This window comes from Melampsora larici-populina (assembly GCF_000204055.1).
Source record: "Melampsora larici-populina 98AG31 unplaced genomic scaffold MELLAscaffold_94, whole genome shotgun sequence".
Taxonomy (NCBI): Eukaryota; Fungi; Basidiomycota; class Pucciniomycetes; order Pucciniales; family Melampsoraceae; genus Melampsora; species Melampsora laricis-populina.
This window is the reverse complement of record NW_006768858.1, coordinates 25,435-97,523: the sequence shown is the minus strand read 5'-3', so window position 1 is coordinate 97,523 and position 72,089 is coordinate 25,435. Positions and strand designations below refer to the sequence as shown.

The 72,089-nt window shown below is 39.7% G+C and overlaps 8 protein-coding genes across 8 annotated transcripts; all 8 read left to right on the top strand.

The window, feature by feature from the left end:
• Nucleotides 1-16,110: 16,110 nt before the first annotated feature.
• MELLADRAFT_113776 (uncharacterized protein) lies at nt 16,111-17,802 on the top strand (the record flags this gene model as incomplete). Its single annotated transcript, XM_007418516.1, has 3 exons — nt 16,111-16,199; nt 16,376-16,587; nt 17,528-17,802. The coding sequence occupies 3 exons, from the start codon at nt 16,111-16,113 to the stop codon at nt 17,800-17,802; spliced, it is 576 nt and encodes a 191-aa protein (XP_007418578.1).
• An 11,782-nt stretch (nt 17,803-29,584) lies between these two features.
• Nucleotides 29,585-30,042, top strand: MELLADRAFT_69515 (uncharacterized protein; the record flags this gene model as incomplete). The annotated part of the gene is made up of 2 exons (XM_007418497.1): nt 29,585-29,714; nt 29,870-30,042. The coding sequence occupies 2 exons, from the start codon at nt 29,585-29,587 to the stop codon at nt 30,040-30,042; spliced, it is 303 nt and encodes a 100-aa protein (XP_007418559.1).
• An 11,934-nt stretch (nt 30,043-41,976) lies between these two features.
• Nucleotides 41,977-42,915, top strand: MELLADRAFT_113774 (uncharacterized protein; the record flags this gene model as incomplete). Its single annotated transcript, XM_007418517.1, has 3 exons — nt 41,977-42,195; nt 42,266-42,554; nt 42,731-42,915. The coding sequence occupies 3 exons, from the start codon at nt 41,977-41,979 to the stop codon at nt 42,913-42,915; spliced, it is 693 nt and encodes a 230-aa protein (XP_007418579.1).
• Nucleotides 42,916-45,608: 2,693 nt separating this feature from the next.
• On the top strand, nt 45,609-46,879 carry MELLADRAFT_96113 (uncharacterized protein; the record flags this gene model as incomplete). The annotated part of the gene is made up of 2 exons (XM_007418501.1): nt 45,609-45,988; nt 46,069-46,879. 2 exons carry the CDS (start codon nt 45,609-45,611, stop codon nt 46,877-46,879), a joined length of 1,191 nt encoding a protein of 396 aa, XP_007418563.1.
• Nucleotides 46,880-47,771: 892 nt separating this feature from the next.
• Nucleotides 47,772-49,465, top strand: MELLADRAFT_96112 (uncharacterized protein; the record flags this gene model as incomplete). The annotated part of the gene is made up of 5 exons (XM_007418500.1): nt 47,772-47,829; nt 47,911-47,967; nt 48,054-48,472; nt 48,752-48,907; nt 48,977-49,465. 5 exons carry the CDS (start codon nt 47,772-47,774, stop codon nt 49,463-49,465), a joined length of 1,179 nt encoding a protein of 392 aa, XP_007418562.1.
• A 511-nt stretch (nt 49,466-49,976) lies between these two features.
• Nucleotides 49,977-50,815, top strand: MELLADRAFT_69511 (uncharacterized protein; the record flags this gene model as incomplete). The annotated part of the gene is made up of 2 exons (XM_007418496.1): nt 49,977-50,714; nt 50,774-50,815. 2 exons carry the CDS (start codon nt 49,977-49,979, stop codon nt 50,813-50,815), a joined length of 780 nt encoding a protein of 259 aa, XP_007418558.1.
• Nucleotides 50,816-55,111: 4,296 nt separating this feature from the next.
• On the top strand, nt 55,112-56,684 carry MELLADRAFT_113769 (uncharacterized protein; the record flags this gene model as incomplete). Its single annotated transcript, XM_007418518.1, has 7 exons — nt 55,112-55,270; nt 55,487-55,505; nt 55,587-55,609; nt 55,686-55,772; nt 55,855-55,977; nt 56,080-56,197; nt 56,584-56,684. The coding sequence occupies 7 exons, from the start codon at nt 55,112-55,114 to the stop codon at nt 56,682-56,684; spliced, it is 630 nt and encodes a 209-aa protein (XP_007418580.1).
• Nucleotides 56,685-65,573: 8,889 nt separating this feature from the next.
• Nucleotides 65,574-66,214, top strand: MELLADRAFT_113768 (uncharacterized protein; the record flags this gene model as incomplete). The annotated part of the gene is made up of 2 exons (XM_007418519.1): nt 65,574-65,802; nt 65,874-66,214. The coding sequence occupies 2 exons, from the start codon at nt 65,574-65,576 to the stop codon at nt 66,212-66,214; spliced, it is 570 nt and encodes a 189-aa protein (XP_007418581.1).
• Nucleotides 66,215-72,089: the final 5,875 nt, after the last annotated feature.

Sequence of the window (72,089 nt, the reverse complement as noted above, 5' to 3'; positions counted from 1 at the left end):
GTAAATCAACGCTGAATTTTGGTCCGCTTACAAAAGAATCCAAAGTGTTGGTTTGTTCCTTTTTCTCAGCCTCAAGTTTCTCAGTGTAGGTGGGTGGTAGATCGAGACCAGCGGCGATTGCTCGGTGTCGCTCCTTGCAGGAAGGTCGAAATTCGTTGCCATCACGATGGCCCCATAGTGCAAAGTACGTGGTTGGTTGCTTAAGGTATGTATTCAAACACCATCGGCATTTGTATGACCGACCCTAGGTAAGAAAGAAGTGTCAGGCACGAGGATCAATATAACTAAACTATAGAATCAGATCACAATCTTACCTTAGGAGGGAAAAAATAAAGAAGCATCTTCTTCACAGCAAGACTTTGAACCTCGTTATATCCGACTTCCTTGTTAGGCTCGACAATCTCGATGTCTGATCCTTGTGACAGGTCCACTTCGTCAGGGACCTCATAGGGCTAGATCAATCGAATCATTAGTATTAAACTTATGAACTAAGTTACTAAACCAAGTCTTACCTCCAGATTAGACTTCTTGACTGGTCGAGCTGTGCCGTCAGAAGTGCTTGGTGATGGTGATCTAGCACGTTTGCTAGTTGATGAGCGAGGCTACAAATAAGGTAAGTTAAGTCAGTCTTGGTTTCATGATTGTAGAATCAAGGAAATGAATGATCTGACCTTTCCTTGTGCGTTCAGTTTCACTTTTGCTTTTTCCGGTCTGTTGGCCCAAGTTTTCTCTTTGATGACGGCCGGAGGGCGTGGTGAAGCACACCGACCAGCAAGTGGTCCAGCTGCAGTTGATTCATCCCCAGTAGCGTCTTCGGTAGCTGACGAGACAGACAAGGTGAGAGAAGCACGCAAGTCTTTGGGTGGGATCACAAAGCCTGGCTGTGTACGAGAGGGGCTAGGTGGGCGAAGAGTTCGGGTGCTTTTACCTGGAACAGAGAGATGGTTTCGAGTCGAACTTTGAGATTGAGAATCAGAGACCATGATTGATCAGTGAATGGAGACAGAGGTTTGATAGAAAAGGAAAACTGAAAAAAGAGAGCTTTCGAAGTTTCGAAAGACACATACCTTTTAAATCTTGGAAAGCTTTGAACGGCGGTGAATCACAAGTCGGCCACCAACCAGCTCCCATAAGGAAGGTAGAGCCATGCATTGGCGTCCATCGATTGATACGGAATGGTAAGGTGATCGTACAGTTGGCATGGTGTTTCTTGATTGAGTGGGAATGTCGAGAGGTGGAGACTCGAGTCAAGTGGCAGAGGGGAAATCAACTACATACAGATGGGTGAAAGGGTTTTCAACCCCAGCCTACCTGTATGTTTTGCTCCGATATATATCGGAGCAACAACCCCGGGCCCGGGTTTTGCAGCGGTGGCTGCGATATGGGGAACTCTGGCCCTGGGTGTCGCTGCGGATCCTCCGCTATGTAATCCGAAGGATGTAGCAGAGGTTTTTATCGCTTCGAAACCGCTCCGAAACCGCCATATATTTCGGAGAGGTTCCGGTATTGGCCACTCTGTGAGCACATATTTGGACCGCTTCTTTTACACCGATAACAGGCATTACAACGACAGTTACGGACACAATCACGTCAAGTCTCACAAATTCATCAAGTTAATCTCTTGAATTGTTTTTTTTAAACTGGTTACAATTTTTCTTTTTCTGTTTTATGTTTTGGTTTGAAGAATTTTTGAATTTTCTCTGGGGAGAGTTATGCCAACTTTTTAAGGAAAAGTTATGCCATTGGTTTGATTAAATCACATCACATTCATGGGTACATATTGGGAGGATTTCCTTTTTTTCTTTTCTTTTCATGGGTTTCATTTTCTTTCTTTCTTAGTTATAGAGGAATTTTTTTAGAGGGGGAGGGTGTAAGGGTATGCCTTAGGGTACCTTTGGTTGTGATTACAGAATGTAAACTCCGTTTGACCCCAGGTACATTGCCCCGGGGCAAATGAGTTTATTGTTCAAATCGAGTCTTTTTCAAATAAACTCTGTTATGGGTACATTTGAGGAAATCATGTTTGGTTGAAAATCATCTCAACCAGACATATCTCATAAACTCCCTTCAAAGGTTTCTCACCTCCTCTCACCTCACCTCAATTCACATTCTACCACCTTGCATCCACCTGTATGGACAGCCTTTGGCAATATCTGATCCAAGCAATGATTATATCACCTGATCTTTGTCCCATCCGACAAATTTTTCAATCAAGGTCAATGTTGAAGAGTTGATTGAAATGGAATGGGCAAGATTGAACAATTGACCGCAATTGAACCATAGATCAAAACTCAACAACCAATCCATTTTCAACACCCTCCTCCACTTCCTATGTATCTCATCTGATAACGGTGATTTGTTTTTGTATCTTTTGAAAGCTTTTGAAGTTCAACAGTTGATCAAGATTGATTGATCAATCAAATTTGAATGATTAATTGATTTTCAATGCACAATCGACTGGGAATTGAACAATTGATAACTTGTGTTTTACAAACAAACTTGGTTTTCAAGCTTTCATCTGCACATCACAAAGGCTAATAACTTTCTAAAGGAATTAGAATTGAAATCAGTTCCAGAGTCATATTTGAGAAACAGAAGATAGATTTGAGGTGATGATTGGTGAGACAAAAGCAGAAGGAAAGGCAGTTAGGAGATAGAAATACAAGTGAAGATTAGCTGGTGAGTGTTGAGTATGATGGTGTAGTTTTGAAAGTGTTGATCTCAATCGTGTTGAAGAAATAGCATAGAATAGCATCTTGTCAAAAGGAGGGTTGAAGTCTTTCAAGACAAGATCTTGTTAAGTACAAAAAGGAGTTTATCATGTGTTTAAACTCCCTTTTGACGTTTATCCAAAGGACCCTAATAAACTCCTTTTGGTACAGGGAAAGAGTTTATTCCTGGGTACCATAAATGGTCCCAAACATATTTTTTAACAGTGATTATTTTGCAAAATAATTGCTGTTATACAAAATAATTGCCAAAAATAAACGCTACCAAACGTACCCCTACAGATAGTGCTTACACAGTGTGTTATGGGTTTAGAGAAGTCTAGTGTAGCTATTTTTGTTGCCCTGGCTCCAGAGTGTCTCTTCTCCCTTAGGAGACTCTCCACTTGGAGCCAGGTAAGCATCCTTTTAGTTCCTTTTCATTCATCTCTTTTGTGTGTTTAGTGTTGTCTTAGTGGTTACTGATTAAAGGAGACTCCACTTGGAGCCAGATTTGGCAAATTTAGGTTCTTTTATTAGGTGATATTGTGCTTTTGAGCAGGTTCACCACTCTAGTGAAGGTTCTACTCTACGGAACCTTACACTTACCTACATGTTTAACTTGATCTTTGTATGACCTTTACACACCACTCCAATTCTTTAAATACAAAATTCTGCCCTTCTGACCAAAAACCTAGCATGTCAGCATAAAATCATATGGTTTATGGTTAAGACATGATCTATGCCTACATCACAAGTATGCATCACACCTTGTTAGCATTGAGTTTCCTGCACCAAACTTTATGCTTACATCAAGAGTTGACTCTACAAGTTATCAAATGAGAATGGAAGTCAACGGACTACTTATGATTTCTTGGGTTGAATGTGGGTCTGCAACATGTTTTAGTGCTGGTGCCTTGACTGGGAAGGACACATTTTCCTCAAGGTTGAAGGTGGAATCTGTGTTATCAGAAATTGTGTTATCAGCAATGGCAAGGATGCCCTGGATGTGTAAAGTGAATGATGATTGTTTTACATTGATAAGTCAGTCATTGTGGTACAGAGTATGTAAGGTTTGTTCATCAATGAAGCACTGATGCCTTTAACAAAGGTGGTTCAATCAGGGTTCCAGGTGTTGAGTCAGTCAACATATTACTGATGGTTGGTGACATTGTTGCTGACTGTTATGATGGAAGTTATCATGTAGGATATGAAATGTACACTGAGTATATGGAATTAAAGTTTGCTTACCAGTAGAAGATTGGTCATTTTGAGTGATGCACTCCAGTTGGTTGCTGTGGGGTTGCTTGGCTGCTCAAAGTCTCTGTTGGATTTGAGATGAACATTCCTTGTTGGGTGAGAATGGCATTGATTTTGAGGAGAGAAGCCTGTTGTATGAGCAGAGTTAGGGCTTGAAGCCAAGTAGGAAGTGTTGACAAAAGGGTTGGTTCAATGGCACAATGTTCTCAGGATGCCTTTGGTAGCTCTTGCACAGGTTCTTGTTGAGTCAATTCTTGTTCATTGTCTTTCTTGAGGGTGCAATCATATGAGGTAGGATAGTTTCTTTGGCTGAAGTTTTCTTGCAAGGCCAAACATGAGGATCAGGTGGGTGTGGAAAAGGATCCAGCATCTTTTACTTGGTATAAATCAGGCACTGAGGAGGAACCTGCAGCCAATTTGTAAAGATCCAGTGCTTCCATTGTTGTTTTGTCCTTGAGCTTGAGGTGGATATCCTAATTGAAGACACTCATAGTGACATGGGTGGCTTCCTGATTGATAGTTCTTGACCTTGATACAATATCTGAGCTGTGTTGCTTTAAATGCATCAATATAAGCATCCATATTTCAACAGTCAAGATTGTCTATTTTGATGATATAATTGGGTACTGGTGAGATTTGTTCAAGATTTCCTGTGGACTTGCGTCCATAACATTGTAGAACTCCTACGCAGTGTAGCGTAGTCTGAGCCGGAGAAGATAAGAATCACCACTTGTGAGAGCAGATCAAACTACGGGTGCTGTTACGCTGCCTTCAACCTTAATTTTATTGCAGTTCAAAAAAGAACTGGAGCAATTCTTGTCAATTCTCTATGCGTATGAATGCCTCCCATAACCCAATTTTAAGATTTCCAAAGGCTCCGCAAGGTTTGCTGGACTCCAATGATACCACGCACAACTCTACACAATGTTGTGGTGTAAAACTACGTTGAATTCAATGCTAACACAACAGCGGACACAAGTGTAACAATGTACAGGTCCAAAATGTAATTTTGGATCCCTCACTTGACCCGGCCTCTTCTTGGATCAAGGGGCGGTTTTGGCAAATTTTGACTTTGACAACTTGACAACCTCTTTTTGGCACCGCTCAGCAAAAATTCAAGCCACAATGATAATAAAAAATAAAAATAAAGTCCATAACACAACAATAGGCTTTCAATACTCTAACACGCTTTGTTTGATCCTTTCAACAAGGTCAGATTTTTCTAACTCTCTAATTCTTAATCTGATGATCAATTATGGGATACAAAGTTAAATCTGGGAGTTTTTTCCCAGTTTACCAGTTTGCATTTTTGACTGTATTTGGCAAACTAGGAAACTAGCAAAAAACTCCCAGATTTAACTTTGTATCCCGTAAATAACTAACAAAACTTGATTCTTCTTTGGGCCTGTAACTTTTTATCTAGATCACTTGATACCACTTTTAAAACTCAATCTTGATAACACTTTCAAACTCAAACACAAGGACACACTCAGACACAACCACACACAAAACACACATACCAACACTGTTAACACTTTAAAAAAAACTCAAACACACTGACACACTGATGAACACCCACACAGACACTTGCTGTAGAACTTAAAGCTCAACAAGAGCTTTACAGAGCTAAAAGAGGGATAATCTACTAATATAACTAACTAGTAGAAGTTGCCTAAGACTGCCTCTGTGAAAGAATCAACACAGGGTTTTGCTGAGGTCTTTGGGATAAGGCACCAGAGAAATTGTTCTCAATACTTAATTCAAGTTTTATTCCCGTGAGTTTTTAGAAATAAAGAAACCTCAACACTGCTATAGTGTTATTCCAAGATGAGCACAACAAAACACACCTTTAATTACTAGAAAAGCAACAATCAATTAGATTGTTATTCCAAAGAAGACTTGTAGTATTATCACACGTAAAGAAATCTCTCCTTTGATATAAAGGGGCAATTTAGTGAACTTGGTACTGATAAAGTAATTTAATAATGATTAAAAACACTCTAACAAAAGTATAAGATGAGTAAAAAGGGGAACAACGGCATGTAAATTCCCTAACAATAGTATAAAACACTCCAACAATCCTCAATAATTGTCAACAGCCCCCAAAAACCTTCAAAAACCTTCAAAAATCAACAGAAATCCTCCAATGAGACCATATGATGTCATGAATATTATTGTTTGTAATGATACAAGGCGTTAATTTGATCAATTGATGTTTAAAAATGATGAACAGATTGTCTTATGATGAATACACGTGATTTTTTTCTAATATTCATAGCTGAAATCCATTTTTGGAATTACGAATTTTTTGTCAAGTTGTTCAATTTTGGATTACTATAGCTCATTTGATAGCCGGCGTGATACTGATCATTTATCACCCCCATATGACCTATTTCCAATGGGTGATGAATAAGCTATTGAGTTGTAAAGATTGAGAAAATAAGCTTTTGTCATGTAAATGTTATATGTAACCACCAAATTCAAAATTCACTTCATTTTTTTTGTTTCCTTATAACTTGTTTACTACACCTCCGTTACTAATGATTTAAAGGTTGTACATTATGAAAACAATGATTCTGCGTTGAATGAATTATTACTTATCATGTTCTGACAAGTCGTGACATATGTAATTCACTGAAAACCTCAATTTTTGATGAATTTTGACCATTTTCACATCTAATAATGATTTTTCTTCTATCAAAAGATCATCCCACATCATGCCAATCAACCGAATAACTTTAAAATCCTTCTAACAAACTCTTGCCACAATCAATCCTTCAATGTCATCACTACACAGGAATTAATACCATAGTACCCTTTTTCAAAATACCCCTTTTCTTGAATGATTTCACACCTCCCTTATCAATCCTCGTGATTAAAGTTGTTGATGACTAATGTTGTACTTCTCTTTCATAATAAAACCTTCCTGAACCAATAACTCTTATAATAATAACCTAAAAACCATTTTCCAACTCTCCATACCCATATTTTCAAAATTTCCTTCAAATTTTCCAATGTGATCCTTCTTCTTTCATTCTTTTCATAACAGTTTCCATTCTTCAAATCTAAACTAAATTTTCTTCTTCTTCCAATTCCTTCTTACTAATTCTTTTAATTCAATTTTCACTCTTATACTATTTTTATTGATCTTTTTGAATTTTTCTTTTCTCTTCAATGTTCTTATCAAATGAATATGCAAATATATGATTAAAAAGATAGTTAAACGATGATTATAAATCAACTTTGAGACCCTTGATGACTAATAACTCCAACAATAACTTTGCCTTTGACTAAAAATACAAATTTTCCAATAATTTTTCAATTTTTTGCTCAAGTAGAGATCTTGCTCACCACATTGCACACACAGATTCCTCAATTTCCCCTCGAAAGAGGCCCCTTGTATATCTTATCCTAACTACAACCCTTCCCTCCTGTTTGCTCAGACCGACTCCAACCAATCTTTGGCTCATCCCACACTACCCAATTCATTTCTTTGACTTCATATTGACTTATGAATTCACAGTGAGTCAATCATTTGTTTCTTTTACATAACTCTTCTATTATCATACTAACTAGTTTGAAAAACTGTCTCCTTTTTGATTCCTTCCTATTTAGTTTTAGTTTGACTTCTCCTAGCTTGTTATCAATTCATTGATTCAATATTAATACTCAACTTCCAACCAATATTGAACTAGTAAGTCATTCCTGATCCATTCTTTTTTTTCTTATCTCCTTCCCTCATACTAATCTTAACCTGCTCTTTCCCCAATTCCCCATCTTATCTTTCATTGTATTAGATTTTGATTTGAACTTCCTTTGGTTTGTTTGTAAGTTCATTTCCTTCTATTCTTTTGAATTACTGAAACTGTCATCACCAACTGCTCTTCTTCACCTTCTTAGGTTTGTTTTCTGATTTTGATTTTTTTCACCTCCAGCTTTAATCTTTCACTATCCAGATTGGGTGGGGGGCTCCGCCTCATAAGAAGTTCTCATCTAAGATGAATCCTAGAATGTGGTAGCATATTTCGGCTCAATCATCACTTAAGCATGAAAGCTTTGTTTGTGAAAATTCTTTGGATGAGGATGCGGCAGTATCTATTAGGGCAGTTCAAGTTTGAGTTTTTAAGGCAATTTTACGTTTTACAACATGATTGTTGTCCTTAAAAAAACTTTTATTTTGAGACCTCTGAGCCACCTTGAGAGGTGGCTTGCAGACTTATAAATTATAAGATGACTTATAATTTTATACGTCTTCTGGCTCAAACGCGAAAAAACCGGTGAGAGCCGGTGGTAAGAGAACAGAGGTGCAAAAAAAAGAGAAAACCACCGTACCTTAGGTTTCACCACATGTCACCCACTTTTACCCTCTTTTACCCGCTCAATCACCTGCTTTCACCCTCTTTCACCCTCTTTCACCCTCTCACCCATCACCCCTTTCCCTCCATCATCCATCTCATCCTCAAGTTCTCACCCGCTCAATCACCAATTTCTCATTGGTCTCACCCATCACTCAACTAGCTACTTACTTTTCATTTGAAAATATTATCCTAATCAACTTCATTTGACTCTCTCTCCTTAGTTTTCAAGTTCATCCAATTTGATTCATCATAGATCTCATCCAAAAAATCAATTCAAATCCAAGCTCTTATCTCTTTTGATTTCATTTGACTCTTATCTCAAATGTCAGCCCTGAGTACTGAACCATAGTACCATAGGCTGACAAATAACAATAAGAAAACATTAAAAAACAATAATTACAACTCAGACTCAGTTTCAAGAGTCAAATTACATATGAATTAACATATGTAACACATGTAGAACTTATGTAAAAGACTGTGTGAGTACACGACTTTACATTTCCTGAAAGATTACATACATTACACACATGTAACATGTATGTAACCAAGTAGATAGGTCAATATTAATATGTAGTATAAACCTAACCTTGGAACCACAAATTGTGCGCATAGGATTTTCAAACTTCAGACTATAAAAACCTTGAATATGCGAAATTCAGAATCATCATCACATTACATCTTTAACATTTTTATTATACAATAAAACCTCATCACCAACTAGATTATAAGCTTTCAGTAAAGTGAAACTTTACTATCTTATTTGTGATTGTTATCTTTGTCTTGTGGTTCCTATTTCCCAATTTACTGTGACTGGTCTTAGTCACAGTTTTGTAATAGTTGTTGAGTACCATTCGTAGAATCAAACTATAAAGGAGGTAGTCCTTAAGTGCTGCTTGATCTGATTCGGGATTTACTCAGATCAAGAGACTTCAAACCTGCATAGTACCTCTATTAGTCAGAGTGTAAAGTACTAAAACACTATAAAAGGAATTGGTGTTCTTAATCAATTTATTTCTAGCAGAAAGATAATTGATTAAGTGTAAGTCACTGAAGATTCAGTGCACAGTTTCTAATATTTATAATAGTAAAAACCTCACCCAAATCCCTGAAAAAGCCTTTCTTTGAAGGTCCTCTAACGGCAGTCTATACTTGTTTGTTACAATTATAGAGCCTGAACCTTATTTCTCCGCCTTTAAACCTTGTAGATCATAATCCCTACAAGTTTATACATTTTCCTTAGTGATTTGCTAGCCTAAAAGAAGCTAGTGGCTCACATCAAATCAACTCTTATCTCAATTTGACTCTTATCTCAATTTGACTCTTATCTCAAATCGACTCTTATCTCAATTTGACTCTAATCTCAAATCGACTCTTATCTCAATTTGACTCTTATCTCTTTTGATTTCATTTGACTCTTCTTTGAATTCATTGAATTGAATCAACCTCAAGCTTTTATTCTCATTGATTGATTGGAGTATCTCCCTACTTTTCAAATTCATTCTCAAGAATCCAAATCTATCCGATTTGAATCAATCAAATCAACCTCAAGATTTTATTCTCATTGATTGATTGGACTATCTCCTTACTTTTCAATTCAAATTCATTCAAGCTTCAAAAATCAAAATCAATCAATTTTGAAATTGATTGACTCAATCTCAAAATCAAAACCAAAACCAATTTCTTCATTCTGATCAAAATCAGAAGTTCCAAATCATTTGACTCAATCAACTTCAAAATCAAAACCAATTTATTCATCACTCTGAGATTGTTATTTTTGACTTTAAATTAATTTTTGGAAGCAATCACTGCCAGCATTAAAGAGGTTCCCAGTTGGGAATATGGGTTGTAGGGATCAGACCGCCATTGTGATATATGTAGTCACAAAGGCTGTCTGTTTCCTACGACCCATATTCCCATCTGGGAACCTCTTTAATGCTGGCAGTGAATGCAGGTTGAGGTGAGCTTATCTTTTGTTACAATTTTATTCTCCACCTGTCTACAACTATAGCTGACAATAAACAATCCTCCTAGCCAACCCGCAGACCTCGCAGAACCAAAGTCCAGCTTGCGCAAGATCTTATTGCTAGTGGACGTACAGGCAAGGGCAAGGCTACTGCTGCAGAAGTTTGCCAATTGCTTGTAGCCAGCAAAGCTCGTGGTCAGCCGGCTGAAGGATCAACATCTCAAAATGCTCCAAATCCTAATGAGAAAACTTGCCGCAAACCCCCATCCCAGCCGCCTCAGTCTTCAGGAGCACCTAAATCAGGTTACATCAACCCAAACTTGAATTTGCTCGCCTGGGAAGAGATCATCAATCATTGAAGTCGTCCCAACTTCCAGAATGCACTTTTTGGTGGTGGGAGTAAAACCAAAGTTGTTGGACAGGGAGCAAAGGAGTTATGCAACAACCTAGCAAGTCACATCAACGACAATTTCAATTGGCGCAATAACAGTACTAACATGCGACTCACTGGACGTGTAATCCAGCTGCGAATCATCCGATACAAAGGCAAGTATATGGACACAAAGCGGAAAAGTTTAGATGTTGGTTTTGGAACAACCAATGCGGAACATGTACATGGAATTGGACCAGGAGAAAAACTCGAGATGATGTGCCCTTTGTATTCAAAGATGGATGAGATTTTTAAGGACAAGGATAATGTCAATCCTTTTGGTATATTGGACAGTGGTTTGATTGAAGAAGAGGATGAAGAATAAGAAGACAAAAAGTTAGAAGAATTAGAAGATGAGGAAAAATTAGAAGAATCAGAAGATGAAAACTTAGATGTCAAGCCTCAAATTGGTTTCTTTGGCGCTAAAGAAATTGTCATTTCTGATTCTGACTCCAATCACGGTAAAGCCAGAGATGCCAGTGCCAGTGACTATCTGCCTCTGGTTTTAACTCCCCCTCTCAATTCACGGATTTGATCAACTCCTAAGACTCAGAACGTCAAACCGGTCAGCAAGGCATCTGAAGTCTTGACTTCAACCAGTGTTAGCCGCACTCAACGTAAACGGGCAACACCAGCTGTACGCAAGAATTGCCAAACCAAAAAACTTACATCTGCCAAACTTGCCTTAGTTGATTCTGAAGCAACGCCGGACCAGCTGCGCTTTGCTGCGCTTCAGAGGGGGCAGCGGTACGCGCAGCGGATTCCCGCTGCTCCAAATATCTTGAGTGAGCAGCAAACCGGGCATCAGCGCAGCTTTTGCACACTGCTCAAAAATCTTGCCAATGGCAGCGCTACAATAGGGATTGGGCGAAATTTCGACCAACCGGTTTCCAAAAGCAATTCAATTGCAGTTCAAAGATTTAGGAATGCTTTCGAGATCACTCAAAAGCAATACCAAAGCCACTCATAACCAACCAACCTTTTGGTCCGTCTTTTCGCTTTGCAAAAATACAGACTGGTACAAAGTGCTTCTTCAGAAGTCCAAACCTTCACCTGTTCAAAAGTCTTACAGGGAAAATTGATTTGTGCCGCTGGGCTTGTAAGTACAAGCCATGCAAACACGCCTTTTGCACCTTTCACTGATCCCCAACCCTTCTCTTCAGGCAAAAGGTTGCCTGGGTATTGCCCAAACACTCTCGGCTCTGAGCTCAGATCCGTAACAGATGTGTGAAACCCATAAAACTTGCTCTCCATCATCTTTGACTGCTTTCTCCAGGCTTCTCAGAGGCGCAAAACCGGTTGGTCGAAATATCGCCCAACCCCTATTCAAATGCGCCGCTGCGCTTTTGAAGCGCGGTCAGCGTTGAGAATCCCGGCCAATTTTTTTTTCTTCAATAGTCAGAGACTTATAATTAAACAAGTATAAAGGTTAATTATAATAAAAGAATGTAATGAAGTTTTAAAAAAATGGAATGAATGAAAGACAAGATTTTAAAGACAATAGAAAAAAGTGAAAAGGGCCAAACCGAAAAAAACAAAATAAAGAAGTGATTCAAGCACCAGAACTTTGTGACATATAGTGCACCTTCACATAGCCACTGTACTCGGACATCTTACACGCTTCCATCAACTTCATGAACTCTGGGCCCAGAGAGACCCCCTCACGAAGCCAGATAAGAGTCAAGACTTCCCTTTCGATAGTGATTGAAGCTAGGCTTCCTCGACCTGCAGCACAAACATCCGCTGCAGCCGAAAAAATCCTTTTGGGTGCAGCAGACGAACCAGAGCAAGCAAGATAGTCCATGGCCATGGTGGCAACAATTGGGTATCGATTGTTATGAAGCTACAAATTCAAATGAAAGTATCATAATCAGCCTTGATTTGATAAAATAAATGAAATTCAATGAAATACCTACCTGCCACCATCTCAGGGCCGAGTTAGGATCTCTAAGATCATACTCCAGAGCCTTCATATGGTCGCGACCACCCAGGTAGTCTCGAAGTTGATTATCATCACCAATTTCTTCTTCTTGCATATCATTATAAACTGCAAAGATTGAAGGCTGAACTTCTTCAGCTGTTTCTGATTGAATATTACTTTGAGTGTTTGTTTGTTTATTGTTCTTCGCAAATGCAGCTTGATACTTTTTAAAATGGTCATTAAAGAGAGACTCGGCTTGGATTGAGATCGCTGCAGTTGAGCCAAAGAAGGTGTGGAAGAACCGTAGGCGAAATTCTGGATGAAGTAGACAGGCCATGATCAAGGTCTCGCAGTTCAGAGCTTCTTCCAATATCTGTTGTGTCTTTTCAAGCATTGCAGCAATCATCGGGTACATTGCATCGGCTGTATCAAGTTTTTGAGATCGCGCCAGCAAGGTAGCCTTAAGCTCCACGTACTCTGCAATCACCATGCAACCGGTGGGCTTATGTCCCTCCATCCGTTTGGTCATGTCAAGAAACAGCTGAAATGGTCCAATCAAAAACATCAGATCTCTTACAAAGACATGGACCCCATGTTGAAAAACTTACTTTAAGCTCCGAGTTTAAATTTCAAATTTGAGCCCATTCTGAAGGTGCCACAGTCAACTCATGGAAATACCCGTATGGTTTACCATTCTTGCGAGGTCTTTGGTTTTTGGTGTGAATGCGAGCCAGGTCATCCTTGAGCAGTTGATCGATGACCTGTCACTCCAAAGTATGTCAATCCTGTGAAGATGAAATGAAAAGAAAAGAAACCACAAACTTACGTCACGAGCCATCCAAGCCTTATGACGGCTTATGTATTTTCTATTCCAACGGATGCCATACGCAGCAATCAGGGACTCGACATCGAGTCCTAAGCTCTGCTTGACTCGGTCGAATTCTTTTTGCCAGACTGAAGAGCTGGTAATACGGCAAAGAATTAAATCAACCTATTGAAAAGTAAGGAAGGGTCAGTCAATCACATAGATGTAGAGAGATTTCAAACAAATGATGAAATCTTATCTGACTTTGTTGAGAAGAGCATCCAGCTTGTTCGCTTCACGTCGATGAGTTGGGTGAACTTCACTTTCAATAGATTGAATGGGATCTTCTGCCTCTTTGGCATCAGCGGTGTTCCATTTGTCTTCTTCAAACGCACCTGCTTCTGGCTCAGCGTCGTCCTCTTCACGTTCAGCAAGCTCGGTGAGGTTAGGTTCCAATTCACATTCGTCGATGAGTGGGGGTTGAGGTACATCGAGAACCTCAGCAACAGGTCCATTGTCATCAGCCGGTTTGCCTTCTTCTTTGATGATATCGGTTGATCGGACATCAGGAAAATGGCCTCGCATGGTCGACTTGCTTTTCCTAGGAGTTGGGGTTTTGAGACGGAGAGCGGCGAGGCCAGCACCAACGATGAGAGCCATCTTGTGGCAAAAACAATATATATGCATGGTGTGTGGATCCCAGGTATAATCAGAGATGTCATCCGAGTCCAGGAACTGCGAATGCATTTCCCTGGCCATAGTGTTATTGTTAGATCCGGAATCTGTGGTCTGGCAAAGGAGGTGGATAAAAAAATCGCACATTAGATTATTTCGTTTAATACTTCAGGTATTTAGCAAGATTGATAAGATGAAATACTTATCTTGTTGACCAAATCACGCTTGACAAACACATTGACAAGAGGCTCAGCAAGCCATTTGCCTTTGTGTTGCCAGGCCACAAGCTTAAGAGTGAGATGGCGAGTTTTGAATTCCCAGGTGTCATTGATAAAAGTGACGGCACTGCCGATAAACCCGTGTCGATTTCCTTTGGTCGTCCACACGTCTTGTTGAAGGCAAAACTTGCTCGTCAACTTCTATGAAATCGAGATGGTGATTAGCTGAACGTTACATACACAGACCAATTGAGAAATTGAGCAGAAAGAAACCACTTACCTTCAGGTCGTCAAAAACAACCTTCTTCATTGAAAGGTTTAAGCGTTTGGCCTCTTCTGCAGCCCATCGCCGACCATACAAGCGGGCATCGGGTCGTAGAAACTGAACCGCCGCTCTGAGCCATGTATTGTTCATCTGAGACCATGGAAGGGCTTGGCGGAGAATCCATACAGACATCATTTGATTAAATGTCAAATTCTCAAATTTTACCTTTTGTCCGATGGTGACGAACGAAGAAAAAGTGCCAGGCTGGTTCTTCTTGGAAATCTCATCCTGATGGGCAACCTCGGCCAGCGATGGAGGTACTTTGAGACCTGAACGTCAAGCTTCGTTTTGACTGGGACATCCAACCTTAGACCAACCGGGAGCCGGATTTCCATCGCGGTGACATTTGAGGTTGTTGGTCATGTTACTATGGCTGACCCAAACAATGACAGGGTGGTTCTTATTGGCCGAACACCAGGGACACGGATAAGAGAGAGGGGGCAGTGTTGGATCCTGTGAACAGAAAAGTTATAATTGTCAGTGCTATGATCAAATTGGAATGGTAGAAACAGTACAACAAATCTGTTTTTTACCACTGACATCTTTGGGTTTGCAAGTAGGTTCCCCAAAGTAGTCAAGCAGGTCTTGGTTCTCAGATCTACCCAAGGCTTGTGGTTGGACTTTGTCGTTTTCGATGTCAGAGTCAGCACGTAGTGTCTCTTGAGTAACAAACGCTGATCCGGTTCCGGTATCTGCAGTTGCAGTCTTCCAAAATGAAAGGTCAGTATAACAACCAATTATTAAGAACTTTAACTTGAAATTGATGATTAAGGAAAATGACTTACTGGTTTGTGTGTAGTGGTTTTCTTCTTATTCATCTTTTTCTTGTGCTTCTTCTTTACAGGTTCAACACATTCAACCTCGTCTGATTCAGATAGGTCAGGTACCTCGATGGCTGCTGGTCGTTTAAGATTCAAAGGGGTGCTTTCTATCGTAATCGATAGTCGGCGTCTGCTGTCTGGGCTGGGTGAAACCATACCAGGGTTTGACAGAGGTTGGCAAATACGTTGAGGGCGGCTAGAATTGAGAGTATATCCAACAGGAGTTTGCAATGAGGAAAACGACAGCGTGGATTGAAGAGGCATGATGAAGATGATATCACTTTCAGATAACTTTGTAAAACAAAAAGGTAGGTTGATAGCGGGATGAACAATATGTAAATGAGATTTGATTTGAATCTGATGGAATAAATGTTGAAGATGAAGAAAACTATCCTTGCTTGGATTGGTTTCCTTCGAGAGATTGATTGATTGAGTGAATGAATGAATGCCTTTTGGCAAGGTTAGGGGTGGACATGATAAAAGCAAGGGGTGGCTTTCTGGATCAAGTCGAACTAGCGTCATTGGGTCTTCTTCTAGCTGGATTGAGATCAAGCAATTCTTCCTTTTTTTGCTTTTCATCAGTGATTATATAGTATGGATTTGGGTGGAGGTGGAATGAAGCAAGGGGGATGAAAGGTGTATGTGACCGAATGGGGAGTGGTGGCTGGACAGGGGAAGACTGGAGACTGAGTGCCCTTGACCCACCTGCTGTACATATGTATGTCCCAGTTGCTGAACCCGCAGAAAGCGCTGTATAATACCCGCAGCGCCTGGAGCGCTGCGTAAAAAAAATACCTTTAAATGCATTTTAAAAAGCGCTGCAGAAATTTCAGGCTCCCGAAGCGCGGCTGACAGCCGCTGAGCTGAACCACCCCAAAGTGCTGCGTGTACCAGCTGCGCTTCAGCAGTTCCCTGCGCAGCTGGTCCAGCGTTGTCTGAAGGTGAGAACAACGGAGCCGATGGAAGTATGGCTGTGAAGGCATCTGAAGCCTCAACTTCAACCAGTGTTAGCCGCACTAAACGTAAACAGGCAACGCCAGCTGTACGCAAGAATTGTCGAACCAAAAAACTTACATCTGCTGAACTTGCCTTAGATGATTTGGAAGGTGAGAACAACGGAGCCGATGGAAGTGTGGCTGTGGTGCCTTATTGGGGAACTTTAGCAGGCCGGCCTTTGGATCCCCTGCCCTCAATCAACCCTTTGAATGTCCGCATCAAAGAGCACAAACATCCGGTTGCGCAAGCCGTCCAAAGTGGGAATGATGCGAAGATGTCCATCTTGAGGGACAACAGAAATTGGCGCCACTCATTTGAAGAGAAGAAGGTTGCAGAGGAACACCGCTTGACCACTGAGAAGGCAACTCTTGAAACATCTAGGTTGAACTGGGAAAGAGAGCAATATTATCACAAACATAATGAAGCTAAGACTGTAGCTGTCGCTGAAAAGAAATTGGAAGAAGCACACGAGAGAAGCAAAGTTGCCAAGGAGTTGGCGCTTGGTGGTAAGTCACCAGAAGAGGTGCAAGATTACCTTAATGTTATCTTTCCAAAAGATCAATCATATATATATATATATATATATATATAACAGGTGTGTAACAGTTTTGTCTATCTTATTCAATCTGAGTTTTGAAGCCCTTGCTGACTTTGAACTGATTTGAACGTTTGATTCAGTTTCCTCTAAATCTTGCTTTTAATATTTCACTCAGTATGTAACCAAGTAGTCAGTGTGTTGTGTAGTTCTCAGTTCTCAGTATTGCAAGATTAGTGCCCCTCCTGGGTTTTGAACTCTCACCTCATGACTGTATGGATATAATTCAAAACAGCAACAGCTTTTTAAAAATGTATCATGTCTTAACTTCAATTCTCTGACTTGGTAGGTTATTCTGGGCTGCCTATGTGTTGTTAGACTCAGCTATTTCCTTCCTCAAATATAGATTGCTGGATGTGCTGTGTGGTCTGCTTTGTGAAATTGTGAGGCAGACCACTCATATCTATTTTTTTACCTTTTCAATTTTGATCTTGCTACAAGTAGCCATCTCTCAGTATCACAAGATTTTAGTTTAGTTACCTTTTCAATCAGACCGGCCTTAGATTTACAAATTCAAATCCAAGCTCTTATCTCTCAATTCGAATATCTTCAATTGAATATCTTCAATCAAATATCTCAAGCTCTGATTGCTCAATTCAAATATCTTCATTTGACTGTCTCAAGCTCTTATCTTCAAGCTCTTATCTTCAAGCTCTTATCTTCAATTCAAATGTCTTCAAGCTCTTATCGCTCAAGCACTTATCATCAATTCAAATCTATCAGTGTGTAGCACATTTCTCAGTTATTGGTTCTCAGTATCAAAGCAATATTAGTGTAGTGCTCACCTAGGTTTCATAGGTCTGTGAAAACACTTCCATCCAAAAAGTCCAACCAGCAAAATGCAACGACTGACCCTCACTTCCGAAAATCAAAACATTCATATTCTTAATCAAAGTCTCTCCACAATAGAACCAAATGGAATATATATTTTGCCTTCATAGGGTATTGTTTCTTCATTTGTCTCTCAGAAAATAAATCAAACTTCAAAAAAAAGTTTTCATTTTTCATTTTCACTTTTTGTGCACTCTGTTATAGAGTTATAGAGTTAAATAGCAAAATACATAAAAATATCCTGTTCCTTCTTATGTTGTAGAGTTTTAAAAAAATGTGTGTGATTGAAATGTAATCAATCATACTTTGTTCAAACTAAAGATACAATCCGTGAAAAGTTGAAAACAGAAAATTGCCCACAGAAAGAGAAGGTTGAATTGTGTCAAAGCAACAAACCAAAAAGGAAATTCACATGAATTTTGAAATAAAGAAAGAACAACAAAGACAAATAACATGAATAAACAAAAAATTGAACAAAGATATAATACTTACAAATCCACAATTGGGAGGCCACCACTTTCCCAATTGTAAGCAACTGTGTGATCCTGCACCATCTCTCTCATCTTTCTTCCACACTCCACTGCACCCATGTCTAAGTGGTCGTTCAAGGCCATAATGTTTGAGACTGCTGGTGCACCTACTTCAGCCAGCATTACTTCCATTTCAATCTCACTCCAGGCGTTGCCAAAGTCTGCCAACATATTATTGAGAATAACACAGCATCTAATCCATTGTAATATATGATCTATATCCTCACGCTTGTTCAAAGCTAACCGTAAACATTGCAATGAAGCCCATCAAAGCTTACACACCCCAATTGAATGGTCATTACGGATTTGTGCTTTAGCAACACACCAATTAAATTGTTGATTTCTATCCACTTCAGCAGCCTGTCCTTTGTAAGATGGGACAACTGTGTCTGTTGGAGTATATGCAGAGTCTGCAATCAGGTATTCCCCTACAGAATATCAGAGATTGAGTCAGTTAGAAACTATCTCAAAAGTACAGTAAAAAACACACACCTTTATCAAAATAATTATTGGAATTATTAGCAATGTCAGACTTGTTGAAGAAAGTGCTATCACAGCACAAACCTGGCCAGCCACCATACACATAGGTTATTCTTTGGTCACAATCACAAATGACTTGAATCTTGAGGGAGTAATTATGTTTCCGATCAAAACAAACCTCGCCATCTAACCCTGGCCTTTGAAAAAAGGGAACAGTTGTCCCATCCACGAAACCCACACACGCCGGAAACCCGTCTTGAGCAAGTACATGAGATATAGCTTGACGGCGTTCAGCATTTGGCCACTTGAGGTAAGTCTTTCCTTTGTCTAAAATTGCTTCAATCACTCGAGGTGTACAGTTAATTACTGTACCACGACCAACCTTATAGTTACGGGAAAACCTTCCAACTGAGGCGCCATTTCTGTTGCTTCCCAAGCGTTCTAAGGTGATTGCTAGTTGACGTTCAACGGGTGGCGGCGGATTCCGACTGGTGGAAAAGAAGACTGGGTGGGTTTGTATCATAGCAAGTAGTGGGGCAAAGCCTTCAGGAGAAGTTCACATCGCTTGTTGAAAATTGGTACACTGATTGCGCAACATGTCCTTCAAGTTGAAAGGACTGGCTAGAGGTGCTTGAAAACGTGGATCCAAGTATCTTGTAGTTGAAATCAAAGTAAGATAATTTGACCAGTCTTCCTCTTCATCAAAGAGTAAGTCATACAGATCTGCATCTTCTGGATCATCAGGGAAGAACAAAGTCCCATCGGTGAGAAGATCATTGGCATCATCACCATTAATGCCGGGTAAAGATAGCTCCATGTCCGCATGAGCAAAGACACACATGTCAGCAAGTTCTCGAATGGTCTTGGCGCGCTGTGAAACTTGGGGCATTGAGGTTGCTCCGATGATGATTATGAGAATTTGGTGCTTTTCCAAAGATGGAGAGGAGACAATAACACCAATTGAGACTCGACCACGGGTTGAGTTATGGATCTGATCCCTTTCACCAACTGGACAACCGGTGATCAAGCATCTTAGAAAAAAACAAAAGGTAGCAAAGAGAAAAAGAAAGGCCGTTGGATCTCTCTGTACCTTTGTTGGCAAGATGTTGAAACTTATATTTACAACAATTGAGGCAAATCAAGCAGGATTTTTAGGCATGATTGTGCCTTAAAAATCATGATCTCTTGTTGAAATTCACCTGCTTGCAATCCCGAACTTGAACTGCCCTAATGGATGACATGATGGAAATCACTTGGTATATTATGAGTAGCACAATTCTATACCAAGTACGTTGCATGTTCATGGTCACTAAAAATATCATAATATTTAATCCCAAAGACAGTTCACTTACAAAACTGGACAAAATTCACCATTATCTTGATTTCCTGGTTTTGTCCATTGGTAAGAATCCTTCGGGAACATAAAAGCGACCCAGAACAACCATCATCGTTTCCAAATCAAAGATTCCCTTGGATGCAGAAGTCATCTACCCAAATTCTTCAAGGACAATTGATTTCTGACTTGCCATTTGCCATTGTTTCACACGAAATGCCTTACAACTACCAAATATCATCCAGATACGATCTCACAATCCTATGTTAATGGATTTCAACAAGTGTTAAAGTTCTCTTCATTTTCATCATCTTAACAACTTGTGCAATGATTTGGTTGCAAGCGTCATTGATGTGAAAAACCTGTCCGGATCTCTCAGTGTGACCCGAGCCAAGCTGGCCAGCATGAGGATCACCAGCTGGCAAGCGTATAAAGCAAGTTTTCAGAGTTCACGGTGTGATGGCAGTGCAACTTTGCTGCACATATCCACCAAGACAGTACTGTGATCATGAGACTCTCAAGGCCGCTTGTTGTCTGGACTTCACAATTGTCACCGAGTCATACCACTCAAGATTGAGAGTTTTTAAGATTTCTTCAATGGACCGCTGATAACATTGATACCAATCAATGATTCAAGAAAGAAAATTGAATTTGATTTCCAAGGTTCAGATTATGACTCAATGGCTTCATCATCACCATCCATCATCTTATCAAACAGTCTACATAAGATCAATCAATGAAATCAAAGGGTTGATTTGATTTGATCAAATGCTGCAAAGAACATTTTGTAAGTTCTTTAACCTCTCTTGACCTTTTATTGATCAGATTACATTTCTTTAACTTTTGATTTGAAATTGTTTGTAAATCCAAATAATCGCTCAAACTTTTACAAATGATTTGCTATAGCATATAATCTGATATCATTCAACTATACAGAGCTTATCACTCTATTCATTCTTCACAACCTAAAGCTGGTGAAGCTTTAGTTCAAACTAGAGCATTTGCTCATCTATTACTGATTGGTCCAGCTACCAATTGATTACCAACTTTGATTGATTCCGGATTATGGTGTAGAGTTGCTCCATTCCAAGAGGTTTTTTCTTGTGATCAATTGAACTTTACTTTTCATGATGATTCTTCTGACATACCTTGAATCAAATTTCCAGACCGCTGGAATTGTTTCACATTACCTGTTCTCCAAGGATGGTTGATACGGTCATTTGGGTAAGTACATATGATGGATCAGGCACCAATAATAATAAAACACCAACTTCTTCAGCCTACCTTGCTGTTCAACAAACCTGAATTGGTTTGCTACCAGTGAACATTGCTATGGTCGCAAACTTATTGAATATTGTTGGAAAGCCATTGAATGATCAAAAACTTCAACCTGACCAAGTCGTTGTGTTTCTTTCTTGTACTGGCAGGAAAACACATAAAGCTCCTAATAAATATGCAGCTCAGAACCAATTTATCACTTCATTTTTGAATGTGAGTTTTTCTGAACTCAATCCTTGTCTGAATGTATAGAAAACCAACATTTGCCTTGCATGGAAAACAAACAGGATCTCTCTTGTCCTCCAAAAGTGGATTTGAACCCTTGGCATGGCTTCATGACAACCGATCAGAGACTCTGTGACAACAATCTCACCCGTGATCCACTCCTTGGAGCTTCCAATCTACCATGTTCCAGATCTGTTGGACCATTTCATCATGTTCCGACTCACATAGTTGTACCCAAAGGCATGCTCAATGCTATACTGTGTTGACCTACGGGATACAAAGGCTTTATCCCTGACCCAGCTCACAGTTCTAGCTTGGTCTTTGGCTTTGCGAGTATTTTGATTCATGATATATGTCAGTCTATCTCTTTTTTAAATCATTTTGGCCTACACACCATTTTAGTAATATAAGCTGATGTATAATCAATCATCCATTGCCATCAGTCTGGACCAATAATCACAAAGAAGTGTCCCGAGCAAATATCACAAAGCGGGTCAGGACACAGAACAAAGCAAGGCCTGACCCAGGAAGTCCAGCCCTTGACAGAATTTGATGTCATCTTATGCTTCTGTGGGTCCTTTATATGGTATTGGCAATAAGTAACAGGCAACTATACACAACAAAGAACAACTTGGTTGTGGCTTAATGTATATATTCTTTGCTCTCTCTCTCCCAGTTTTGGTTTTAAACGTTTGATCTTGAAGTTCAGCTCATCAATTAGAAAATCTGATTTAGAATGGTATGTCCTTCAAGTTTTTTGATGGCTAGTGTTTTCCAAAAAAAACCAATTACTTGCCCATTTGTTTTCATACAACAGATTGTCAAAAGTTGATCCGAACAAAATCTACTTGACAATTTCAAATCACTTTCCACGTCAAACACAAGCTACCAATCACTCAACCTCAATGTATAAACTATAATAGATTATATATACCTCAATTTCAATCAAAAACAGTTGAGTAAGTATTGTAAAGGATCATTTGAAGAGTTTTGTTGAAAAAGAAATAGTTATTGACTTTCTAAATCTCCTTTTGGAACAATATTAAAATCCATGAATGAACGATTTACAATGATGAAAAAGACTAATTTTTGAAACTAAGATCAATACATTATGCTTTGTGTATAAGATGTTGATCCAATAGAAAATTGAACAAGTGAGGAAACATACCTGCACAATTGTTAAACAAACCACGTATGTATAGGATGATGGCCTTCTTCTAAAAATTATGGAGTGAGATAACTCTATGTACACTTCCCTCACAACCAAGGTCAGACTCACAATTGAGTTCTGAGACTCTTCTTGCTTGAAGCATTCGATGCTAGAGGAAAAGTGTCTCATCTTCAAAGAATTGTCTCACCAAATCATGATCAGGCAACTTTGCTGATTTACATGAAACCTCTCAAGTTTATGTGGTAAACTTGATGGCCCAGGACAGCCCATATAAACTCATCATAGATATGCACATAATCTATCCTGAATCAACATCTCTCTTCAAATTATGATCCAAAGTTCAAATTTACATTCCCAATATGATCTCAGCATGCAAATCATTTTCAGTCTTTTGAATTCGATTCAGATGAGCAGGATTTTGTATGCAATTTTGGAGTTGTCCATTAACAATCCAATCCAATGTCATTTACAATCTGTGGACAAAGTACCTTCAAAGCTTTATAAATCAATTGGAAGAAGCATCATGTGATTGATTTGTAGAGCTCTCAGCACATTCTGTTCAGTTTGAACCACCCTCTACAGGGCAATGTCAGTGAGAATCATAGCAACTCTGGGGTGGCTTTGAAGTCATTAAATCTTTTGCATATATAGATGTGCTGATTTCAATATTTCAATTTCAATGATTGGTTGAACCTGTTAATTTTTAGTCTAAAATCTCAAGATTTCACAGTTTGATCCATGTATTGGATCAATCAATTGGGATCGATGATATCTTATCATACTAAGTTTTCCACTTTTAAACCTTGAATTAAATAAGGGATCGTAGAATTTTGCAAACTTTGATTTGCAATGATGAATGTTCGCAAATTTTATACGTCGTAAAATGCAAAAATACTTAGGGCCCGTTCACTTAGGGCACGTTCACTTAAGGAACCTCTGACCAGAAATCACATTCTGTAAATTTTTTAATGCCAAAATGAAACATGCACCACCAAATAAACACTTTAAATCTTGCCAAATGCGATTTCTCACCAGAAATTACTTAAGTGAACGCGCCCTTAGATATTCTTTAATTTTACAGACATTTCATATTTTTAAATGCATGAAAAAAAAAGATTTGCAAAAAGTGTCCCGCAAAAGTAGTACACAGATGGGGCTTTTTTAAATTTTACGGTTGAACTTTTGCGACCATTTCGCTCCGCAAAAAAAACAGACACAAAAGTAAATTCTGTCGGGGTATTGTTGAATTTTGCAGCCATTAAATACCGGAGTATATACTTCACAAAAAAAACATTGCAAAGTTACAAAATTTTGCTTCAATTTCAAAATTTACGATCAAAGTTTCAAGATCAAAAAATAAAATTGTTGTATTACGTGCCTAAACAACCTTAAGAACAAGCAGGGAGAAAATATAAAGTAGCAAAAAAGACACAGTGACAACAAGGCTACGAGAATGAAAAAAAACGAGCTGATAGAAAAAATGTAAATACTTAAAAGAAACCCCAAAGGAAAGATTGAATAGAAATATATAAATAAATAAATAACAACATACTACTCCCTCTTGCGCCTTGTACGCTTTGATACATGTATACCGGCCTTACAGTCTTGGCTGCTGTCAGCAGCCACCTCCAAAGCGTCATCTTCTTGGTTGTCTCCATCTAAATCCACATACTTATCATTGTAATCAAGATCTTGATCAAATCCTTTGTATTTGTCGTCATCTTCCATGTTCTCAAAGTCAGTTTCCGAGACATGAAGGTTGTCAAGGTCAGTTTCCGAAACATGACTCATTTCTGAGGTGTTTTGAGGTGTTGTTTGATCAAAAAAAGGTTGAAAAGTAGGAACTAAAGGCTTGATTATATTGAGATTGGTCTTGAATGAGGAATATTTCACAATACGAAATTATTGGTTTTCGAAGATGATAGGATGAATTATGGAAATAAAAGATATTAAAGCAAATAAAATGCAGAACAATAAAAAGATAATAAGCCTGTGCATAAGTCACTTGCATTTCTTCAAAGAAGGTAATCTCCAACCTTTTGACAAATCAAGTCTAAGCTAGGTGTGCGAGACTCTGCCCTTGCTGGATAGAGGTCAAGCGGATGTCCTCCAGCCTCATTCAAATCCCCATTCAGATACGTAAGCTCAGCGGCAGTACCTTTTCTACCACCTTTAGTGGGTGTAAGGTCACATAGAAACTTGAATGCATTGGAGCCAATCCAATCCATTGGATTGGGAAGATTAATTGCAAAATTAAAGAATCATGAGATGGATTTGAATTTAACGATGTTATCTTTGCGGCGGTTTGGGATGTCTGTGACGGATGTCTTGCAAAACTATCACCATGCAAATATCCTTGTAGCATGTCGACGTGCACACACAAAAGACTTTCCTTAGACCCTGTAAAGACCCATCAAAGAGGTACCACAACAAGCACATCTTCCCCTTATCACCTGGGAGGTTAAAAGTCACTTGACTCCTGCTGACCACAAAGGATTCCGCAAATCCTTTCAATAAATCACTATTCACAAAGGGTGCTCAACGGCAATCTCAGTCTAAATCTGACCAAAAGACTTCGAGATTTGTTTCAAAACCCTCCGTGTGTGCACGTCAATGTGCTACACAAATATTGACATGGTGTATGATATGAAGGGAGATTTTTGACATTTGCGAGGTAATTTAATTGTGATGATTAGATGTTGGAAATGTCTGTTCGGAAATTTCAACAAAGGTATTCCGGTGGTATACTTTTGGGACCTTTTTTTTCTGACTGTATTTCTTACATACATTCCAAACAGAAGATTGTATGTAAAATTATATAATCGGCAGGGTTCATACACTTTTGCAATCTTCACAATTTGTGAACTTCAACAATCTCAAAAGCGACATCGCAACATTAACACGCCCCATTAAATAATCCAACTGCACTTCAGGTAAGCCTCATCAGTAATCATTATAATCATCTTTAACCTCAACAAACCGTTGAAAATGACACAAGTATCATTCTTTGATTTATGTACACCTCCAATCAATATTGAAAACTGAAAGTGAAATATATCAAGTGATCCAAATGATACGGCTCTAGAGGAATTTTATTGATAGATTGTTTGAAACAAGACAATGATAATGAATCCCTCACAATGTTTAGGATTTGTTTCAGTGCTCAAAAAGCAATATGCAAATTGAGGCTTTTTGATTTTCAAGTTTGAAATCTGTATTGATGTAAAATCCCCTTTGCAAGTAGGTATATCAATTGATTGAAGCATGGATGATGGTACTTTTCATCAATAATCCAACCTGTTGAGCCATCCAACAAACCTGAATGGACTCTTGATATAGTTAATACCTTAATCCATTAACCTAACATACTTTGAAATATATCAAATTCAATGGGAAACAAGTGCTTGAAATGTTTATTTGAAGTTTGAAATAGTCACGTAGATTCTATGAATATTGAATTGAGTGTTACTGTACCCAAACTTCAGGTTGATCACCAATAGATCAAGAAGTCATATACTTCAGCTTCAGCATATCAGCATCACTTTGAAACTCCAGCAGCTAATGTACAGCAATAATTGAAGTTGACATCTTTGCATGAATTGGGTTAAGTAAATTGTGTGGCATTGTTCAATGAATCAATCAGCCTATTTTCAGTTTCATCAAGTATGATGAATCAGAAATAAGTATCTGAAGGCAAACTTTCTGACCAAAGATTTATATGTGAATTTTCACCTTGATTGTTTCACTTTGATTTCAATCCAACACCTTCTAGAAGCAATCATGAACTTAAGAAACTTTTTACAAAAAACAATACTATGACACAATCAAATAAGCTGATTAGTTTGCAATCCAGAGATACTGAATGTATCATGACAATAACACATTGATTATCTTTTGGGTTTTAAGGTGTTCATTGGGAGATTCAAGAAGACTTTCTCAGAACTTTCCAAGTTTCATAATATCTTAAACAGGCACAAGTAAGTTCAAGACTTCTCCTGAATTGATGACAGGCTACCCTATATGTGGTTATATTTCTTTTTTACATTTTTCCATTGCTTTTGCTCACCTCGGTGATTCCAAACCAATTGAGTCATACATAGGGACATAGGCCTGTACTATACTGACCAATGCGGTGCCCACCGCCCCAAGTGGCTAGGAATAAATCTGATGTGATTCTCAAAAAGCTGTCCAATTGGGTATTGGCCTATACAACGTAGAACATGTTGTAACAATTTGGAAACTCTTTGACTTCATCATGTTGAGAAATTGAGTGTGTCACTAAATTTGACCTTTTGTTCCAAAATAGGAAGAATTCATTAATGAAAGTGGTACTATTGATCTACGGTTGCCCAGAGGCAAAATCACCGCCACCCATTTCTGTAATCTTTGACTTTGCAACATTCAGTTTGTGATCTGCGCAGCTTTGTAATCTGTACCCCCCACCTCTAAACTTAACAAATTCGCCTCTAGGTATACATCAAGAAAGCTCACAACAGAGGGACACCACAGGAATCAACTTGTTTGAAACCCAATTGAGGGGATTTTTGGTGTTGGGGTTTGAAATTTCCTCAAATCCTGAATCTTTCTCACAGCCTGATAGCACTATTCACCATGTCCAGGTAGTGTTTGCTTGTTGACGAGCACGCACAACTTCCCTTTCTGCCTCAAAGGTAGTTGGTGTGCACTTTTTGACAAGCAAACCCTACACAGACACGTTGATGTTTACCAAATTCCCTCAAGTACCCTACAATACATATACATACACAGCACTTTCAAAATCTCTGATTCCAACCATTTGACTATCTCACTGCTTATCATGTCCCCACTGAAGTGCTTTCTTTTTTTTGGTTGATTGAGGCTTGACAGTTGAGGATGAAGCTGAGGAATGGTCAAAGAGGATGTTGCTGTATGATGTGACTGTACATACACGGGGCCAGCTGAGTACAGAGTACAGCCCAAGGGGAATTGGCAAACGTAATGCTAACAAGTTGTGAACAAGATTTGCAATTTGAGGATATTGCGAACCCGGACAACAAAATCCCCCTCAATTGGGTTTCAAACAAGTTGATTCCAGTGGTGGGAATTATGACTAATTGGTTCATTTTGGCATGACAGCACCTGCCAGTAAGTCCCCTTATGTGATTTTTACTACAAAAAAATTCCATTTTTCCCAGGTGAATTTTTTTGGTGATCAGAATAATTTCCATACCAAATCAAACCAGTTGTGCCCTGAGGCACATCATGGAAGACAGCCAAAACATACAATAGTGGCTGAGCAATACCCAAGCTGCCACAAAAAGTCTTGTACCTTTTCAGCCCTGATAGGTGCTGATCAGCTCAAGATTGCAACTGGATCTTGAGTTGAGCCTTGGAATCAATGCCCCTTGGGGACCCCGGTCCCTGAAAGGCCACAGATTACAGGGGTGCAGGCAAAGCTTTGAGCAAGGAGCCCACAGTTTTCATGGGTCCCTGTTGGTTTTTGGGCCGCCAAGGTGTTAGGGCTTGGGTTTTGGTGTTGCCTCAATTGCTTGGGCGCTGAGTGGTTAGGGGGCAGGAGGATGGTTTGGCGCTTGGATAGGGGTACAGGATGCTCACTCCCTGTGTTGTTGACAGGGCCCAGCCTGAGCTGGTTTAACCAGGAAAGACCTCAGGGCTGCCCCATCAGTGGCTTTAAGAGCTCATCTTCTTTCTTAGACAATATATCTGCCTATTGTCTTGTTTTCACAAGAACTCTCACTAAAGCACACTCAAAGCTAGTTTAACCATGTAGAACAGAATCTCTTGTATTAAACAGATCTGTAACAGTTGGAAATATCTAACATTCTCCACAAAGCTTCAAAAATTATATTCACAAGACAGCTTGAAAGAGACATTTTGCGTGTATGTCATATTCATTGTGTGTCTATGAAACCATCATCAGTATAAAGACTTGGGCTTCTCCCAATTTATACTCTCATGTTCTTCTATATATTTGAACTTGTGATAATACCCTTCTGTAAGGTGCATGCATTGATTCTCAACTTAACTAGCAAGTTGGAAGCAGGCTCCACACTTCCATACTTTATCTACATGAATCATCCCATTTGAGGAATTGGATCCACAGGAAGAACAAGGAGTTTATTGTCTATATGGTTTGTCATGGCCAATGATACATACAGATCTTTTAAAAAGAAATTGTGGCAATGCTACCCAGATGGGTCTGTCAGTACGCAATTTGAGGCGGGGAACTTCCACATCATGTCTGAAGTATATTCCATTCTTGTACCACAATGCACCCACCTGTGTCCTTTGAAATCCTTGGATACTATCCGAAGAAAACTGTACACGTATCTTTGAATAGAGTCCGTGTTTTTCTTTGCGAGCCGAAGAGCAGGAGAGCTGCCGCTCTCCTCTCTCAAAAAATGGCTAAGTCCTGGTTCACCAGCACACCACCGCTGTACACTCTCACCAGCTCACCACCCACCTTATACAATACAACTCACCCCGGACCGGTCACAATCCACCACCTCACCACTCAATATATACAACACATTACAGCTCACCATCCATTGTATACAACCCACCACCCCACGCATCAAGCCCACCAGCTTTTACTTATCCAACTAGCCCCAACAGCACCACAACACCAATCTCCTACCACTTAGTTTGGACTCACCCACTCAGGATGCCCGCAACACGTTCCAAATCAACACGCTCTAAATCTAAATCAGCAAGCAAGTCAAAACCAGGCAACGCCGGCAAATCCAAAACTAACACTAAGAAACCCCGTCGCTTGCAATGTGCTGCAACTCCAGGTGGGTACTTGCTCATTGATTCTCTCTTTCTTCGCTTGATCATTACAAACACCAAAACTTGCCTATTGATCTATCTTACACATCTATTTTAAATATAGATTCTGAAGACAACAACCAAGACAATTCTGAAGATCATGATGATGATTCCTAAGAAGATGAGCAAGCTGTGGATTCAAGTGATGAGCCCAAAGTAGAAGATGATCACAAGAAAGAAGAACATCATGCTATGCTGCCTACCCTGGCCAACTATGCCAATGTGGATATTGAATGGACTGACACCTATGCAGATAAGCTTTTAGCCAGGCGCAAGACCGGCTCCAACAATTGACCATCTCCTGATATTCTGGCAGAGGCTCAAGCACTTCAGGATACATTCCAACGTAGCCTCAAGATGCTCTGTCTAGCAGGTCATGTCAGCTATTCAACGATGAAGTCTGCATTGTGGGTACACTTCTCCAACAAACACCTCACTTGTACTGAAATAATCTTGTACGTATTAACATGTAGGTTTCTGTGAGCTACTAGCGTCTTTTAGGCTAGTAAGTCACTAAAAAAAAGTTGGGAATAATAAACTAGGTTTATTATGCACGTGAGAAACCTATTTAAAGTTTCTAAACAAGGTTGTAAAGAAGCAGTGGGATCAAATCCGCACTGACTTCAGTTAGATGACCTCTCAACAGAGGATTTTTAGGATACAAATCCAGGGATTAAGGCAAGACAAGAGTCTTCTGGCCGGATAACAATAGACAACTGGCACCCAGTGTCGTGCCCAAGATAACCACACTCTACTCTAGAGTTGTTCAACAAGGGAAATATCACCTAGTGATATTTTGAAGTTCTTTAGACTCTGAACACAGAGGGACTTCCGTGAGTTTAAAGTTTCTCAAGTTATTGAATCCCTTCAATAACTTGAGCAAAACTTCTAGGATCACCTCCTGAAAAAACAGTGAAGTCTTCAAAAGAACTTCTACAAATAACAAAAGCAATGATTCAATTAGAGAAATATACAATGTCTAATGGAAGAGGACAAGGACTCTTATTTGTCTGATTGATGAAGTATTGATAATTTGCTTAAATGTAATGATGATGATAGATTTTCCTGGCGGGTCAGAGAGCTCTTTATATACTCAAAACCCTGAAAATCCTTTATGTACAACTTGTGGTTTGATTACATACTCATTTACCGTATGTAATCATGAATTCTTAATTATTCAATTATTATTTGATTACGCACATGTGTAACTCTTGTGTTACTCATGTGATGCGCACTTGTGAAAGGCATTCTTACATAATGCAACCTTTTAGTTACATTTACATGTATGTACATATGTAATTTCATATGTGAAGGCTCTTGAAACTGAGCCATGAGTTCTAATTATTATTTTTGTTATTTTATAGTTATTTAGGCAGCCCTTTGGTACTAGTAATAGGGCTTGGGGCTGACATTCCCCACCACCAAAGGCAGTCATACCACTTTCATGAAGTGTGATCTCTCTTTGCTGCTCTGAAAGCTCTAAGGTTTACTTTGGAGTTAGGGACTTTGTCCGCTGGTAACCATTCATCAGCGTCTGCTCCATGATTCTTGTACCTTACTAGGTATAAAACTTCATCTTTGTTGTCCTTATTCTTCACTCTTTTCTCTCTAACAATTTTAAGAAACTGCTTTTCTTTTTCCGGTTCAAAGGGCGGAACTACCACTTTTGTCTTTCTAGGAAACTTATCTCTTGTTGGATCATTGTACTTCTTTATCAATGATACTGGAAAGACTGGATGCTTTCTTTCTAGGTCTCCATGTAATATAAGTTCCACTGCATTGGGTCCTACAAGTTTGGAGATAACAAAAGGTCCAACAAAAGGGTCTCTCAATTTCCTTGGCCCTTGTATGTTGTTGAAATTCACTGTTGATAACAGGACTTGATCTCCAACTTTGAAGTTTGGCTCCTTATGAGTTTTATCCCACCTTTCCTTATTGTACTCTTCCGCTTCTTTGATGCATTGATTTGCAAATTCTCTTGCTTTACTTATCATTGTGGCAAAACTCAGGGAAGTTGGGTGGATTTCTACATCTCTACTCTTAAATTTATCTTTAGGTAACCTAGGGCAAAAACCTCTTTCTATTTCAAAGGGTGTTTTCTTGGTAGAACTGTGAACACTGGTATTGTAAGCAATTTCTAAAGCAGGTAACAAGGTTGTCCAGTCATGCGTATACCCATCTTTATCCTTGAATTCAAGGCCAAAGGCACAGAATTTCCTCAACATTTCTTCAAATGTTTGAATGCATCTTTCGGCCAAGCCGTCTGTTTGGGGGTGGTATGCTGTCGAGAAAGCTAATTTTGTTCCCATAATTTCAAATAAGCTTTTCCAAAAATTAGACGTGAATTTAGGATCTCTGTCACTGATTATTACCCTTGGTAAACCTACATCACTGATCAGTCTTTCCCAGAAGAGTAATGTCAGCCCTGAGCCCTGATTACACGACCATGGGCTAACAGTTACATATGTGATATTATATTATTGTATAAATCCATAAGTACATCTCACGGCTCAGTGTCAAGAGCCACATAAACACATGTACGTAATGTATTAATTACGTAGCAAACCTAACCCAAGCGCCAACCACAAGTGAGACAAGAATCACACGCCAACCACAAGTTAGCGCTTGACCTGTGAATATATAAACCCCCCTTCTTCCCTTGATTCATCCCCCATCTTTTTACACACCACAACATCAGAATCACATTATACTTGAAATCCTATTGAGAGGATCCTTGAGTACGTGATTAGTTGTGTAGTCTAAACGACCATCTTTGAGCATTACGGGTTCCATTGCAGAACACCCTTGGTATTGATTTCTACGAGCCCTGGGCCATAAACGTCTCTAGAAATAAACCATAAAGCAGCAAAGCTTCCTCCCTCACCAGGAGTCTAAAGTAGCCTCAGGATCTTTGGTTTACCAAAGTGTAAAGCCTGCCCCTCACAGTCTCACGAGGTTTTAGCGTATTTACGCGTAATAGCCCTTTCCTTCCCCTTTATTCCCTTAAACCCTCTTCTCAGAGGTCAACTAACTGTAGTCTTCACTTGGGTGTACCAATTGAAGACCAGTTTTCCCTTTCCCTACGCATTTCTCAGTGAAGAGTACGCCTAACAGACGCGTACCCCTCATAAGTAAAGCAATATCCATTGCTGAAGATTCTTTGTAGCACGGCAAAAATCTCACTCTTCTTGAGAATCTATCTACAACAACTAAAGCAGAATTGTAATTGTCTCTGCCACCTGGTGGCAATGCTGTGACAAAGTCCATATTAATGACTTGCCAAGGATATGTAGGTTTCTCAATACTCTGTAGGAGACCATACCTTTTTCCTGTAGCTTTGTTCGCTTTTTGGCATCTGTCACAGCTACTGAAATATTTCTCAGTGTCTAATTTCCACTGAAACCACCAAGCTGTGGTGCTCACTCTTTCTAGAGTCCGATCTACTCCCACATGTCCAGATAGAAATTCATCGTGACATGTCTGCAATATTTGTTCAATGTGTTTTTCTAACACAAGAACAACTACCGAGCTATGCTTCTCTCTGAAGTATAAAAGCCCGGATTGTAATGAGAATTTCCCTTCTGCATAAAATTCTTTCCATGGTGACTCAGGACTACTTGCTAGACTTAAATTAGCTTTGTCTTTGGACATCATTGATATTAACTTAGTTGTATTCACATTAGTATTATAGCTTTCTTTGATTTCCTCAAAGAATTCAGTGCTGAGTTCTGCCAAACTTAATCCCATGACGGGGATGTCCATCTCTGCGTCTTCTGGATCCCACGCAGGATTACTACTATCATTCGGCAAAGCCATTCTGCTGAGACCGTCCGTGTTGTTGTGCATCTTACCTGGTCTGTGTGTAATTGTCATGTATGGTCTATACTCTTGGATGGCCAACATCCATCTTAACATATGTCTATTTGGAGTTTTTACATTCATCAAAGATCTCACTCCTGTACAATCAGTAATCACCTCAAAGTACACTCCATCTAAATAGTAGTGCAACTTTTCCAACGCCCAAACTAACACTAGTGCTTCTGATTGTGGTGAACCATATCTGGTTTCACTGTCTTTGAGTTGTCTTGATATGAATGCAACTGGACCTTCTCTGGATTTACTATCAATGATTTGAACTTGATGTAATGCAGCACCTAGACCTTCAAATGATGCGTCCACATATAGTTTGAAAGGTTTAGTGAAATCCGGTTGCAATAAAACCGGTGCTGTGGTGATCATATTTTGTATCTTTTGCCACACGTGAATTCTTTCACTAGTCATTTCAAAGGAAACACCTTTAGCAAACAATTTGTATAGGCAATTTGCAATTTTTCCGTAATTTTCTAAAAAAATTCTATAGTAGCTAGCAAATCCCAAGAAACTTTGCATGTCCTTGATACTCTTTGGCGGAGGTTTTTGCAACACTGCTGCTGTCTTATTTTGGTCAATTGCATTCCATAGTCCAGACACTAAATGTCCTAGTGCCCTTCCTTTGTGGAAACCAAAATTGCTTTTCTTCAAGGAAATTGTCATTCCCATAGCCTTGACCTTGAGTAAAACTTTCTCAATAGCTTTGACATGGTCATCCCAGTTATCATGGAATATGATAATATCGTCAATGAAAATTTTCAACCATCCTTCTCGCAGTTCTTTGCTGAATTTTATATCCATCATTCTTTGAAAGAAAGCTGGTGCATTCTTGATACCAAAAGGCATTTTCAGGTATTCATAGATACCCATATGGCAGATAATCCTTAAAAATTTTCTACACGCTTCTTCTACAACATTTTGATGGAAGCCTTTGAAAATATCCATGGTTGTAATGTATATTGCTTTACCAAGATTGATCAAAACGTGGTCACATCTTGGTAAGGGGTATCTATCAGGTAAAGTATATGTGTTCAGTGCTCTGAAGTCACCACACAATCTAGAGTTTCCATTGTGCCATGCAATTATTGCTGGTGTAGTAATATCTACTTCCTCGGATTCTCCAACTTTACGGATTACACCCAGTTTTAGTAATTCATCAAGATGTTTTTCAATCTTGACTCTATTCCTAGGACTAGCTGGATAAGCTGCTTCCTGCAAGATAGGTGGATAGGGTTTCTCTATACTCAATTGAATACTCACTTTGTGTTTATCAATTGTACCTAGTGGGTTGTCTCCTAACCCAAATTGGTCCTTGAACTTGGCAATCAATCTCACAATTTGGTCATGTTGTTTATCCGTGAGTTTGGGACTAAACTTAGCTTCTTTGATACTCTCCATAAATGGTGGAGTTGCATTAACAGGTTCAATTGCAGGGGTTCTCTTGTCTTGCGGAGGTTCTACATCTTCTTGTTTCTTAAAGACAAGTCCTGTCAACTTTGGTCTTTGGATTGGAAGTCCAAATTTCTTTTTCTTCACATCATTACCAAATGTAAAGTATTTATCTTTGCTGTGAAAAATATCTATTCCATACATGGATAAAAACTCATCTCCTATTATGAGATATTTGGTATGTGAGTTTTCCATAACCACAAATTCAGCATCAATTCTGACTGATTCTTGCGGATGTGGAAAAACAAGTTTCAAAGAAATTACACCTAAAGGAAACAAGCTTCCGCCGCATCCTGTGAACTTTATGTTATTTTCACAGGGAACCATCCTTGACTTCCAGTCTGGTAATAAAGTGGTGAGATAATGACTCCCCACCACTGAACAAGATGCTCCACTGTCTAAAAGTGCTTCAGCATCTTGGTCATTAACTATGACTCTTGTCAAACTATGATATCCAATAGTGTGAGCTTTACCTGCGGCTGGTCGACACTTCAGTAGTTTTGCATCACTCATTCTTACAGTTCCTTCTTGTGGAGATGTAATCAGAGGCATTTCTGCTTCTGAGTGTAGTTGTGCAATACTAACTTCTGGTTCAAAGTTGATTTCTATTGCATCAACTCCAGTGTCAAACACCGTCTCTTTATCTTCATCACTATCTTCATATTTGTCAATGTTATAAGACGTAAAGTCTTCTTCCTCAACTTCTGCTTCTGCTTCTCCCGTGTCAACATTGTTGATGGCTTTTCCTTTCCCTTTACATGTTTTCCAAACATGACTTGGGTCCGTACTGCCACAGGTATTACACGCTCAAGCTGGTTTCCTCACACTTGTAGGTGCTTGTACTTTTGTACTGTTACTTTGTTTGGGAAGATCATTATTCCTGACAAAAGTATTTCTAAATGGTAAAGGTTTCTTAGTCTGAGGGATGCCTTTGCTGATTTCCTCAAATGCCAGAATGAAATCAGTCCATTTTCCATCCATACCAATTCTGTTCCTTACCGGAATTCTAATGGTTGCTGGGACTCTCCATAGTAGTTTGTCTACTACTTCACTACTAGAGGCTTCAGGCTTGAAAGCTCTGATTCTTTGTTGCTGCTTGTTAGCCCATTTGACACAGTCATGAGCGGTTTCTGGTTTGAAATAATCCGCCATGAATGCTCTCTCCATATTGTTCTTCCACTGAGAATTTCCAAATCTGGATTGGATAGCGTCTTTCCATTCTTCCCATGTTTTATTATATGGGGCGTCTTCCTTCATTAAGTCTAAAAGCCATTGCCGGGCTATTCCTTTGAAGACTAAAGACAATTTAGATGTTATTAAAACATCCGGTGGATTCATAGTAGTCCGTACTTGGTCTACCCAATCAATGAATTCTTGGTGGTTATATTCTCCTTCACCGTTGAATTCTGGCCAGTCTTTAACATTTGGACAGTTTCTCAAAACTTCTTTCCTCAATGCTGCGGCTTGTAAGGCTTCAGTTGTCTGAAGTTCTACAATAGAACTTTCTCGTCGTGGAGGTCTTTCTGTCGCAAAACTTTGTTCATGATGCTGAACTCTATTTCCATTTTGAATAGGTGAAGTTTCACCCTTGTTCAAACTTTGCATATGCAGAGGTACCATCCGTGCGGGAGGTCTATTATCTCTCTGCATACTTTGATTGGACAATCTTAGTCTTTCAAAGTTATTCACCAAAGATTCAACTTTAGGACCTGCTTGAGTAGATTCTTGAAGTTGATGGAATTCCTCCTCAAGAGAAATTTTGTCTTTATGATTATTGTTATGCATGTCAATAATCATTTGTTCAAGTTTGTTAAATCTTGAATCTAAGTATTATTCTTGCTCAGATTGCTTAAGTATAATATTTTCAATATTAATGGCTTGAACTCTTTGTATGTTCTCAAATTGTTCCTTTTCTTCCAAAGCTATTTCCTGATTTTCCTCCAGAATATTACTCAAGGTAGTCAACTCTTTCTCAAAAACTTCAAATTTCCCACTCAAGATAGTTTTTATTGACTCATATAATTGCTTATTCATATCATTCAAGATAGTCATGAAGACTTTATTATTCTCACTATTTGGCTCTGTGCTCTCAAGTTTTGGCTCATTAGAAAAAAATTCCTCATTTGGCATTGGAGACAACTTACACTGCAAAGATAATGTATTTCTCCAAGGTGAAAAATGATTCCATTTAATGTACAAAATGATTAAAAATGCATTAATTCTGCATTAATTCTGCATTTTTCTGCATTAATTCTGCATTATTAATCATTTCGTGCATTATATGTAATCATTTTTCACCTTGGAGAAATACATTATCTTTGCAGTGTTAGTAAAAGAAGAGGAAACAGATAATTTTTTATTTTCATTTAAAATTTTTTTGAAGGAATCTAAAGCTGAGATAAAGGGAGAGCCCTCACTAAAAATTTTTTGATCTAATTTATTAACTACCTCATAAGTATTCTGAATATACTTTCTAGTTAATTGAGAAATTAAATCAACTTTATTAAAAATTTGCTCAATGTTTGAGCTACTAGTCAAAAAATGGTCCTCAAAAATTCTATCTACCTTATCCAATTCATTGAATCTGTGATGAACTTGTTTGAAATTCTTAGCCATTTCATCTAACATAGGTAAAGCAAAATCATTTTTTGTTAGCTCAGAAAACTTGTGAATAATAGACCTTTCTTGAGTATTAAGAAAACTTACATTTTCTTTTTTCACTTGCCTCGGCGTTGATTGGAGCTGTTGGAACCCTCCTCTTGTAGGAGGGTTTGACCCATCATTACCTGGGCTCTGACGTAAGCTCTCGCATCGTTGCGATCGAATTGGTGACAATTCTCGTTGTGGTAGTGCTTGGAGTGCTTTGGGGGTTGGTCCTCCTTGGTCGCTTGAGGCTGAGATGTAGCTTTCGGAGCTTGAGGCTCCTCGCTCCTCAAAAAGAACCCCTGGATTGATAAGTCGTTTGGATTCCAGTCCATTGTCCCGTTCTTGAAGGAAGTTTGAAGCCAATCCATGATCTGTTGGTCTTTGAGTCCGTAGGTCTTGCTCAGAACTAGCCAGTTCTTCCTGGACCTGAAAGCTGCCTCCTTGCATAACTTGAGCTTGGTCGGGTTCGAGTTGTCCATTGCTCGGGCTACTTCCCATTTGAGGTAGGCTAGTTTGAGCTTCTGCCAGACCTCCTGGTACTTTGCTTCCCCTACCAGCTCTTGCTCTGTCTAAATTTACAGAAGACAAGGGTAAGCTTTCAGGAAAATTAGGTGCAAGAGGGGTTGATAACTTACCAGTTTGCGAGACTCTTGTGGAGCTCTTGCTACTCCCACAGGAGTCTTGCCTTTGTCCTGAGGGACCGGCTGTTGGTTTGATCCTTCGGCCATCGGCTTGTCCTGAATCCTTGACGAGGTTGCCGTAGCGGCTGGGTTTGGTCCTGCTACAAGCAGATGATGATCTTTTGTCAGACATTGTCTAGACAAGCAAAGATCGAGAGAGAGAAGAAAAAGAATGAAAGTCGGTAAGTATCACTTACGTGGAGTTGAGAAGCGCGCTGTGGTATAAACAAACTTCGGGTCGGTCGTGGTACTACGACTCTGGAGGTTAGCGGGGTGCTCGCTTTGGAAGCGCTCGGGTGATCTTCCTGGAGTAGTTCCAGGAAAAATCGACTCGGCGTATGGCGTAGGTGACGCTGATTGTCTTGATTCCGTGTTGCTGCAATCCGAGATACGCTGAGAGACGGATTTGAATCTAGCACCGTTACCGTCGAGAGCTCCTTCTTCGATCTCGGGTAGTTCTAACTCTATTCCTTTATCTTCCACTAACAAGAAGATAAAGAGAGAGAATAAAAAAATACAGAACAACACAACACAGGAACTCTTGTTAGTGTTTGATGTTTCTTGATAATCTAAACAATGAGATTTCGGTGCAAGTAAACCAAAACACTTACTTAATTAACAGTATCCTGATTTAACTGTCCACAATTGAAATAAATGACAAAAAAAATTGATTTTGGAGAAGGTTGGTCTGATCTAAATAATCAAAAGATAATTTGATTAGTCAACTTATTTTCTGAATAAGCTGATTGATAAATTTTTTGACTTACTCTCTAAAATGATAAGTCAAAGTAGTAGGTTTGTAGAAAAAATATGGTGATCTTTGACCGATTGGTTCAAACTTAAGATAAGTACCAATTAAAAAGGTATGATCGTTAGTTTTTATGTTCAAGTTTAAACGTCAAAGCTTTGGTTACTTACTTTGTAAAAGACTTAACTTCAACGTTCAGAGCACGGTAAGATCTTTTATTAAAAAACAAAACAATTAGATTCTAAACAAAATCAATCAACAATTTACTTAGTAAGTATTGTTCCTTGATTCGGGTTTCCAAGAAATGGAAGAACTTACTCTTTCAACAATAGAATGACTATAAGAAGCAAGATCGATTGATTTATGTTTCCGGGGTAAGATTTAATCAAACCCAAAAAGAAAAACTCGATTATGATTTGATCCTCTGATGGCAATTTCCAAAAAAAAAGATGAGAATCCGAATATAACGATTCAATTGCAGATAATTAAGTTTATGATCTTGGATAAGTTGAGTTAAATCTCCAAAGCTTCCTTTCTATAAGGAAACTCTTGATAAGAAGGTTTGATCAAATTGAAACAAATCTATAATATTATCTTTTAAATTGTCAATTTCAAATAGTTGAATCGATCTTCAAAAAGGTAGTCGACTTCAGATAAACGACAAAAGAAGGAGGGGTTGATCTTTAAACAACCAACGATACAAGAAAACTAGATGGAAAGTAAACGAACTATAAGTTCAATATTCAATCTGATCTTTTATGTATAGCTTTTATATAGAAGATCAAAAAAGATAACTTACTTTCTTGAGACTTATTGATTCTTATTCAAGCAAGAAAGGTGAGAAGAAAATCAACCTAGCCTCAACAAAGATCTAGTATATTTCTAGAATACAATGTGAAGATATCTGATTGGCTTGAGGAAAAACAGTTTTCGTCGTTGAAATTGAATAGTTGGTCTTTTGATGAAATCCTTGGTGGGACAAATGGCCCTGGAGTTCGTAGCGTGAAGCCTACAACTCGTGGGCCAATCAACACCGGTAAGGTTTCCGAAGGGATTAGACGGCAATATCAAATCCGTGGTGTGGTTGTTGACCGAGGTATTTGGTGGGTTGAGGGTTGTGGAACTTGGATATTCCAAATTCGAAAATCAGTTCAGTACTGTCCCGCTGTGGATCCTCGGACCACGCGCGGGGCTTATACTGGTTTAATATATGTAGGTATATGTAATGTAAGTGGCACGTGTTGGCTCTATTACAATACAAAGTATGTGGCTTACACGTGTTTATTTATTCAACACACCACTTTTGAATGTGTAATTCAAATATATAGGATCAACTAATGAGCCAAAGAATTGAAAAAATAAAAAAATAAAAATAAAATGTGAAAATTGGAGGGGGGAAATGATTTATTTCTTTCCTCCAACCTATTCTCCTGATTTTTTGAAAATGCTGAGCTCACTCAGTTTTCAAGTAAAACAGGTCAGAAAAAAAATGTAGATATAAAATAAAACTGATATGTTTTCGTTTTTAATGTTTTTATAAAATAAAAAGATGAGATAACAACTCTAAAAAAAATATAAAGGGTTCAAAAACACGATGAGGCCCCCAAATTGTGAGCTACTAGCGTCTTTTAGGCTAGTAAGTCACTAAAAAAAAGTTGGGAATAATAAACTAGGTTTATTATGCGCGTGAGAAACCTATTTAAAGTTTCTGAACAAGGTTGTAAAGAAGCAGTGGGATCAAATCCGCACTGACTTCAGTTAGATGACCTCTAAACAGAGGATTTTTAGGATACAAATCCAGGGATTAAGGCAAGACAAGAGTCTTCTGGCCGGATAACAATAGACAACTGGCACCCAGTGTCGTGCCCAAGATAACCACACTCTACTCTAGAGTTTTTAAACAAGGGAAATATCACCTAGTGATAATTTGAAGTTCTTTAGACTCTGAACACAGAGGGACTTCCGTGAGTTTAAAGTTTCTCAAGTTATTGAATCCCTTCAATAACTTGAGCAAAACTTCTAGGATCACCTCCTGAAAAAACAGTGAAGTCTTCAAAAGAACTTCTACAAATAACAAAAGCAATGATTCAATTAGAGAAATATACAATGTCTAATGGAAGAGGACAAGGACTCTTATTTGTCTGATTGATGAAGTATTGATAATTTGCTTAAATGTAATGATGATGATAGATTTTCCTGGCGGGTCAGAGAGCTCTTTATATACTCAAAACCCTGAAAATCCTTTATGTACAACTTGTGGTTTGATTACATACTCATTTGACGTATGTAATCATGAATTCTTAATTATTTAATCATTATTTGATTACGCACATGTGTAACTCTTGTGTTACTCATGTGATGCGCACTTGTGAAAGGCATTCTTACATAATGCAACCTTTTAGTTACATTTACATGTATGTACATATGTAATTTCATATGTAACTATATCTAATTACATATGTACTTGGCTCTTGAAACTGAGCCATGAGTTGTAATTATTATTTTTGTTATTTTATAGTTATTTAGGCAGCCCTTTGGTACTAGTAATAGGGCTCAGGGCTGACAGTTTCTTGGCCCTCTTCAACGTGCTTTGTCATTGTACGATGGTTACCAAATGTACAGCAGCAAAACCACCACAGGGCTAGCCAGTGAGTTTACCAAACATTCACTCCCTGCTAAGTAAGCTGATCCTCTTCTTTTGTAGTGCCAGCTCGTAATACTCAAGTAGGCTTTCCGCACCAGAACAAAGTTGTAGGCAACACCTGGAAAAGCCTTGCTCCTGAACAAAAAGCAGTGTTTTATCCACCCTTTTTCAAACGACTTGCTCAAACAATCATGCAGCCTCAACTTGGCATTGAGACTTCAACATTGGTTCAAATTGAAGATGAAGACTCAAATAAACCATTGGACTTGGCACCTTACCTTCCTATTTTCCAAGAGCTTGTCAACATGAATAAAGTCAGGAAGCACTTTGAACGCGGATGCCTTGGTCATTGCCAAGATATTCATATTGAGAAGAAAGGTCGTGCCACAGTAAACAAGATTGTCAAACAAGTGAGTATGCATTTCTATTGTATTCTTTCAGTTTGCACTGTATGTCTGACTAATAACCATTTGTATTCAGCTACATCTAATCAACACCCAATTTGACATCGAGTTCCATCTCCTTGTCTCATCTTTCAATCCAAAAACAAAGCTTGCCAAAGAGCTGTGGACGGAGGAACACAACTCCTGTAACTGGTGGGCCGAGTTAGTCCAAAACGAGCATCATCTACTGGAAAACTTTGCCAAGGAACCTACCAAATGTCCTAGCAACGTATTTAAAAAGCCTAAAGTACGAGCAGCCCCTATCAAAGTGAAGGAGCAGACTTGTTTGCGCACAGAGCTCACGTTACGTCTCAACCAACTTGTCGGTAAGTCTATAGTCATTTGATATTTAAATTTCAGATATCAGCTAAATTATCTCTCTCTGTTACATTGACTTTCTCGGAGGCTCAACTACCTTACCCGCCACGACCTGGAATTGACATTCATCCAAAAGGCGCCAATTCAGATGTACAACTTTGAGCTAAGAAATTTCTTCAAAAAGTATGCCTGCAAGTTCATCGCACTCATGACTGTCAAATCACCAATACCATGCTTGAGAAGGGAGCTGCCCCGGGGAATATGAGCCTTGCAGACGTCCGGCTTTGGCTGGAAGAGATTGCTGAAGGAAGGTATGCAGTAGTTGTAGATACTGAACAGTCTCAGTCTGTTAATGTATCAAATTGGTAAGTCCAAAGCCGCCTTCTTCGAAAGCTTTCATTAAAACCAAAGTATCTACTTGTAGCACACTCTCGTGATTACACAAACAACCAATTATGTTGGGTGATAAAGATGTACATACTCAGGAATCCAAGTCAAAAATTTACAAAAGAAAGTATTTTGCGCTTTTTGTGCTTTCTTGCTTTTCAAGTATAGTTTTGTTCCCATGTGGTTTATATAACCATTTCATACAATGTTATGTAGTTCTTTGATTCCACTTTGATTTCTGAGCACTTTGCTCATTTTGTAAACCCTTTCAACTCTTCAGATATATATACCACAGTTGAAAATAATGAATATAATCATTGCAATTGATATGGGATGAGATTATATATGTAGCTATACATAGTTCATTTGATTTGACAATGCCAAGAGATTGTCACACCAAAATCTTCATGGGGTACCATAAGGTACCATGGTTTGCTGTCTCACCAGTTGGTTTGATTGATTATTGATTGGTGAGCTTGTGGGCCAGTAATTTGCCACCAGCTTGCTAACCTTCACCAGGCACAGGTGCGTGCAAAACCCATCAGTAAGTTCCACCAGCTCACCATCCCACAAGTTACCAAATTAAGTCATGGGTCAACTGAACCACAAGCTGACCACCCTATCCACATATAGTCTTGTGATCACCACCCCGCCAGTCCTTAACCTCGCTCTCACCACCCCACCAGCGCTTAACACTGCAAATATAATGTATTTTTCCAAGGTGAAAAATGATTACATTTATTTCACAAAATGATTAAAAATGCATTAATTCTGCATTAATTCTGCATTTTTCTGCATTAATTCTGCATTATTAATCATTTTGTGCATTAATGTCAATCATTTTTCACCTTGGAAAAATACATTATTTTTGCAGTGTAACCTTGCTCTCACCACCCCACCAGTCCTTAACCTTGCTCACCACTCCACCAGTAGTAAATCACCCATCAAACAACCAATACATCCAATTAAGATGGCTGCACCTCTTACATTTCTTCCTGCTCCACACCAGACCACAATGCTTGAACCCAAAGGAAACCAAACAGCAATGGACAACTATGTTAAGGAGTTTCCAATACCCCACGGCTACAGGATAAACATCACACATTCTTCCAAAGACAAATGTAACATTTGCCACTACAAATGCCATTGAGGCGGAAAACCAACTCGTTGCAAACCCACCAATATCAATCAACCAACTCCACCAACACCGTGTCTGTATTCTTGTAGCCCGTTGACGTGCACACATGGTAGACTTTTGATAGCCACTCAAAAGATCCGACAAAGAGATCCGTGAAGCAGACCCGTGTTCCCCATTGTGATCAACTGAGAGGTTGGCACTCAGTCACACTCAGCTGTTAAAAAACAACCCAAACAATCATATTGCCCTCATATTACCCTGCCTTTTCATGTACCTATCAACATGTTTCAACGTCCGTTTATTAATCAAAAAGCCATTCAAATTTCACTATTCTCCGTTCGGAAATAGCCTCGTAAATTTCCCTACTGCCAAACTACCTCTACATCCCTTTAATGAGATTAATATAAATAATTATGACATGAGTTTCTTGTTATACCACTGAACCCATTTCGAGCCCAAATGCAATTAATTGTACCTGAATATCGTATGAGTTCTTGAGTGTTTCAAAGCTTGGCACATCTCTATATATGGGTATCTTTATATTTGTTTGTGTTTGCCTCATAGTGGGCCAAAACTTCAAGGCTCTTGAGAAGCAAATCGCTTCTTTAATGGTTTCACGGTCACCACTTGAGCAATGTGATGATGTCATTTTGGTCTTTGATTGTTACATCGAGCAGCAAGTCTTAAAGCCACCGGTGGGCACTGGGGTGAAGTCAGATTAAAGGTTTGAGTTGACTGAAATATACATATGTGCACAAGCACCTCAAGATCAATTAGAGGTCCTTCGTCCTTTCAAGCTGCTATTATGACTTGGTTGATTACGTCCACGAGATCATGCGAAGAGTTGATATTGCTTAAATCACCTTCTGCCCGTTCTCACTTGTTTAAATGAAAAGAAATTTGAGATTTGATTCAATGTTTGCTTTGAGGTGGTACTTTGGAAGAAGTGGAAGCCCTTCAAACTATGCCTTGAAGTCGCTGGGCCTTCCGGTGAATCACTATCACTCCGAAGTTGTTTGCGGGTGAAGGGCTACATACAACATCTATATAGAGTGAACGTCTCTGTAGTTATTTTTCATCTTCCAATCAAGGAAGTCATTTCTCTCTGTGCTTTTTTCTTTCATCCTGGCGTATCCTTTGTTATCTCAATAAATAAATCTGAATACTCTGTCTTGCTTTATCGTACTTTTCATACTGAGTTGTGATGTCTTCAAACTCTTCTAAAACTGCTGCCATTCACTCGAAGAGCTTCAAGCGATGGGCTCACGGAGTTAATCTCAATGAGAAGCTGGGAACTGTATCCAGAACCGAAATGATAGCAATTCAGGTGAGTTTGTTCATCTTCTTTGATCTGTGACTAAGTAGATTCACTCTAAGTTTCATTACCTCGTATAAGTCCCTCGTTCGTAGACATCTTTGTGTTTTGATGTGTTGAGAATCCAACATGTCACCTATACCACCATCTTTATCGGCAGACAAACAAACGGGATTACTTGAACGCTTTCCAGTCGACACGCCACTTCCTCACGCGGGCTCTATGACATTAATTGATGTAACAGACTTTGTCAATACGGGTGGTCACTTGAAGAAGGAAGACTTTGGTACCGTGGAAACTGACCTCATGTGCTGGGGTCTTTGTCGATTCTGCTTCAACTGGGAGACCAACCTAGATGATTGTGTAAACCAATTAGCTCGCGAAGTCTTCTGGATCTCCTTTTTCCGTGCGATCAAGTTACGTCCTTATAAATACACGATCAGCCAACACGTTCTCACCCGCGAAATTGTCATCCCGGTATTGTTGAATGAGTTCAATAACCTCTCTTCAAGGTACCGTTTTCAGTGCAGTAGCGTGGAAGTGTTGGAATACCATGACATGGTACATGAAAAAGCGGCCATAATTTTGAGTTCCAATATTATGTGTGTTCTTTTTGATCATGCTGACTGATATTTAAATTTTGCATCCAGGCTTGTAAAGAGTACACTGATTACTTGGCCAGAATGGGTGTACATGAAGCGATTGTTGCGGTGTTCCAGCCAAGAAACTGTTTTATTATGGGCAGTATGTCTAAAGTCAAGATGATAGTCGGTGATGTGATGGTGGATCAGGTGCATGTGGTCATACCTCGATGGTGGTCGGACAAGGCAGTTCGTTTCATGAGAGTGATTGAAGGTCGGATTCAGGCTTTCTCCAACATTAAACATACATTTCCTGGAACCGCTCGTGTGGCTCGTAAATATGTCACCAACAACTCGAATGAATACGGTGTCGTACCCCGTCATCTTCCAGCCGACTTATATAGTGAAGATTTCAAGAACAATTTATTACCTAGCGAGCTTGTGGAACTCAAGATGAAACCAACCGTACTACCTGATAGCAATCAGATGGGATGCATTTTTCCTATGGATGAAGACGAATTCTTTCACCATGAATCCAACTCCGTGGAGAACGAGTATTACTCAAGCGACAACAATGATTCATCTGATGAACTGGATGAGACCAAAACCGACCTTATGCTAAATACTACTCAGGGAGAAACTTGTGAGATCAAGCGGGTCGAAATGCTTATTCAAACTCAAATCTCCAATTTACACAAGAAGATAGATAACACGATCGAGAGTTTCACTGAATTTCAAAGTGTTGTACGTAACAGCCTACCCTTGCACTTGGCGGAACTAGACAAAGCCAGAGAAGACATCACCAATGTCAACAGAAGCCTTGATGAATTAAGAGCTGACTTAATATCCGCTGGTTTGGTCACTAATTCGGCAAAAGCCAATGTGACTACCAATGTTGAAACTGTCTTGTAAACCTGTTTATCACGTGTGCTAGTGTATGATCCATGATTTGTTTACAAAATCATATGCTTAGGTTAAAGGTTGTTGTAGAGTCATGCCTGTTTGTAAGAGTATTCATAGTGGGAGTCTGGTTTGAATTATGTAGTTGGAGCACGTAGGTGTGGCAGGTGGATATATGTGTGTCTGACTGTGATTTTCAACTTGTTGTGGTTCTTGATATGGATTTGGTTATCTTTTTTGGTTACAAGATTATACATGCGTCTTTGGAATATGACTTTGCTTTCCGAGTGAAAAAGTTGCCTGATAATGGTGAGAATCCCATCCTGATCCTTCATTGGGATACCCTGATTTGTTCATTTAGACAGATCTTGAATCACATTTTGAGAACAGTCTGAGCTTGCTACAAAAACGGGTCTTACATATATACATTCATAGCTTATGAAAAATGGTGGGTACATTGCTGTATTTTCTATCCTGTCAAACAAGATAGAAAAAGATCAGCAAGCTTTCTAAAAAGCAAATCTCTACTGGCAAGCCGGTATAGATTGGCGTCTCTTGAGATACGTGGTTTCATTCTCTATGGTTCTGAACAGTAAACTCAAAAAGGCACCCGATGTGCTTTTCTCAAGATGTGTGGTGCGTCTAGGAACAAAAGCTCTCGTACACAGGATGGGTGAGCTGATTTTACAACCCGGTTGTCTGCACAGGAGGTATCAAAGGTTGGAAGAGTTCCTTTCTCTAAAGGTGTGCTTTTATTCATCACCAGTTATCTTGAATGATTTTTCTGAAGAGTGCTTCCGGGGTTAACTCTTTCATCCTTATTTGAATCCGCTCAACCTCAAAAAAGTGTACCTTCCTGAGAATTATGAGTTTTGTACCAACAAATACGCAGTCAACGCCCTCCATGATGAATTCTGGTGGCAAGAAGCAACATTTGGAAGAAAATGACTCAACGAATACTGGTTTGTAAAGTTTTCAACACTGTGGAATTCTTCTAAGCTCGTGCTGATGAAATATGCACCATAACCCTACTGTTTCTTTAGGATTAGGTGAAGAGGGACTTCATGGGGATGAAGATTCAGAAGACGAAGACAGTGATGGTGAGGGATTTGTATCTTACGTAATATAATTCATTATGAGCAAACAATCACGAAGGTGACTGACTGAGGACCTCTTGCTGTTCTAGATGGAGACCTCACACAGGAAGATATCCTCGAAAGAAAAAGAAAAAGACACACCTTCCCGAAAAAACAAACTGAATCAAGGCATCAAAACACTGCTATTGGAAAGGTGGCTCAGGCGCATCTGGTACCAAAAGCGGCAACTCCTTTGGCCAGGGCGATTCATGATTTTGCAAGGATGTTATTGGGGATCCCTCGGAAGGCCAAGAATTCGCTGGTTGTCGATGACGATGCTGCACCTTCGCTACCGGACCCTCCAACGGATGAAGAACCTCATAATTGGGAGTCTCGTAATCAAGTTGGGGAAACATTAATCAGGAATGCTCAAGAGAAGGCAATGAGGAAATACCTTTCAAAAAAGCCTCCCAATTTCAAACCAAATCAAAAGCAAAGGAAGATGGTGGAGAAGGATGCCGCTGAAGCAGTCAGTATCGACAATCCTTAGAGGCCGGTGATCTTTGTTTCTCGAATTGCGTTGGCTCGTCAAACACAATATGCACATCATTTTGGTGCCCAATGCGAGGCAGCGCTTGCGATGGCGGGTTTTCCTCGATGTACCTTTGATTGGAACGCCTCTTATGACTCTCCTTGGAATGCGGCTACATCATCAATTCTCCTGGCTCATTGGGTGAATGCATACAATGCAAATGGAGCAAAAAGTTTTGGGATTTTGAGCTCAGCGAACACACCTCCAAATTGAGAGGAGGTCCTTCGGCGCTGGGTTGGCAATAAAGGTCCTAAATTTAAAGAACAAATTCGTCATGAGGATATGAAGAAAACTGCTGATGGGAAAAAGAATCTACAAGAGAGTGTAAACGTGAAGCAGGGAAGAATAAGACAGAGGCGGAATAAGGAAAAGGTAGCGTACTCACCTTAATGATTTAATGTTTAAGAATCGGAAAACTGACATGTGTTTTTGTTTTGAAAGCTTTACAAGGCACGCTTAAGCGCAGCTCGCAAGCTCTTTGGCAAAGACTCAAACGAGGTTGTGATGCTATCACATCCCGAAATCCATTTGGACGACGAACTGGCCAACGTGAATGATTTTGGAAGCCGTCAAAGACTACGACTTGAATGGAGAAGCGCCGAGTTAGACACATTAATCTCCTTACTTGATCAATTCCACATGAAACGACAGACCCTGCCAAAAACGAAAAGAGCAGCAAAAGCTCTAGTGGAGCGCGGTGCATATGCTCCTGAACCAGATCCCGACCAATGCCCATCAAAAGGTTTTCAGGAGTCTTTGGTGTCCCCTGCGTGGCTAGACTCTCAGGCGGGCCTACTCATTGAAGAATTGAACTTAGATGAAGAAGATCATTTCGATATAAAAGGAGTGATTAAAGACACTTTAGAGGCGTTCAGGGCTCGTGCAAGCGTGGGAGGTCAATCAAGTAGTGGAAGCGCCATGATGTCTTGAAATGTGAACAAAGATGGGTTGAAATCCTGGCTGGCTCTGGATTTATTATGCTTATCTATCAAGTGAATAAAGTTTAGATTTTTGTGCCCTTTGCTGTGTATCCTGATTCCTACCTCTCTCTCCTAATGTGAATCATTTACCTACTGTGAATATAACCCTTTTCCAATTTTTCCTGACGTAAATAGCTCTGTTTTCTCTGTATATAAATTCCAAAACAATTATTATCTTTTTCTTTCAATCATTCTATCCCTTGATGATTACTCTGGACCTTTGTTAAATTCAAAACAGTTTCTAAAGACATAGAATCCATCCAGTGCGCCCAGCACTTTGAGTGATGTTTATTGAGTTGGTTATTACACAGTCCGGTACATGCCTATGTATAAACATGTATCAACAAATATATAGATACTGAGTTTTTCTCGTTTCTTCAGCATCTCCGATCCCGCATTCTTTCTTTGGAGAGTTTTCCTCCTCTTTTTCTTTTCCAAGTCTGCACACTACTACTATCAACATGGCTCGTTTTGGGCCTGATCACTTCCAGTGTACATGTATCCCACTTGGATGCTCTACCCGACAGTTCATCAGGGACGGCGAAACCCACTCTGGTCGCCTATTCCATCGCACAAACTATCCAAGGCACTTGATGGCTTCTCAAGCATGTCCCGCGAACTCATTGCAACAGTCTAGTGAGCTAACGGCTCAAGTCAACCCTGTCGCAACTGTTTGTCCAAGTATAGGACACACTGCGATGCATATCACTGCCCAAGTTCAGGCCGGTCTGAACACAGTCTCAAGGAAAAAACGTCACCGATCGCCCAATGAATCAGAGGGACCTTCCACCTCTTCTAGTTTCCACCGCCAGCAACCAATTCGGAAACATCCTAGACTAGAGAGTAAAGAAATCAACAATAATGAAACTGGCCAATCTCAAACCCACGGAAAACTCACAAGTACCATCCAATATGCGCACAAATTTGACACCAGAGCATTTTATACCTCACGGACCCTCCTCCAGCACACCTCATGTGTCCAATCGATGATTCATGTTTTACACAATTATATCTTGAAGAACCAAGCCGTGAATGCCTGCCAAACATCCCTTCGAATGGAACATCACAAACTCCAGACTCTGCTCGCGAGAACCAATGCTAATTCTGAACCCATCTGGAAAGAAATTCCACTTACGGTTAAGAAGCTTGTCAGCACCTTTCACCTGGATGTCCGTGTTTTGGAGACAGTATCTTGTACGGTGTGCTTTGGCCTCCATGGATCACCACCAACCAATCCCCACCCTAATATTTGTGATAGCTTTCGATTCTCATCAAGCAAACCTTCTCTCCCTCGTTTTAAATGCAAAGCCCCTTTATACAACCCACCGGTCAAGACCTCTTCAAACTTTAAACCTCGTCAAATCTTTTACCACCAGAGTTTCCTTGAATGGCTTTCCAAGATGCTCCACTCGCCCTCTTTTGAAAACAATCTAGATTGTTTGATAAAACAAACTCCTCCCCCTGCCGGAACACTGAAAGATATCTGGGACGGCAAGCTCTGGAAAACTTTCCGTTCCAACGGAAAGGTCTACACCAAAACTGCAGGAATCCTCGTGTTTGGGTTTTACGCTGACTGGTTTTATCCTTACGGAAGTAAACCAGGAAGGCAACACAAAGCAGGAATTCTCCTTCTTATATGCTTTAACCTCCCGCCTCACTTGCGATACCGAGCTGAAAACACCTTCTTATATGGCATCACCCCAAGCCGTCAAGAGCCAAACAGCAAACAGATGAACCTTTTGTTTTGACCTCTCATTGCTGAGCTCCACAAGTTATGGCATGGAATTTGGTTCACCAAGACGTCTCTTTTCCCTGATGGCCGAGTAATTTGGGTTGCTTTATGGCCGCTCATTGGTGATGTGCCTGCGATGAAAAAGATCTCCGGCTTCTCGTCTCACAGTTCTACAAACTTTTGCTCTAGGTGTTATATCACATTGGACAACATTGATGTCGTTGATAGTAAGATCTTTAAACCACGAACAGCGCTCACACATCGACACCAAGTCAAGGCCTGGTTAGATGCACCAACACCAAAACAGAAGGATACTCTGATGAAAGAAAATGGAGCACGTCATTGCGAGTTTTACGAGCTTCCTTATTGGAAGCCGGTTGATTTTGAAACTGTTGACATAATGCATTGTCTTTTCATCGGTCTCTTAGGTGATCTTTCAAATACTTATCTTCAAATCCCGGATGCTGGTAAACTCCTCAAGAAGCAACAAGACACTAAGATTTCCAACGGCGATTACCCTCTCCCAGTCACCCCTCCGCCTCATGGAGAAGATGTCAACATGAGTGATGGTATGCTATCTTGCGCACCTGAAGAAGGTCATGTATCTGGCTCTTCGAACCTTCGAACACAGTACTCACGTGAGGCCAAATCTAAGAGTGAAACCAACAATTCTCACGACAGACACGACAGAAGTCCTTGTAGCGATGCGCGTTCCGATTCTACTTTGCACGGTGTTCCAGGCCCCACCCTTACTCCACATGAGCTTGAATTGTTACATACATGTATATCAGATTCTTTGGTTCCTTCATGGTTAACCCGAGTTCCAACGAAGATAGGAATGCCACATTCTGGCACACCAAAAGCCTCTGAGTGGCTTGTTGTGTACACAGTATATATGGTTCTTGCAATAGTTCCCTATCATCATGAAGCCAAACTCAATTCAGACTCGGCCAAAATCCATTCCGCCATTACTCTTGCGATCCAAATCATCAACATTTCGGTCTCACGCACTCAAACCACAGAAGATCTCAAAACTCTTGATGACCTCCTGGTGCAATACCGAACGCATCTCTTGAAAGCTTGGCCCGGGATCAAATCCAAGCCCAACTTACATTACGCACAGCACATCTCTGCACAATGCAAACTTCTTGGTCCACCATCTTACACGGCAGCTTGGTCTGGTGAGCGCATCATTGGTACACTGATTGCTGCATCCAAAAGCAAACATCGCAGTAAGTTTTTTTCTCCTCCTTTCTGTATCAAAATATCTCATATATTCTGTACTCTTTCTCTCACATACAGGAATAGTCGCCCATACTATGATAAAAAAACACACACAACGGTCATTTTTTCTCAATTTTTTAAGCAACACACCCTCCGAATACGCGGATGAAATTGGTGTTGATATCATCCTATCTACATCTATACCTAAATGGAAACCATACTCGCCACCAGTTGATATCAGACTTTCAATAGAACCTTTACTACAAGCAATGAGCTGCAACTCCACGACTTTATTAAAATCCACCTCTGTTTGGCGTCATGCTGGAAAGTCTTTCAGCACATTTGCTGAACATCGAGGTAATAGCCATGTAGATTTTGTTTGTAACGGACAGCCCGGTTCGGGGGTGATACATCACATAATACTTCCTGAAGGTCACAAGGATCCAATCTTTGTTCTACACGTCTTCTGTGAGCTTGATTCAACCGATAATTTTCGAAGCCCATATCACCAGCTACCGCATCTACATGCCAGATTATTGTATACAGACTGTTATCTCAAATCTGTCCTCAAAAAAGATCTATTTGGACATTGCGCCGCACTTCATAATTCCACCGGCAAGTTTGGCATTAATAAGGCAACGGTTTCGTTGGTCAGCCTTCGCAGCATGGCGAGTAGTTTCACACAATCATAATGATATTGCAATCATCAAGCTGACAGATATTGTTTTGCAGGGAATCTCCGATATGACCACAGATGACTGATGTCTCATGATTTCTGCACATTATATATACACACAAGCTGATAATTCCTGATTGTGCTGCTTGCTAGGACACATGTAAAGATTCAATATATACAAGTCATCTTTATTTTGAGAAAGTAAATTGAAGATTGAAAAAATGGCACACATGTTTTGATTCATTACAAAAGTGAGAGATAAGCTAAATAAGTGAATTTTCGATTTGAGATGGTAAGGTGTTTAAGAGGCTTGAAACAGACTTTATGTTGAGTGAGACCTTTTCTTCAGCTGTTAAAGTTGAAAGGAAGATTGGGTCATAGCAGTTTTCCGGGAGCCCTCTACAAACTGGAGCATGAGGGTCATTACGCGTAGCGCTAGTGCGACACTGATCAAAGCGCTGGCCCGCACGCATTGGACCGTTCTTGGATGAGCAGTATTTGTAAGAAACTTGATCAAGTTGATGTAGAACATCGGTATATTGGTGGCTGCGCCAGACCAGGCCAACCAATGGGTGATGTGTGTCTTCGGGGTCCCACTCTGTATCAGAACAACAGTCGTGGTGAGGTAAAATCTCGGATGCTTCATTTGCCAGTTTTTCTCGAACTAGAAGGCGAGTAAGTGAATCTTGACGGTATTGAAATAGTTAAAGAAATATGTTCACATATTAGCACACAGTTGGCAAAATGGTAAGATAAATCCTGAGCTTACCGTCCGCTTCTTATGTTGCATCTCTTTTTGTAGATTCTTCTGAGGAGATCGCCGACCCTGGCGGATCTCTTCAGCATGTCCACGCATCCATCTGAGTACTATTCCAATACAAATAGCTTCGGTGTTGTGGGCGGGAGTAATGCCACTTTTCTTGAATGCGCCTTGCGTCTCGGCATATCTCCAATGCTTGACAAGGAAAATTGCTATGGTTTGATTCCAAGGATCCTTGTCAGGTGATTTCCAATCAAACGTCAGTCTAGGAATTCCATTCTTTTGCAAGTCGGCAAGTATAAGGGCTTTGAATCAATAGAGTTTTTCCTGACTTGCGTCGACATCAACAGAACTCGAATGTGTCGCAAAAACCACGTAATCAGACATGATCTCGTTTTGACTCAGAGGCCGTAGCTGGCGGCGTTCATCAAGGCTAGGCTCTGGAGGATAGGTCTTTGTCATTTTGTCGTAACCAATCACATATCTGGTAAAGCTTGCTATTGATTGGCAAATGACTTCAGTCGACTTTGGAAGCAGATCATAAACTGAAGCATTCAGAGCTTTGACTGAGGTGACCATAGCCCCTTTCTTCCAAAGGTGAGAGGCTCGAGCTGCAAAAAGAATACACTGTTAAGAGGAAAGCATTTACTCGATGTGAGATGGAAAAAAAGGTTCAATAACAAACACATCTATAAGTCCTTTGGGTGTGATATTGATCCAATTGTATTTGAAGGACACCGGAAATCGATTGCTGAGCTTTTGGTAGTGATCAAGAAACACATTAACTCATATAAAAAGAGGACTGGAAATCAAGTAGGCTCAAGGGCTTTCGTCAGTCCTTTGTTAAGGAGGTGTTAGCTTGAATTGGGAGGCTTTCTTTTAGAGATCAGATATGCCTTTTGAGCACGACACCGATGAATTCTTGCTATCACCTGTAGAGGAAATAAAAAAAGGATGACTGCTCCCCTTCATCTGCAATCCATTTAGTCATTCGGTAAGTATTTGACTGATAATGTTACAAAGGGTACTCAGCAACACCCTCGGTCAAAATTCAATCAAAAGAGTTTCAGATCTCTTCCGAAACTCTTCGTGTGTGCACGTCGACGTGCTCCGACAGTACAGACACGGTGCAACACAACCCACCCGGTCAATCAAGATTCAATGTCCAATCTGCCTCACCGCCCGGTTTGATGCGGGTACCAACATGTGGAATCTATTTCATGTGCAATTGGGTCACAATCATGGGCCAATGATTGCACCATCTGACTTGGAACACCCTCCACCACCTGATTCTAAGCCAACAACTTCAAGCATCATCAAAGCTACTGACATCAATAGTGTAGGACAATCTCTCACCCCTGCTGTGAATTCCTGTTCTTAATTTCCCGATTTCTTGTTTTCTTGCTTTCTCACTTTCCTTCGCACGGATATACTGATTTTTCAATTATTGAACAATTGCTTTAAAGGTGGACACCTTTCCACAGGAGATTAAGACTTGTGCATTGCATATTTTGCAACTGACACCCAACAGACAAAACATGGTTTTGCTGGAGCTTGACTTGGTATTGGATTGATACAGTGCCATGCGTTCAACTATTGTAAGTATCCACTTTCATGACTTATATTTGAAAACAAGGTTCACTTACATTTGTTTCAGAGTCCCCCATTGGTTGATGAAGCGGGTTTGAATAACAAGGAACTTGTAAGCTGTTAGCTGTTCTCTGCATTCAACCACAAAACTCTCATTACATACACACTCACTGATTTTTTCTTTACAGAACCTTGCCCTCCAATTCTTGAATGACAGTCGCTTACAAGACCGAGTAGGGGATTTGATTTTGGGAGGCGCGAATGACACAAACATGGTCAGTTTATTTGCATGGTCAATATTGATTCTTCAAATTCACTTTCCCAAATCAACTCATCTGATTGTACTTCGTTTGGTAGAAGAAGACCATAACCATCAATAATGTGATCCAAGACTTTGAAGACGAGCCTGTGCCTAAAGATAAAGGAGTTCAAGCACCAATTGGGGTAGCGGAAGCCAATTCTTGTGCTGATGCAAACATTGTGAGTTATCATTTAGATTCATTCCACGCTTCACCATATACACTTTCCCGTGAGGTATTCTCTTGAAGGAGGCTGAAGTTGCTATCTTGTATCTCATCTCAGGCAAGTATCACAAATTTGGTCTCCAAGCAAGCATCTACAAGCGCTTTGATTGATGATAGAGCACCTATCAAGAAAAATAAGAAGCAATTGATGGATGATAGAGCACCTATCAAGAAAGGTAAGAAGCAAGTTAGAGCAAAGAGATTTCCCCCTTCAATTGATTGTACTACTCCTTGCATCACTCGGTCATAAATCCATACTTGACACTTATCAACTTGACACTTTATCTCTGGTATTGCAAGGCAAACTTAGCATTATTGTGTTATGATGTTTTCATGTTGTATAGCAACCATTAGCAAATGTAGGGTTTCTTGTCGCAAAACCTGTGTATTCCTCAATTTCTTGAATTCGCATTGTTCTCTATCTATTGTCACCCATCTTATTCTATAACAACCCAATCCATAAACTGTTAGCTATGTTTAGATTTTGGGTGGGGGGTTTTGGCGCAATGATTTGTATAGCTTTCTTGATAAGTTTCTCACTTGAAATCAAAATCAACAACAGTAGTTGCTTATCATCTGACACAAAACTCACATGTGAAATTGAGAAAAAATATTAGTAATGGGATCTTTTCATGGGTGTTTGGATATTTTGAGGCTCAATGACAAGAGTAGGAAGTTTTTAACAAGGATATATTAGCGAATCAATTAATCTGTTCAGTTTAATCAACGTTCTGACACAAAAACTGAAATACTCTTTGTTATGATTTGCAAATAAGTGGTAAGTCCTCATCCTTGTTGATTAAATGAATTTATACCGGGGTGTCTCAACATGTGAGTCTTGTTATGCATCGTGAATGGAGTCATGGAAGACTTTTATCTGAGACGCAGTGCTCAAGAGGAAGTCTTTTAGTTTTTGCTTTTGAGTGCAGTTAAAGTGAGCTCTTCATGCAATACCATGAAGATATCATTGTGTGTGTGACTCGTGAGTTACATCATGCAATATCCATAATTACTGTAGTTTGATTGTGGATTGAGCAAGGAATATCCACAGGAGGTGTTTATATTTTGATATGATCAAAAGAACCACTTGATGAAAGATGTGATGAAAGAAGCATATCAAATTCTTTTTCAGTTGGCTCACTGCCATTTAACAAAGAAAACAACCCGATAAAAGATGTGATGGTTAAGAGAATATTCAATTTATTTCAGTTGGCTCACTGCCACTGAACAAAAACAATACCTCTCTATAAAAAAGATGTGATGAAGAAAAGAGAATATTTGGTTTATTTCTGTTGGCTCACTGCCATTGAACAAAGAGAATAACTCAATAGAAGATGTGATGGAAAAAAGAAGATGTTTGATTTATTTATGTTGGCTCACTGCCATTGAACAAAAAGAATACCTGTATAAAAAAAAGATGAGATGAAAAAAGAGACTACAGTTGCTCCAGTCTAGTCACAACCAGACTTGCTCCGCAAAATCAAAAATTGATTACACAAATTTATACACAAAATCTCTAGTGATAAAACCTATGTAATAAGTCATTTTTGGGCTAAATGGGGGGTGTTTGTGCCAGAAATGACTTATCAAGTCAATCAGCTTGGCCGATTTTTTTTCAAACACTTTTTTTCCCAAGACCTCAACATTTGGGTCTAGGTACTTAAGAGGCCTAATATTAAGTACTTAAGTACTTGACTCAAGTATTTAAGTAGTTAAGTCGAGTATTCAAATACTCAGGTAACCCCTTAGCTTGGTACTCAAGTACCCTGAGACATACCAGTCCGAGCACCTCTCATCGCGCCTTCGTCGCACCTCATTTGGTGCAAAACAGCATATTTTGTGTATGAATTTTGTATAACATTTGTGTATAGATAACCAGGATAACATTCTCGTATATAGATTCACCATCATAAGAAGAGAATATAGTAAAAAATCAAGGGTTACAAATGAAATCAAGATTTAAGGCAGAATTACGTGGAATACATTGGTGAGAAAAATATTACTTGTCTTTGGCCAAGTTTTCAGCTTGCAGTCCAGTGAAACCATCTCTGAATTTCCATCAAAAGACATGCATCAGCAAATGTTGATGAGACAAGATGAGAAAAATCAAACATACCAATAGGTACTCATATGACAATCAACCTTTTGAAAATACTTTTGGATTGTCAATACCGGACAGCACTTGCGGATCTGCTCAAAGAGAGCCTGGCAATCCTTGAATGTGGTGCATTTGAAGCTGTTGGTTTGATAATCTGTGATCCAAAAAGATCACTCAAATACACTAATTAGTTAGTATTCAATGAAAACACTTACAATGCTTGATGAAAGACCAGTAGAGCTTGATTGGGTTGAGCTCACAGTGGAACTTTGGCTAGAACAAGCATACATGCCCAGCTTCCTCAATGACCATCTGAAGCAAAGGCTTCTCATTCGCAAAATCCGACTGCAGGCTCAAGATCTTCGAAGCACAGCAGTATGGATCATTGGAGCCATTGATGGAGGGTGACTGGGGTTTCCCCCTTCTCATAAGCTTCTTATGCCTCTTTTTCACATTGTAATCGGGATTCTCGAGCAGCTAGATCATGTTAAGTGGCAGATAGTTTAAATCTTGCACAGTGTAAGACAGGTTTGTTACCTGCTTCTTTAGCTCTGGCTTCGTAGAGGTCCCACAAGCCACACTTGGCTAGGATACATTGAATGCCCTTGTTTTTACCAGCAAGTTTTGCATCAGGATAGTCAGCAGGATAGACCATGGACTGAGGAAGTCCTTGACGTTTGATAGGAATCCTAGGGTTGGGGTTGGGATCTCAGTATCTTGTATTGGTGATTTCTTGCCACCGGGATTAAGATTCATGTTGGAGACTCGGAGAGCAGAGGGTCCGTAAGACTTGTGCGCAGAAGAACAATCAAAGATAAAAACACCCTGTGCTTTGGGGAGAAGGTACTGAAAGATAGGAATCACTCGGTTTTTGACTTGATTGATTAGTTGTGTGCAATCCCACCAAGGATCACCTTTGGATCCGGGGTAAGTAACCACTGCAGCATCAGTAAATGGAGGTAAAGAGAGTTGTGCGTGTTCATCTTGATCTTGAGATGTAATTTCCAGTTGGCCAGTGCTGTTGGCTGGCGTGATCCAGTCCAAATCATGGATAGGTCGTCCGTTGCTCTTCTTACGCAATTCTTGAACATTGTCTTTGAACCACGCTCGCTTTAATTGTTTGTTGGAATGGACTGTTGACTCATCGTGGAAAAGGAAAACTGTCTCCTTCTGATCTTGAAGCAGAAGAGGATCTGGAGCAATTGAGAACTCCAGAACCTTGCCATGATAAGTTCAAAAGCGCTTTTGAAGCTCAGCCACCATCTCAAGATATTTATGGCGGTATTCAACCACATCAGGCTGTTCATGCCCATCAAAGTACAATCCTTTACTGTACTTGTGTGAAATCCCAAAGAATGAAGCCAATGATTCAAAGTCTTGATACAGATTGTCTTGTTGATGCCATGCTCAGGTAAGGCAATGGTGTTGACATGGTGAAGCAAAGATAAAGGGGTGAGCTGGTAATTAAGAACATCATGATACGACAATGTTTACAAACCATCATTCTAGAAAGAGGAGAAGAGAATATGAAAAACAAACATACCTCTCCAGGTTTTTTAGATATAGCCCAGGTATGAAGTGAGTCAAATAACTTTCTATCATCAAGCATTGATTTATGTGATGAAGCAAACCCTCGCTGACTTGCGATTAACTCTTTCAATCTAGAGACGTTCACAGCTTGCTGTTGGATTTTTTCGGCTCGACTGACTCCTGTGGTTGGTTGATGGGAAGACTTTTGATTTAAGGGTTGTCTACGAATTGATGAGGCCGCAGTTAGGATCGAAGCAGTGACAGAAGGATCTTTTTCACCATTGATGGTGAGTTCAAGTGGTCGTTGATTGAATTCTCAAAGATTGTCAATGATAGAAGCTGGATATTTGAAGTGACAATTGGCTTTTGCTTCTTTATGATACTTATCTTCAATAAATCTGATATCTGCATCTAACTCATCATATTGGTCTTGAGCTGCTTGCTTGATTTTTTGAGGCAATGAAAGTTTGGTCTTGCTAGATTGATAACATTTGAAACACTCTTTGATCCATGAGTTTGATACTACTACATTAAATACATTGACTTCAGTTTCATTTTTGGTGTTATCTTCATCAGAATCAGACGTATCAGATAATTCAATTGCATCGTTATGATCATCGTGGGCAGAGGTTTCAAAGGTGTCAGTTGGAAGAATTCCGGGTGATGCTGGAGGAGATGAAGACAGAGCTGGAGAGGGAGCTGGGGCTGGTTGACAAGTAAGCCAGTTGTTAAAGTTAAACACCCTGGTTGACTTTCCGCGAGCTTTTTCTCGATTGATTTGGTATCGTCTTTGTGTTTCTTTTGGTAGTTTATGTGGTACAAGCTTCTTTGAATTTGGTTGAACACAAGGCTTCTTATAGCCTTTGAGGATATGACCAGTCTTGGTTTTGCGTTTACCAAGATCTGGTTGATGGATGAAAGGGCGAGTAAAAACTGAGAACAAAGCATTGTTGACAAGCTCATTGTCACATGCTTTTTCATCCAAAGAATCGGCAATTCCAGCTTGTGTGTAGAGTGGAATGTCCAAGGGGTCCATATTGTCCTCTTGAGTTAGATAATCAAGATTTAAAGGCATCCAGTAGAGCCCGGGAGGTTGAAGGATGACCAATTGAGGAGGTTGGAGGGTCTGTGATTCCTCAACTTCAGAATTGGAGTCGACGTGAATCATGATAGGAGGGTGAGATGATACAATCTCTGATTCATTTCTAGATATGGAATCAATATCCGGATCAACGGTGAGCTCTTGATCTTCCGAATTGGAGATGACCCTGATTTGTTTTTCCAGTTTGGTCTTGCAAACCTTCTTCCAGCGTTGTGCTTGAGATTTTGAAGCTTTGCTTTTCTTTGGCATGATTACATATGTACATACAAAGTTTTTGAATCAAAAGCGGGGATGGAACAATGAGGAATGCAATGATAGGGTGGTGTAAGGAACCTTTGCCAAAAAAAAACCCTGCGAAAAAAATTTTGGGTATTACTGGGACCCCCAACATTTGGGTCCCGGGGCCGGGGCCAGGGCAAGGCTCTGGTTGTGACTAGACTGGAGCAACTGTATTTGGTTTATTTCTGTTGGCTCACTGCCATTGAACAAAAAGAATCACTCAATAAATAATGAAGATTTAAATGGTCATGGAGATTGGTTTTGGCTGATAAAGAAATTCATCAGACTGGTGTTTATATAGAAAAATTGAATGCTATTGATTTTGACTGAAAGCTCTCTGAAGCAACCGCAAACTCTCCATATCACTTTCAAGCTATTGCTTTTGTTTTCAGTTCAAACCTTTTTGGTGCAATTGCCAGCTAAAATGCCCTATCAGCCCAGGTTAAAAATCAAAAGCATAGACTGCTTTTTCTTATGATCCTCTGCAAATCAAAGGGCTCAAAAGGTACATAGAATATGCAAATTTCAAAAGTCTGATTTCTTCAATCTTAAATGGCTCAAAGATTGATGTATGTTGAGCGACCCAACAGTTGAGATTATTGGTAGGATGTCTAGACTTTCTGTGGGAAATTCTAGACATTGTTCTACTTTTTATATCTAGCCTTATGATTGATTTCAAGCGCTCATGGTTTGTTGAGACACACAATTGCAGTCCTTAATGGGATGTTAAGTCTTGACAAGGGTGCAAATTACAATATTTGATATATTTTAAAACTGAGATTTGAGTAGCAAGTCCCAACAAGGAAGAATTCCTGATTTGAGACACAGCGCTCAAATGAATAAAAGTATTTCAATCTGTGCATTAGAATGACTTTAAACTGGGAGGTCTTGATATAGTCAGAATCTGTCAATGTGCAAGTCTCATTATGCATTGTGTCATGAAAGACTTTTATCTGAGACTTAGTGCTCTAATAAAAGTCGTTTTTGATTTTGAGTTCAGTTAAAGCAGGCTCTTCATGCAATACCATGAAGATATCAATGTGTGAGTTACATCATTTATAGTCAAAGCCATTTGTCTGATATTTAATCTGTTTCTTTAAATACTTCATCTGAGCAATTATCAAAAGCAGAAGTGTAACGATGTGGCAAGTGATTGGAGTAAGCAGCAATAGCTATCCAGTTGGATAAAAGGCCAAGTTTCACATGTGAATGAATTACTTGACCTTCATTCTTACAAAAGGTTGAAAGACTATCCAAATTGGTCAGACTGGCCTCGGATTTTTCCGGACCTTATCATGCGTGACTCAAAAAATATCATTTGCTTGCTCAACGTATAACTTTTTAAAAAATGCTCAACATTAAACTTTTTGAAAAGGCCGAACTTTTACTTTTTGAAAAAGGTAAATGATTGTTTTGACTAAATCCAATTGGGCCTGTCAAAATGCAAATGTCACCCATCACCCCTCTTTGGCAATTGATGTCTGTATTGATACAAAATCTCCTTTGAGAAGTACTTTCCATCGCTTATGTAAACATTTTCTTAGGGCGTGAATGGCCTGAAGAATAGTCCTTGAAAATTAAAAGCCGTTGTTGATTTGCAATGATCTGACTGAAGCAACCGTTTTTACACTACAAAGAACATGTTTTCTGGGCAGAAAACGCAAATATTGATATTCAAAACCATTGGGCGGTCAGGAGAAGGGCAAGAAATACAGAAAAATATGGATATTTTTCCTGGTGTTGAGAGCTTCAAGCTGAGTATTTTTGTGTATTTTTAGAGGGCATATTGTTGAATGTACTAAGAAAAACCCCATATGCATCAGATGTACACCTGTAACCGATGCTGGAATTCAGTTCCTCAGATTGGAGAGGACAATTTGAATTCTACAAATGCTCATAAAATTTGCAATTCTTGGTCAAAAGACTCACTTTTAGGCTCATTAGGAAGCCAAAGTCTCTCTGTAAATGTCTTAATAATGATTCAGGCAGTTTGAGCTGAACTTTCCACTTTTTTTAGCCAACCAAGATTGTACCTTCAATTGGGCTAATCCATTGGAAGTGTTACGTGATGTAAAGCCAGCATATGTCGCGGAAAGAATTGGCATGTGCAAAGAGTACACTTGGTGGATATTGCAGGTGAGTTTGATTATTCCCATTGTTTGTCTCAGTCAGGTGCTGTTACAGCTTTTCTAAATAACACATTTTATGAAACAGGACAATCACAGCAGGCGATTGATTTCTGTGCATGTCAGAGTGATCAAGGTAGGTTGATTCAGATGGGGTATCTGGGAGCTTCACCATTACATCCCAGGACAGCGTTCAATTTGGGTTTTCTTTGGACACATCACATCCTTTGGAAATGGTGCTGTGTACGAACAGAACCGTTTTCGCATGCTATTGACAAAGTGCTTGATGCTTTCTGGCCGGTAATCACCTCACAGAAATAAAACCAGGTGAGATCAAGATTTATGTCCTCAGCCTCCCCAGTAGATAGATCTGACAGCGGGGCTTCTTATGAAGCCACAGGACTGGAGAAAGCCTTTAGGTGCAGCTTCAGATGCTTATCGCAGGTTAATCACAGCAGTCCGCCAGAAGGAAATGGGATTGTTAAAACTTGATGAGCTGGCTAAACTCGCGGCCAACTGCCTGTGATGCTTTGGACCACCAGCACCGGATACCACAACTGAACTTTGTGAGCCTGACTTTGTATACTGTTGTGACAATAATTTTCAGCAAAGGAGACACCTGGCAGCAAGTGTACCTATTCCGGGGTACAATCCCCCAGCACCAGAGCTCTTCATGGAACCTTCCAAAGTTGAAGAAATGGCTGAGGTAATAAGAAATTCCATATCACTTTGGCCACTTTGGGACTTACATACATTCAATCAAAAACTTCATTCTTATGTAGGATCCATGTACAGCTCAGCACACAGCAGCTGACAATGTGCGGGACAAGAATCATTGGGGCGGAAATGACAATACAGGCTTGCTGGGCATGGCATGTCACCACGACCATATACTTAAATTTGCAAACATAAAGCAAAGTGGCAAAAAGTGCTTTTATTTGCTCATAATCTAATATACATACTCTTTTGTATTGATATGAAGCTTTTATGTGTTTTCTGTTTTTCTAGGAGCTACTTTGCAATCACATTGGTGGATTGGTTGCTTAAAGTGACCAAAACCCAAGGACTACATGCAAACAAAGTTGCAATACTTTATGATATAGGGTGTAACATTGAGAAGGGAATCCTAAAGGTTAGTCTTTTCAATTTCCTAATGTATGACATCTCTGATTGTTTGAGTCAAAACCAACGCAAACAATTTGCTAGAGCAAGGGCCAAAGGTTGGCTCAAGTTTGGCACTAGCGTGTTTCACGCTTTTGTGCATGAATGGTCATGTCAATTGGCTTAGAACCCTTGACTGAACGCAGGGTGGGGCTTGTCAGATGGAGAAGGCCTCGAAAAAAATTGGTCTTTCTTATCTCCACTTATATCACCGCTGCGCTACTCCACCGCCCAACATTGACTCAAAAGTCTTAATCTTTGGGCTCTTCATTTCAATCATCAAAATTGACATGATGCAGGTTTGTGGCTTATGAGCTTCTGCCATGAGAGCATTTGTCTATGTTCTGATATACCAATACCAATACGATTGTACAATCTATCACAGTACAATCATTGGGATTGCATATAAGGAAAGCCAAGATTCGACTTTTCGACGCTCAGAGCTTGTTGGACCAGCTGTTGGCTCAGCACAGGCATACCTTGGAGTACTTCAGTGGTCAGTGGGATAAACAGAGGTGAGCTCAGATGGATGTGATCAGCCAGACAGCCGCGGAGAAAATGAAGCGTATGATTGTACTGCTTGATCTGGAGGAGAAGCTCATTGAAACTTGGTGGGAAATCTCTCAATCTCTTTATCACGCATTCAATAACCCACCCTTTTAATTGACTTTTGTTTATGTATGTGTCTTTCTAGGGAGTCCCTCAAAAAATTCAAACTGAAAAGGGTTTGATTTCAAACCGGACATGAAAAAGAGGATCTGCTTAATATACCAAAATCACTGTTAAACCTGGAGACTCAGATTCAGAATGCAGTATACAAACTGGGGTCAAGAGAGTTCTTGGAGCTGACTGGCCATTCAGGTGACTTTTCTTGCCATGATGAGGGCTTTTTGGCCTATCATGACTGATTATACATACATCTAACATCTTCAGATGACCGAGCAAAACCGTTATTAACTCTTCAGGTAGCCAAAAGCAAGTTGTAAGAGGCAAGGGTTGGTGTCATTGAGGATCAACACCGTTCTGAGCAAAGCACTGGTGAGTTGGTCATCCCAAGACCGTGTGTACAGTGTTCACTGACATGGAATGTATACTGCAGGAACAACCAGCCAGACTCGTTTGAACGACATAAAGTCACAAAAGAACAAGATCTTTGAAACAAAATACAATTCCTACCATCGCCGCATCAAGGACTATAACAATCTTTTACTCCCACACCTCTCATTGAAGACCCTTCCTTTGCCGAGGTTGAGAAAATGGATCTATCAGACCTGTTTTGGTCTGGTGGATCAACTCTCAGTCATCTAGGTGAGCCATGGGCAAGTGACTTGCCCACACGTGAAGGAATCCAATTCTTTTTGAATCTATGCTCATTGCAAGAAGAGTTATGTCGGCTCGCATGCAAGGCGCAACAGTTGACACAGTGGGCATTAGAATACCAGGCAAACATTGACTCTGTCAACACACAGAATGTTGGTGGCTTAGGTGAATTGACAATCTGCTCATGTGTAATGTGATATTGAAAATTCAGCTGATCATCTCTGTTCCTGAAATAGATGAGAGACACACCATCACAGTCTGTTTACATGCGGGGCTGCAAAAGGAGGTGTGTCAGCTTTGGTTTCACTGGAATGCAGATTTAGTTAATGCGTTCAGGTCAACAGCAATCTATCTTCCCAGCCGTGACCAATTGGCACACGATCAGGAGCTTGTCACTCAATGGAAAGGCCTCATGGAAGGACTATTTGGACACTGGGAACCAATTTTAACCAGAGTTGCTGTTGGAGAAGAAGAAGATTACGGTATTGCTGCAGCAGATGAGGCTGAAGCAGAAGAGAACTGTCTAATGACTTCTGAGAATTTTGACATGATTGAGGATGACTATTGCAATACATAAGGTACATGTTGTCTTATCAGTTTCTTTGTTTGGCTACCTATGTCTATGTATGATTCTATACCATCAACTCATCAAACTGAGCGGACTCATAATGTATTGTTCATAAACTTGTTTGACTGCTGAACAACAAACAATTTCCATTGCATTTCAAAAATATAGAATATATTATGATATAATAGATCATCATATAGGTACATAATAAGCCAAATGTGATCAGAAGTGATTAGAATTAGATTCTTGTTATAAATAATAGTAAAGGAATTATCACAATTGAATGAATCAAGTGACTGAGTGAACTAATCAACAAGGAGATGTAAATGATATTTGATCTTTTTCTTGATGATGGATAATACAATAGAAGGTGTGATTTGACCATAGTGTATGATGGCAGTTGGCTGTAAGCACTCAGATGTGTAAGCACAAAGTCAGTCAACTTGAATGTATTGTTTGGGTATGAGTGACAAGTTGTTTGGATGGGGTGAGACAAAGTTCCATAACAGTTCTCAAAAGTTGAGATGACTGACCAGCAGAAGTGTAAAGTTGAGACCATTATTACCTTCTGACTTGGGAGAATCCAGAGAAGGTGGTGAATGAAACAAAGTTGAAGTCAGATGGTTTGGTTTGGTTTGGGTTGACCATTGAGGAAAGGTGGTGAATGAAACAAAGTAGTAAACCCAGTGGTTTTGATTGAGTTAAGGAGGTGGGCTTGTGATATGAATGATAGTGAGTCTGGCATATTGTGTTTGATGTGGTGAGTTGATGAGCTAGCGTAATGAATTGATGTCGTGAGCCGAGGTAAGAGAACCTGGTGAAGTGATGGAGTGAAATTTGAATGAGTCAGGTATGTACTGTGTTGTAATGTGGTTGTGAGGTTGCGTGTTGAGGTGGTGTACTCAATGCAATAATGGACCAGGGTCAAAGTTGGTGGTTGATTGGGTGGTGAGGTGGCGGTTTGTGGACTGTTGTTGGTGAGTTTGCGTTGTATATATTGAGTGGTAAGGTGGTGGGTTGTGACCGGTTGGCGGTGAGTTGTATTGTATAAGGTGGGTGGTGAGGTGGTGGCCTGTACATGGTGGGTGGTGAGCTGGTGAAAGTGTACACTGGTAGTGTGCTGGTGAACCAGGACTGAGCCATTTTTTCAGAGAGGAGAGTGGCAGCTCTCCTGCTCTTTGGCTCGCAAAGAAAAACACGGACTCTATTTGAAGATACATGTACAGTTTTCTTTGGATAGTATCCAAGGATTCAAAAGGACACAGGTGAATGCACCTCTTGAGTCGTATTTAGTTGCTCACAATCCTGTCCACATATTGTTCACAAATATATACAATTAAAGAAATCATAGTATGACAATATGATGAAATACGAGTCACATGTGCTATCATTATCAACGGAAACTATTCCTCTTTCTGAAGGGTTCCCACCCGGGGTACTCCATGGGATGCTTCTAGCTTTTTTTATCTCAATACTCATCAAGCTTATCTAGAAGACAATCCAGTTAAGATAGATGCCATGCATATTGGCAGATGTTGCAAACCTTGGTGTCCAAAGCTCAAGATTGCTCCTCATTGGTCTTGTCATCACTACAGCATTCTGCTACACACAAATCAAGAGGCCACAGCGGCTCCTTCAAACCCACAACATCAAGCCTGTCTTCTTTCAGCTAAAAAAGACAAAGTTTCAATTGATGGATTAATTCAGTTATGATATTGATCAATGTATCATTGCTCACTGCTCTTGCACAAGAGACCCGCAACTGCCACCTATCTCTGGCCTGTTGTCTTTCAGGAGTCCACCTGTGTTGTTTGCGCCAACTAATTGAGGAGATGTTAATACAATAACACCTTGGTCAGCTTTTAATTATGGTCTCTTGATTCAATCTAAAATGTGCTTACATCCTTCTCAGCCTATCCTCAGTGTAGCTCTTCATTAACTCCTAAATGAGTTCAGGGCGGACATCTGCAGGTGATATACCCTTATATCCACCACATTTGACCAGCTTGATAAAGCTTGCAGTTGCAAACTCAAGTAGGAATTTGTTGTCTTTCGAATTGATTGATTCATCAAATATGAGCCGATATGATACCATTGTAACACCACACATCATAACCCATATAATTGTGATCACTTCTGCTGTTGTGCTTTTGCTTCCTGATCCACTTCCATATGGAAACAGTTCATCATCTGTACCGGGTTCATTTACCTCAGCATCCGCCTCTTTAAGGTCCATGTTTAGCATCTGTCTCATTGACTTACGTAGTCATATTGAACATTATTCCATTGTTGCCCCTTTGGGCATAATTTTTACACTTTTACGTTGCCCATATAGAAGTTTGAGATGAAATTGAACCAGGCCCTAGTAAGAAAAAGTGGGTTAGTACAAATACTTTGACTTGAAAAACTAAGACCTGTATAATATGCAACAACAAGAGACCAACACGGAGCACAGCTTTCCTTCCAGCAGGGGTAGCTTCAGGTGGATCCGGTTGATTATCTACTTCATGATCATCTTGATCTTCCTCATGTGCCCGCCAATTTTGGTGTTGGTGTGCGTTCCTCAAAGAGATGTTGACCTTCCTCAGAGTTGTGTCCAATCTTTCTTGGACTCCTTCAAGCTTGGTGTTTAATTAACGCTTCCATATCCACATCCCAGTCCCCGGCATTGGCCTCCAGAAAGGTTACTTTACACTCCAGCTTGTGTAATTGATGATCAATCAAAGGCTGCATCCTGGTAGAGCAAGCCACTGGAGGAAAATGGTGTCTATTGGTGGAAAACTGAGTTGTTGAGTGAGGTTGACATTCATTGTCTAAATTGACATGTAAACTAGCTCCAGAGCTGAATGTATAGTCAAAATACAGTAGTCAACTCACATTGATTGAGGTTTCTATCATTGTGAGAAGCATCTTGCGGACCATGACTAAGTTGAGATCTTCTTGAAGAATTTGGATCATCTTTGTCATCTTGAGGACTGATTTGTCTGGTGGAACAGTAAGATCTAGTTGGTGATAGAGAGAGATTGTTCCTTGCACGCTGCTTTTCTTTGTTCCAATGGAACGTAAAATGTGGTGAAGTTTCTGTTGTAGGGCTATTTTGATCAGGTGTGATACATGATGATCTAGGTGGTGATATAGAATCATTGACTCTTTCCCACAATTTCCCTTTGTTGAGATGGACTCTACTAGGTCTTGGTGAATATGGTTGACAAACTGTGCGCTTTGTTCTGGCTAGGGTCTTCTTGTTATGTTTTCTATGCAGAAGGGGTTGTTGCTTAGGATTGCGGTCTTGACAGGTTGCAGAGTCTTCTTCCCAAGACGGTTCGTAGTCTGGATCAGATCCATCTCTGTTGGGTAGGCCATTCAAAAAGGAGTCTTCATCTTTATTCATAAAAAGGAATCCAAAGTGTCCATTTCAGTATTGAGAATCAATAATGATATGTTTGGACTATATTACAAGACGGCCATTGCTATTTGGAGCCGCAATATAACCATGTAGGGGCTGGCCAAATTACGCCTACATGGGTGTTTCCCACAAAAAAGCCCCTACATTTATTATGTAGGCGCTGAAAGCCATCCAAAATGACGCCTACATGTTGAAAAACTTGTGTAGGTGTCATGTGGTTACACCTACATTCAACAAATGAAATGTAGGCGCTAGTTTTGAGCACCTACATGGGAAATCCAATGTAGGAGCTCAAAAATTACGCTTACATTTTTAAAAATGAGTGCCTACATTCAATTTTCAGCTCAAATGAGCGCCTACATGCAGTCTTGCATATGCAAAGGCCAGCACCTACAACCCCAGACTGGTCTGACGGGAAATGGAGAACAATTTTTAAGGCAAAATGAGAGTATTGGAAGACAGAAGAAGCAGTTTGGAGTTGAAATAAGTGTATCAGAAGACGGCAAAAGCATTTCAGAGGACGGAAAAAGCAGTAAACCATTTCAACTCCTAACTTATATTTACATCTTCTGACACTACAAGAACGTAAAATTTTCTGGGCAGAAAATTAAATTATTTGTATACAAAAATCTGGAAAGGTCAGAAGCAGAGTGAAAAATATGAAAAAATATGCATCCGGTTCCTGGGTTTGAGATCTCCAATCTGAATATTTTTCTGTATTTTTGGGGTTCATATTGGTGAGTGTATCAGCAATAAACCCTCATAATCATCAGATTACCACCTGTAACAGATGCTGGAATTTGGCTGATCAGTGCTGAGAGAAACTTTTGATTACTACAAAACCCCATAACTTTGTCAATTATGGCTCAAAACACTTGATTTTCAGTGCATCGGAAAGCTGGTATTTGCCTGAAGATAGTTCATAAATGAAGCAAATACCTGGCGGGCCTGCAAGGAAAGATATCTCCGGATGAAATTGAATTTCACATATCATCAAATAGAATGTCAGTCATTGGGATTACACATTTTGTGTCACAATGAAATTGATAGTTCAGGAATTCAGCTTTCTAATGCACCTAAAATCGAGTGTTTTGAGCCAGAATTGACAAAGGTATGGGTTTTATAGTAATCAAAACTTTCTCTCAGCACTGATCAGCCAAATTTCATCATCTATTACAGGTGGTAATCTGATGATTATGAGGGTTTATTGTTAGTACACTCACCAATATGAACCCAAAAAATACGGAAAAATTTGCAGATTGGAGACCTCAAACCCAGGAACAGGGTGTATATTTTTTCATATTTTTCACTCTGTTTCTGACCTTTCCAGATGTTTGTATACAAATAATTTAATTTTCTGCCCAGAAATTTTATGTCTCTTGTAGTGTGATACACTCACCTTACACTTGAAAAGAGTTCATTCATCTTCCAATACGCTCAACTGCTTTTTTTGTCTCCCAAAACACTCATTTCAACTCCAAACTTTCATTTTTGTTTTCCAAAACACACATTTCAACTCTGAACTGCTTGTTCAATCTTCCAATACTCTCACTTTGACTTGAAAATTGTTCTTCATTACCCGTCAGACCAGTCTGGAGTTGTAGGTGCTGGATTTTTAGCACATACATATGCAAGACTGCATGTAGGCGCTCATTTTGCAGCGCCTACATTGGATTTCCCATGTAAGCGCCTACCTTTCAAATCAGATATGTAGGCGCTTGGAAATAACACCTACACACCAAAATTTTGAATGTAGGCATAACCAAATGACACCTACATGGGTTTGTTAACATGTAGGCGCTTTTTTGTGGGAAAACCCCATGTAGACGCTGGTTTGGCAGCGCCTACATGGTTTCCTTGCATGCTGCAAATAGCAAAGGCCTACAAGACTCCTACCTGCATCTTGAGAGTTTACATCAAGTGCCCTAGAATCACTGCTACGCTGTCCGTCTGCGTTAGACAAATTGTTTTGATGAACACAAGAACTTCCTTGTAGGCTGTCAAAGTCAATACAGTGATTTGATGTGGCTTCATTACGGCGGGTTGTGTCAGGTGTTGGACTACAACTGTCAGCTTGGGAGCCTCTAGCCTTGGTGCCAAATCTGGATTGTACAGAAGCAGATGTAGGCTCTGGATCACAGTTTTGATTTCTTAAAGCTTAGTGATACATTTTGAAATCAGTCTGAGAGCTGGTCAAGGATCTGGGATATATCACAGAAGAGAAAGAGAAGAAAAAGGAAAGACAGTGGGTACACACCGATGATTTTGGAATGATGAAGACAGCATAGTTTTGCAAGAGCTGTGTCATTCAGGCAGTCTCTATCCAGTCCAAATGGCTCTAGAAGTTTCATTATAAGATCATCCTTGTCCGTTTTGTAATACTGTGAAGCACTCACAGGGATTTTGGCACTTCTTCTAGACCTGGAGTTCCAAGTGCAGTAATTTTGCTTGCTTGCCTGGATTTGTTGAGGCCCAGAG